The sequence below is a fragment of the Chenopodium quinoa genome, unplaced genomic scaffold, assembly GCF_001683475.1.
Source record: "Chenopodium quinoa cultivar QQ74 unplaced genomic scaffold, ASM168347v1, whole genome shotgun sequence".
In the NCBI taxonomy this organism is placed as follows: domain Eukaryota; kingdom Viridiplantae; phylum Streptophyta; class Magnoliopsida; order Caryophyllales; family Amaranthaceae; genus Chenopodium; species Chenopodium quinoa.
In genome coordinates, this window is record NW_018745063.1 from 2,280,134 (window position 1) to 2,352,222 (window position 72,089).

A 72,089-nucleotide genomic window follows, 5' to 3' on the forward strand; every position below is an offset into this window, starting at 1 on the left:
ATTTAACATTGTCAAGTTTAAGATAATATATTATTATTATATTTAGTCGGAAATTATATTATTATAATTAGTAATTAGATATTTTTAGTCAAGAATTATCAAAGATTTCAATATTTTGTCAGGAATTTTATTATTATAATCAGTAATTAGATATTATTTGTCAGGAATTATCAAGTATTAGATTATTTATGTCATTTATTATTCAGTCAAACATTGTAATATAAAACTCATATAAAACTAGACTCTTATGATTTATAAAATTAACAGATAAAAATATAAAAGTTTAAGTCAGGTATTGGTCTATAACTTATAATAATTTATCTTTCACTAGTAGAAAAATACAAAAAGGCAACCCCCAAAAGGCACCGGTTCATGCCAAACTGGTGCCAAATACCTGCCTAAAAATGGGCGGAATTTCAGACCAAGAGCAATGGCACCGGTTCAGCTCAAACCGGTGCCAAAAATACAAAGGGCACCGGTTTGAACCGGTGCCACTAAACCGGTTCATCTATATAATTAAAAAAAAACCCGCCCCATATAAACCCAAGAAAACCCTAATCTCCCTCACTTCCTCAGCCGCTCCTCCTTCTCTTTCTCTCTCCTCCTTCTCTTTCTCTCTCCTCCTTCTATCTCTGTTCGATCTCATCTCCTTCTCTCTCTCTTTCTCCTCTTTCGTTCTTCCCAGATTATCCTCCCCTTCTCACTCGTTTCCACCACCAAAGGCCACCACCGAAGAGGCGAAGACCACCACCAAGACCAACACCCAAGACCACCGTTTCGTTCTTCCCAAATTAATCGAGTTCTGGGTTAATTTTCGATTTTATTTTCGATTTTTGTTGGTTAATTAATCGAGTTCTGGGTTATGGCTAGCATTTCAATTTTTCTTGGTTAATTTTCGATTAAAATAATCGTTATTTTGGGTTCATGCATGCGTTTTTGGGGTTGTTTTCTGGGTTTTGTTTTTAGATTTTGAAATTTTTTTCGATTTCAAGTTTTTTTTCTGTGTTTTTTCGATTTAAATTTTTTCTGGGTTTGAGTATTTTTTCAATTTTTGGGATTATTATTTATTTTTCGATTTTGATTCATTTTTCGATTATTATTTGTTTTTCGATTTTTGGGTATTTTTTCATTTTTTTTTTAATTTTCTGGGTTTTTAACTAGTTTTCGATTTTAATTTTTTTTGATTTTTTTTAATTTTCTGGGTTTTAATTTTTTTCGATTTTCTAGGTTTTAATTTAATTTTTTCTTCATTTTCTGGATTTTCTCGATTTTCAGGGTTTTAACTAATTTTCGATTTTAATTTTTTCGATTTTCTGGGTTTTAATTTTTTTTTTATTTTAATTTTTTCGATTTTTTTTTTAATTTTCTGGGTTTTTAACTAATTTTCGCAGCTATTACATTTTAATTGATTTTGTTGGATGAACTAATTGGCGCATGTATACTATTTGCTTTGCAAGCCCAAAATGTTGCACATAATCGAAGAATCAAGAATATTGATTTAGATGTTTGGTTTTTTTTTTTATTGTGATGTTGTAATATGTTTTTTTGATTTATATTGTAGTTCTTTTTTATTTATTTATATGTTGTAATTGTTTAATTTTATAATTCGTATATTGTAAATTTTTCTTGATTATATACTGTAAATTTCGGTTATATTCTCAATGATATTCGATTAATATGTTGTTGTTCTTATTTATTTTAGTCAATTTAATTTTTAAGTGAAAAATGATAACAAAAAAAAAATGATTTTTGGGGGGTTTTTGGCACCAGTTAACCGGCGCCAAAAACTTTGAAATAATTTCATGTGGGCCTTTTTGGCACCGGTTAACCGGTGCCAATTTCGATTTTTGGCACCGGTTTGAACTGGTGCCTTTTTAAACCCCTTTTTGGCACCCCCCAAATTGGCACCGGTTCAAACCGGTGCCTTAGGCCGGGTTTGAACCGGTGCCAAATTCATTTTTTCACGTAGTGTTTTTTTTTTTTGTTTTATTATTGCAGTTAATCTTTCCCATTTGGTACAAAAATCACTACACTCTGATGGTTTTCAATCTTATTCCTGATATAACTCCACATATAGATTGGATAAATAACAGGACTGACATTGATCGTAACAGGACTGACATTGATCGATCTCACTTGTATTTAATTGATAAGTATTTGGTAAGTTTTTTGTCTAGTAACTATTTCATTTTGTTTCTTAAATATTACACTTTTAGATGTTTATATATAAAAATATATATATATTTATATTTACAGATCAGATCTGTTCATCATTTTTTGCAAAGTAAAGGACATCCTTTAGCGGAAATAGTTTCTGACTTGACATGGAATACTCCAATTTTTAGTTGGAAGACTAGCACTGAAAATTATGATTGTGAGCTTTTTGCATTAATGTGTATGCAAAAATACAATGGATTTGATGGAGGACTAGTTGATTTAAAAAGTGTAAGTGTTTTTCTGTCTTGATATTTTTTGTTATTTAAACTAATTATTTTTTAGTGTTTTTATTTCTTTATTTTTGTATAAATTTGCAGAAACAAAATCGGAAGTTGTATAGATGCAGAATAGCATATAATTAGGTTAATAGAGAAGACAATTTTTTGCGCAAGCAATTATGGAATTCTTGCATTGAATTTTCTATTAACAAAGACAAAATTTTAAAAGCTCAGCCTGCAAGGAAGAAGCTTGAGGCTCAATATAAAAAGGATGTAGAAGCTATACAGAAAGAAAAAGATAGGAGATACAAGTTGGAGCAGAAGAAACTACAGGAAATGGAAAAACAGCAGAATATAGACCAAAGTTAGATAATTTTATTTTGTATATCTATTACCTTTTTGTAGTTAAATATTAGGTTTGTTTTGGTTGATAAACTTTGTTTATACATTTATTTATATATGTATATATTTTCCTTTTCCTTAATATTATCAATCAGGTGTACATGCGTGTTTTTGCATAAGTTAGTTTATTTTTATCAAGAAAAACAAAACTCTGTTAGGAGATAATATTTAAGGAATGAGAGAATATTATCAGGGAATAAATCATATTAGTCGGTAATATCATTACTATGTTCAGAAATTATATTTAAGAAATGAGTGATGTTAAACATGTTAGTCAGGAATAGAATTATTTTCTTCAGAAATTTGATTAATTCTGTCGGGAATAATAAAAATTATCAAAACTTAATTTTGATTATAAATCTAAAATATCAAATCAAAATATACTAGAATTAAAAATAATATTTTTTACAAATATTTTTAATGAATAAAAATTATTTGATGAATGTCTCAATATTAAATGAGTTGTGGATTTGGAGTTTTGGTACCAAACTCATTTGGATCTCTAGTTGCTGTTCTTCTTCTTTCAAAATGCCCTCTAATTCTTTTGTTTTTCTTTGGCCTTCCTTTTGTTTTTGGTCGTTTTGGATCTTTTACAGCATTCCTTCTCTCTTGTTCTTCATCAAGCTCACGAATTTTTTCTTCATTTGTTTGGAACACTTTTCTTACAGATTTGTACATTTGTTCCAAAGCATCGTCACATAATTTTGTTGCTTCTTCATTCCCTTGACATATACTTACAAGGTTGTAGAAATTCTTTGTTATTGATTGCCTCCAAGGAGTGTTTATTAATGAATGATCAATAGTTGCATTTCCTAACAAAAAATAAATAAATAAAATAAAAAAATTATTACATTTGTCATAAAATAATATAGGTCAGGAATAAATATATCTATATCAGGAATAATATCATTATTGTCAGTCATAAAAATATATCTATATCAGGAATAAGATTACAATATCAGGAATAAGATATGTATAATCAGAAATAAGAATCTAAATGTCAGGAATAATGTTAAATTTTTCAGTAAAAACAATTTTGTTTCCCCTTGAGTCATAAGTGTTCATGTATCATAAAAAGTTATAAAATATGAAAATATAATATATTTTATGATAAAAAAAGTTATACAAATTTGACTAAAGTCAAAATAAAGTTATATAAAACTGAAAAAGTATTTAATTGCAACTTCAAAAAGTCATAAATATCTTTAAAAAACTGAAAAAGTATTTAATTGCATTATCAAAAAGTCATACTAATCAGATAAAACTGAAGAAGTCATATAATTTCAAAGTAATTTATTCCATCATGAAAAAGTCATAAAAAAAAGACAAATGTCATAATTTCTTCTGTTAAATTACATGTCAATTATTGTTGTTCATACATAACATATTTTCTATTTAAAGGTTGTTTAAATCAAGCTTTTCTATTAAAAACCTTAAATTAACAACCTCTATTGTTTCTATATAAGGTTGAGTCCTATTTTTTCTTTTGTACATTTTTTAAGACAATGGCTGATTTCTATGAAATTTGGCAAAATGTTTTGTTAAGTTCAGATCAATTTATCGGCTTAGTTTGGTAAAAACATTTAGCTTTATACTTTTTTTTTGTTTTGTATCTTAGTAAATATTTAATGTTTTAATTCTATTTTGTGTTTTTTTTTTATTTCAGCCACTTCCTGCAGATTGGAAAAGTTTTCTGTTAAGATTCACAGGTCCCGTTAGAGTCTATCGTGGAAATAATGGAAGATTTTGGGAGGTTAGAGTGTTAAGCGTACCACAAAATACAGGAACCTATGGTGGTTGTTTAATTGATGATGGTTGGATAAGATTTGTATCATCAAATAATATTGTTGAAGGAGAAAGACTGGATATTTATCAGGAAATTTTAGATTTTAACACCAGACAAATCACTGAAAATTGATATTAACACCACCAAAAAAAAATTTATTTTAACACCACATAAAAAAATTAAAATTAGAATTTACCACCAAAATCTTGCTTCTGTTAACGGAACTGTTACTGGGCCCCACTCCAACGGATAGTTTTTACAAATCCTCTTATAAATGCACGATTTTCTCCATTTTTCTTCTTTTGTTAGCAAATTTTTCGATTACGTAAGTTGATTCTGGTCGCATTTCATTCCAAAAGGCAATTTCATATCAAGAATTCTAGGGTTTGCTTGGTACAAGGGAGGAATTTAAGGTAGTAACAGGTATTTTTGTTCATACATCAAAATCGCACCTTCTCTCCAATGTAATGGCAAATTGAGCTTGTTTGGTATTTAATTATTGTTTAAATATGGTTAGTTTAGTAATTTAGTCATGTATTATGCTGGATTTGGTGATTGGATTAGTAATTTAGTCATGTAAATGCACAATTTGCAGGTGTTAGGGTTTAATTGAAAATGAAATTGGGGGTTTTCATGTTAATGAGTTTTAATTGAAAGTTGTTGTTGAGAATATTAATTCGTATGTGTACAAAGCATTAAACGTTATATTCATCCTCAATTGATGCAGATTATGTCTTCTTTGAGCTATTCCCCTTCAAAGGAGAAAAAATGCAACTACGGAGTGGCAATGGTGAGGCTAACTAGCTGGACTAGGGAGAATCCAGGGAGGAAGTTCAGAGCTTGCAAGTTTTTTGATCCAGTCACAGAATCAAGGGGGTGCAAGGTCTTCGAATGGGTTGATCAACCCGATGGGACAGAATGGCAAACAGGGGTAATCAACAACCTCTTGTTGGATAAGAAGCTGCTTAAGGGTGAAGTGAATGAGTTGAAAAAGGAAGTTGATGAAATCAGTGGGCAAAGGAGGTGCCTACTCAATGAAGTTGACAATTTGAAGATGAGATGCAAGGCTTTGAATGCTGAAAGAAAGAGAATGAACAGGGACTGCAAGGCAGGGGGGTCTCTTTAGTGAAGTATTTATGGGTGGGCATGGCTATCTGTATTAGTTTGTCAATTGGTGTAGTTTTCCTAATGGTTAGGGGTGTGTAGTTGTAAGCAAATAGAAGTAGGTGTTTGAATTATCATTTTGTGACTTGAATTGTTGGGATCTTTTGTGTAATGAAATTCCAAATTTCCAAATATTTTAGTGAATGAATTGTTCCTATTTATTATCATGTGGTTGTTGTTCATTCCTGTTGGTTTTAACTTGAAATTGAAAACATGCATGCATTAAAGTAGGGATTGATTGGGGAATTGGTGTAGTGAACATAAATATTCATAAATACTTGCCAAAAGGTTTTTACTTCAACCTGTTTTAATGACAATGACAGCCATACAAAATAAACCTAACCCAAGTTTCTGATTGTTCAAATGTTAATGCTAATGACAACCCAACAAAAAACTGACATAAGTGAAACATAAAAACACATTGTTTTCTAACTATTACATCACTGAGTGAGGTTTACACCCTTGATATTTTGCAGCTTGCCCCTTGTTATCACACCTGTGTGTGATGGTTGTTGAACTAATGTTGTTGCAGGCTGGCTGGAGGAAGCATTGAGCTTTGACTTAACCTGCTGCTTTGCCTTTGGCTGCTTTGCCTTTGGCTGACTTGAGATTGGTTGACTTGAGCTCAGTTTTAGGAATCAATAACTAAGTCAGCTTGCAGAACTAACTTAATACAAGTACAGAAACACATGGTTCAAGTGTTATACCTTTTTGGCAGCTTTGACTTCTTTCTTCTTCCTCTCCTCCACCATCCAAGGAGTATTGGAGGGTGGTCTGCCTGGTGGCCTTGGCTCATCAGTTGCTGGTGCAGCAGGGTTTTTGCAGGTCTTGGCATAATGACCAAAACCTGCACATTTACTGCATTGTTTCTTCCTCTTTGCTGTGTTTGGATGTGCACTTGCAGTAGAGCATTCCCCTGATTCAAGTTTTCTTTTTTTGCTCTTTGGTCTTCCAGGCTGTACCTTAAATGCAGGAGGCTGTGGTTCCCTCATATTCACTCTCTCCCAGTGTTTGGGACCAGGCATGGGTTGGAAACATGGTTCATAAGCCTTCCTGTATGAGTCCATGGTGTAATAAGGGTCCACATATGCCTCTATGTCACCCCTCATGTCCATCATGCATGAATAAGCATGCACACAGGGAATCCCAGTTAGTTCCCAATGATAACAGGTACAAGTTTCCTTTTGTAAGTCCACACACTCTTGATCATCCATCAACTGCACTTCAAATGTTTCATCTCTTGATGGTTGCACAACACACTTCCTAGAAACAAATTCTATCCTAGCCAAGACATTCCTCACATAAGGGGTAAGGTTGCTTGTAATTTGTTTAGAATCCTCCCACTTCTCATTGTTCCTATTCATTACATACCTCCTCATCCATTCCATTTGGGTGAGGATAGGCTTATCTCTGGCAGGCCTGATGACTGCATTGAAAGTCTCACACACATTGTTTAACAACATGTTGGACTTGCAGTTAGATGAAAATGCATGTCTTGACCAAGACTGGGTGGGAATGTTCACCAAATAGTCATATGCCTCTTGTGATAATTCTTTGATAGAGTCCATGGAAAATTTGAAGTTAAATTGACAGTAATGTAAGCAAATTTAGCACAGGAACCAGTTCAAAAGCAAGAAAAGAACAAACATTGAATATGTATGAGAATATTACTTACTTCAGTTGTTGATCTAGCTGCTGCCCAAAACAGTTCCTTGTATGTTGACCCAGGGAATTTGAGCTTGAAGTTTTCCCAAATGTGCCTAACACAGAATCTTTTTTCAGCTTTTGGAACTACATCAGCCATTGCTTCCAGCAGACCCTAGCATATTCATTCACAAATTGAATAAGTTGTCCTAATTACTTACATAAAGATAACATTAACAACTAAAAATGAATATGTAAAAGTAAAAACATGAACTCTTACCTTTTGTCCGTCTGACATTATTGTCAGCCCTGCTCCTTGATCATGTGTGAACATTTCCATAAGGGACTCTAAGAACCAACCCCAACTCTCTTTATTCTCTGCCTCCACTGTTGCCCAAGCTAGAGGGAATAGATTGTTATTCCTATCCTTAGCTACTGCCACCAGGATTTGCCCAGGATATGCACCCTTGAGGTGACAAACATCCACCCCAATCATTGGCCTACAGCCCTTGGCAAAGCCATCTCTCAAAGGCCTCAAACAAATGAACATTCTCAAAAATAAAGGGGGCTCAGGACTGTCTATACCATCCACAACCACATTGCACCCAAAACCAGGGTTATACTTCATCACAGCTCTTCCATAATCCCACACCCTAGCATACTACTCCCTTGCTGAACCAAATATGATGAGTTTAGCCCTACACCTAGCCATCCATGCTTTAAAGTATGTCACCTCAATTCCCAAGTCATTAAGAACCCTAGACCTAATATCCTTAATTCTCCATGCAAAATTACTCCTAAACTCCTCTAAGTACTTGTCTGCTATGTATTCAGCAGTAATCATCCTGTTCTTCTTCACTCTAAGACAAGTGTGTTTCAATTTACAGCTTTTAATTTGCCAAGTTTCTTGCTTCACTAGTTTTGATGCATACACCTTAAAATGACACTTTACTCCCCCCACATATGTACATGCAGGCATTCTACAAGTATAACTGTTGAACTTACAGTCACATCTATACCTACACTGTACTATAATCCTCCTACTGTCATTATGCAAGAAATAAAACTCATACCTCTCTTGTATGGCATGCAGTCTCAATACCCTTCTCAAGATTGCAGCATTCTTGAACTTCTGCCTTAGCTGCAGCTGGATGGGCTTTTGGAAGTCCACATCTTCATTAAACCATGGAGCAGTATCCTCCTCCGAATTAGATCCACACAAGCTTCTGGAACTCTCTGAATCACCATCTTCAGCCTCTTGATTGACCCTGACTGTTCCTATATCCAGGTCATCTTTCAGATCTGACCTCTTATCTTTAACAACACCATGATCTATGCCACTACCCTGCAGTTTCCTCAAAGTCTTGTTAACCTTCTCTAGGATCTCCTTATACCCTTCAATAAATCATTCTTCATCCCCTTCATCAAATTCTTCTTCACCTGGTTCCCAATCTAAGTCATCATCACTGTAATCTGAGCTAGAGTAATCAGATTTATTGCCACCAACATCCTGCTCTTCAAACACCAATGCTTTAGCCTTTACTGAGGCTTTACCTTTCACCTTACTCTTCTCTTTTGAACTACAAGACACTCCAGCTTCTGCAACCTTCCCCTTTAATTTCTGCCTCAACAAATTCTCCCTTGGTGGACTTTCCTCCCTTTCAGTTTCAGTCTTCTTAAACCTAGGGCTACTCCTATTACTGGCAGTAGAAGTACTTTGACCCTTCCTCCCTTTTTTACTAACCTTATCCTTTGGGTGGGGATTGGGTTGGGCCTGAGTTATGGGCTTCAAATTAGGCTGTACTGTGACAAAGACTTCAACATACCCCTCTCCATTTCTAGTCTCTAAAAGGCCCCTCACTTCATCACTATTGATTAATTCTCTTCTACCAGTGTTAAAGGTTTTCCCCTTTTGCCTATACCAACAGTTGAAATACACATGCACCTCCATATCACCATTAACAAATCCATGAATTGCAGCTGACCTAATCTCCTGTACATCCAACTTAGACACTTGGACTTTTCTTCTCCAATAACACCACCCCCCACACCAACAAAGCAACTGTCTATCTTTGCTAACTCTTTTAGGGACAAAAGCACCCCCCCACTCTTAGACAGATGTCAACCATATTTTCATTGTCACCCATTATCTACCCACCAATAACACAGATAGAATAGTATTATTAAAAGCAATATAATAGCAACACATTACTAATCAACTACACTAATTGAATATTTAACTACAAAGAATCCAGTCCAACATGCATCAATAAACAAATCACACATATACATTCAATTCACATAAACCCCCATTAGTTAATCCCAAATTTCAACCTAAACCACTAATTAACCTAATTCGCATAATCAATTTCAAAATATTCGATTTTTCTAGGGTTCTCTGTTTCAATTGCAAAAAGTAACCCCAATAAAGCATATTGCAAAATTGACATCAACCATTCACCAGTAATTGCTGTAAAAAGATTAAAAAAAAGATACCTTCTTTGGAATCTATCAAATGTAATTGTCAGATCGCCAACAACTTTCTCCCTTTTTTGAAGATGAATGACGAAATCGATCCTCGAAGGCTATTCTTCTGCAACAATGACAGCTCCCTTGTACTCTGGTATCCCCGACCACACAATTTTAAGAAATTGAATGCCCTAGATGAAGATATTATTTTGAGTACATGAAGAATCAGAGAGAATTCAATGAAGATGGTTGGAAGTAATCAATGAAGAAGGAAGAATCGTGTTTACTATGTCTGAAAATTGGAGGTAAACCTAAAACATGGGACCCACGTCAATTTTCCGTCACAGAAACCGTTATCTGGTGGTAACTTCTAATTTTAATTTTTTTTATGTGGTGTTAAAATAAATTTTTTTTTTTTGGGTGGTGTTAATATCAATTTTCATTGATTTGTAAGGTGTTAAAATCTAAAATTTCCTATTTATCATGATAATGATTCAAATTTTTACATTAGAGTTTTTCGCCCTAATGGTAATGAGAAGGTTCCTACTGAAGTAGAAAATGATATTAATGTATAAGTTTATTTGTAAAGATTATATTAATTAGTTTACAATAAGTTTGTAATAAATAAGTTCATATTAATAAAAAAAATAATAATATTTATAGCAAGTATAAAATTATGTTTGTCATAATTAAATTGTTTTATCAGATTTTAACAATATTTGTTTCAGAAAAAGGAAAAGATTCGTCGGGAATAATATAATATTTGTCAGGAATAAGTTTTTATAATTAGGAGTAATAATACTTTTATTTTATATTTAATTAACAAATAATAAATTTTAAAATAACAAAGTATGTACGTACCTGATTCATTCTCATCTCATATCATTGATTTAGCAAGCTTTGTCCAGCGTTTCAGAATGTATCTCTCTGGTATAGCATGTATGTTGTACATTTGCATTATCTTGAGAATGTGAAAGCACAGCAATCTGGTCTCTGTGAAGCACATACAAGAACACATAAATTCATTGTTTTGACAGTGATATATGACTTGATAGGTGTGCATATAATCTTCATCAAGAGAAACATCAAAGAATTTGACGTATTGCATTGAAGTTGGCTTTTCCTTTGCATATGCTCCTAGGCTGGTCTCAAATTCCAACTTAAAATCCTTGTATAAGTTCAGAGTATAAACTTCAGCAGCATGTTTAAGATTTTTGTTGTTGTTTTTGGTTTCTCAGTAGTAAATATGAAGTTATCACTCTTTTCAGTGCTTCTCCATCTTCTCACAGTAGCTTCAAATATATGAAAGAACTCCAAAAGTTTAGTGGTTCTGTTGGCCTTAAATGAAATTGCTTTGTTTGTTACTTCTACTCTTTGAGATGAAAGGATTCCCGCAGAGAAAATATCCTTGCTCAAAGCAGTGCACCATTTTTCTCGTAGCCCGAACAACCTATCAAACCACTCTTTTTTTTCTAATCCATGTTTTTGAACCATCTTGTTCCAGACATCTTCGAATTCTGATTCTGAATCACAGCCACTTAAGCACTTGTGAAACATATTCTTGAATTCAGGGTTGTTTTTTAAATTTACAAAGTGTGATACAAAATTCTTTTGGAAATGCCATAGACACAATCTATGTCTTGAATTTGGATACACCTGCAACAATTATAGAACAATTTGATTATTTTCTTCAGTTTTTATATTATTTTGATCAGAAATTACATGATATTCATAAGGAATTAAGTGATATTCAAATAATTTCATTTATAGTTAGATATTAGATAAATAATGGCAGTAATTAATAAATTTTTGTCAGGTATTAAAGAGTCAAAGTTAGATATTATATAACTCAAGTCAGTTATTAATCTATTTTTGTCAGGCATAACAATTTATTAGTCATGAATTAAAGTGTTTTAATCACATATTAAACAAATAATGTCAATTATATATTTCTTCAACAATTGTAGAACAATTTGATTTATTTTTATCAGTTTTTAGATTATATTTATCAGGAATTACATGATATTCATTAGGAATTAGCAAAGTTATAGTCATTACTTAGACAACATAAATCAAATAATTTCATTTTATAGTCAGATATTAGATATATAATGGCAGTAATTAATAAATTTTTGTCAGGTATTAAAGAGTCAAAGTTAGATATTATATAACTCACGTCAGTTATTAATCTATTTTTGTCAGGCATAACAATTTATTAGTCAGGAATTAAAGAGGTTTAGTCAGATATTAGATAAAATAAATCAAGTATTGTAGTATTTTCTTCCGAGAAAACATTTTTTAATACAGAAATTAACACATTTTGTTCATATATTAGATAACTTATATCAAGCAAAAATTGTTTTACTAGTGTTTGATTTTACTTAGAGTTGCTTTCAGTACTTTGTGATTTGGATAAAGATATTTAAAATAAAGATATTTAACATAAAGATATTTACCTAGACTTTTGGATAAAGATGACAAAAATGTAAGAATAAGAATTATTCGTAGAAAATTATTCTAAAAGTAAAATATTTTTTAATCTCTTATATTTGTCTATAAAACCAAGAATTGGTCATACATTTTGCATGTTTGTGTTCCTGTATATTCTCTCTCCTAAAACATACTCTTTTTCTTTATTCCTCAAATATGGAAAACAATTCTCAGTCTTCTACTTCATCAAACGATCCAGAAGAAAATGTTTTTGATAACTTTGAAAAGAGATTAAATGATCTACTTGAGAGAAAAGATAGAGTGAAGAATGGGTTGATGAAGCTGTATGAAAAAGTTGAGAAGAACGAAATCGAAGAACTGAGGAAGAGAAAGAGGGTTGAAGAAAAATTCCAAGAAGAACAAAACAAAAAAAAAAGAAGAAAGAAGACGATCAACAAAAGAAGAAACAGGAAGAAGAAAAAGAAGATCAAAAGAAAAAACAAGTTTAAAATTTCAAGAGATGATTAAGATTCTAGGGTTTTGTTTTTTTTTTGGATATATTATATTTTTCGAAATAGTATATGAAATCAAGTATATTTCAGTAATGTACTTTGATTTTATTTTGGTTTCTCATGTATTGTCTTTTTTTCAGTAAAATACTTATTGGTCAAAAATTAGTATATTTAAATTTTCATATAATAGGTTATTTTTTTGTCAATAATTATAATATTATACTCAAGAATTAAAGAGTCAAAGTCAGATATTAAACAAGTCACGTAAGTTATTAATAAATTTTTCTCAGATATAACAATATATTAGTAAGGAATTAAAGTGTTTTAGTCGGATATTAGATTAATAATGTCAATTATAATAAAAAAATATAATACTTTATATTTATAATGTCAATTAGATTAATAATGTCAATTAGATTAATAATTTCAATTATAATAAAAAAAAATATTCATATAATGGTTTAAATTTATCAGAAATTAGAAATATAATCAGTTATTATATTACAATATTTTATGTTAGGACTGAGTATTATTACGTGGGCAGATAAAAAGCCAGAAAATGATGAATTATTGATTTAAAATTAAATTACTTTGGAAAATGGGCAGTAAAAATTGATATAAATAAAGTATTTCAAACATCATTACTCCCAAAAAAATCTATATACCCTTTCATATTTCTCTTCTGTTTGTTAAAAAAACCATTCATTTCTAGTTTTTCAACAAAGGATGTTTAGCAATTTTGTTCAATTTTGTTCAGATATTAGATTAATAATGTCAATTATAATAATAAAGGTATAATACTTGTTAGTAAAAAATTTATATATTTAGTCAGATAATAGATTTAAATTTTCATATAACGGTTATATTTATCAGAAATTAGAAATATAACAATTATTATATTACAATATTTTATGTTAGGACTGAGTATTATTACGTGTGCAGATAAAAAGTCAGGAAATGATGAATTGATTGATTTAGAATTAAATTACTTGGGAAAACGCGCAGTGAAAACTGGTATAAATAAACACTACGTGAAAATATGAAATTGGCACCGGTTCAAACCCGGCCTAAGGCACCGGTTTGAACCGGTGCCAATGTGGGGGGTGCCAAAAGTGGTTTAATAAGGCACCGGTTCAAACCGGTGCCAAAAATGGCCAACAAAAATTATTTTGTTGTTTTTGGCACCGGTTAACCGGTGCCAAAAATGCCCAAAAATATTTTTTTTTTTGTTTTTTTTTTTGTTTTGTTTTTTCCAGCAAATTTGCAACATATCAACAAGAATCGAAAATTTGCAATATATCAACAAGAATCGAAAATTTGCAACATATCAACAAGAATCGAAAATTTGCAATATATGATAAAAAAAAATTACAACATATAAAAACTTTGATTACAGCATATAAAAAAAATTACAATATAAATCAAAAAAAAACTCATTCATTCTTGCTTGTATCTTGCTTCTTCGATTTCAGATCTAAATAACATACCTGCACCAATTAACACAAAAAAAATCGATTACTATAATTAAACTTCGAAAGAAAAAGCCCAGAAATTTAATCCCAAAAATTGAAAAAAAAATTCAAACCCAGAAAAAATTGAAATCGAAAAAACCCAGAAAAAAAAAACTTGAAATCGAAAAAAAAACCAGTTTTCGAATAAACCCAGAAAACGAAAACAAAAATTGAAATCGAAAAAATCCAGAAAAAAAATTAGAAATCCATTTAAATCTAGTATTCGAATAAACCCGGAAATTGAAAAAAATTAAAATAGAAAAAACCAATGCAAAAAATTATAAATCGAAAAAAAAAATTAAAATTGGTGTTCGAAAAAGCCAGAAACAAAAAAATTGAAATCGAAAAAAAATCCGATTAAAATCTGAAAAAAAAAAATCAAAATCGAAATTGATTAAAAATTTGATTTAAAAAAAGATTAGAAATTCGATTCAAATTAAAATCGATTAAAATTTAAAAAAAAAACCCAAAAATTCGATTGAAATCAAAACAATAACCCAGAAATTTGATTGAAATCGATCTACCCAGTAACCCAGAAAAAAAAAAAGAATTTAAATCGTTTAAAATTTTAAAAAAATCGATTAAAAAATAAATTAAAACAAAAACCCAGAAAATTAAAACAAAAGCCATAAATTGAATTGAAATCGGTGTTGCATGTGGTCTTCAAAAACCCAGAAAATCGAGATGTTGCATGTGTTCTTCGCGATTGTGAGGGAGTCAAAAAATTAAAGAGAATTAGAAGGAGAAGAAGGAGATCGAGAAAGATAAATAGAAATAGAACTATAGAAGGAGGAGAAGGAGATCGAGAATGGAGAAAGAGGAGGAGATGAGAGAAGAGAGAAAGAGGATGAGAGGAGAGAGAAAGAGGATGAGAGGAGTAGTTTTAGGGTTGGGGTGGATCCGTGGGTTTAAAAGGACCGATTTTATTATTATTATTATTATTATTTTTTATGGCTCCGGTTCAAAAAGGCACCGGTTCAAACCGGTGTCCTATATGTTTTTGGCACCGATTTGAAGTGAACCGGTGCCTTTTACGCTGGTTCAGTTTCCCACCAATTTTGTAGGTCATTTTTGGCACCGGTTTGGACTGAACTGGTGCCAATTAGGGGGTGTTTTTTTGATATTTTCTACTAGTGAAAGTATTTCAAACATCATACTCTCAAAAAAATCTATACACCCTTTCATATTTCTCTTATGTTTGTTTAAAAAAAAACATCCATTTCCAGTTTTTCAACAAAGAATATTTAGTAGTTTTGTTCAATTTTTATTCGAATTCAAGTATATTGTAACGTAGTATTTCAAATGGATCCAATAGACGACCCTCATTACATGGCTGCTCTAGAGGATGCTCCACATGCATTATCTGTTCCTGAAATCTTATGCATGTATATTTTTCCTAAGTGCACCCCTCGAGCGCAAGCGATGCATAATTGTGTTTGTAGGCATTGGAATGACTTATGGTATTTAAAAACCTGGATTCCTCATGTAGTTAGAGCCAGACAGGACAGTGAAAGGTGGTGGCTTGCAACTGATATTATGAGGCATAATGGATATGGCTTTCATAATTCAATGTTTCAAGATTGGGATGAATTTCTGGATGGGTTGCGATGGCTATTTAGGGATGAGGAAGATATGTGGAGTAAGAAAAGAAAGAGGGAGGAAGCTATTCAACCTGGTGGGCTGCAGAAGAAGATTAGGCTAGCTTAAATGCCCTGTAAATGTGTTTTTCTTTAATTAAAAAGCAATGTTTTGTATAGAATTGTTATGATCTTATATAGTTTAAAGTGACAGTGTTCATTTGCTTTTGTAAGGCATTGTCACAAGTATGACAAAATATTATGAATTAAGTGAAGAAATATATACTAATTTGGACTTATGTTTTTGTTTTTGTTAATTTTCTTTTATGTGCATAATGTTGGTGAATGAAAAAATACTTCTGAATAATTGCACTATGTTACCTCAATAAGGAATATAATTTTTTTTGTTTAAAAATTAGATTAATTTCATCAGGAACAGTTTTATTTTAGTCTGGAATTATAATAATTTATGCAGGAATTAACATAGTTTTTTTATCAGGAATAATATTATTTCTTTCAGGATAATTATTCTTTTACTCAGTTATTATATTATTTATGGCAGGAATTAAATCATATTTCTTAGAAATTATTTTTGTTGTATTTGTGTAAGGAATTGTAAAATTTAATTCAATTTTCATATTTTATAGTCAGATATTAGATAATTTTTGTCAGATAATACTATATTTTAATCAGTATTTAAATATATTCAGATTTTAATCAGTGTTTTGGAATTAATATTTTTAAGTCAGAAATAAGCTTAACTTAGACAGGAATTAGATTTTATTAGTCAGTTGTTTCATTTTTGGATTGGTTGATTTATGTCAGGCATAATAATATTTTACTCAAGAATAATAATATTTTAGTCAGGAATTAAAAAGTAACAGTCAGATATTATATAATTAACGTCAGTTATTATTCTATTTTTGTCAGGCATAATAATATATTAGCCAGCAACTAAAGTATTATAGTAAGATAATAGATTAAAAGTTTCATATAATAGGAATTAAGGTGATTTAAGTTATTCCATTGTATTAATAATCAGAAATAATATTATTTCTTTCATGATTATTATATTTTTAGTCAGGTATTATATTATTTAGGGCAGGAAATAAATCATATCTCTCAGAAAATTATTTTTGTTGTGTTTTTCTAAGGAATGATAAAATTTAATTCAGCGATTCTTATATTAAAGTCAGATATAAAATAATTCTAGACAGATATTACTATATTTTAGCCAGGATTTAAATATTTTTAGAGTTTAATTAGTGTTAATATGTTATTTGATTTACGTCAGTTATTAATCTATTTTTGTCAGGCATAATAATATATTAGTCAGTTTTTAGATTATTTTAATCAGAAATAACATGAAATTCATAAGGAATTACATGATATTCAAATAGTTTCATTTTATAGTCAGATATTAGATAAGTAATTGCAGTAATTAATAAATTTTTGTCAAATATTATAGAGTCAAAGTCAGGCATAACACTTTATAAGTTAGGAATTGAAGTGTTTTAATCACATATTAAATAAATAATGTCAATTATAAATCTATTTTCTTGATCGGTTTAAACTCAGATTTAAGCTAAACTTAAACAGGAATTAGATATTATTTGTCAGATATAATTTGATTTATCTTTAGTATTTGTTGATTTATGTGAAGAATAATAATATTTTAGTCAAGAATAATAATATTTTAGTCTGGAATTAAAGAGTAACAAGCTGATATTATATAATTTACATCAGTTATAAACTATTTTTGTAAGGCATAATAATATATTTGTCACCAATTAAAGTATTTTAGTCATATAATAGTATTTTAGTCAGATAGTAGATTAAAAATTTCATATAATAAGAATTAAGCTGATTTAATTTTTTTTGTTGTAATCGAGGACGTCAGTTATTGAAATGACCTTTCTTCTTCTTTGTTCCTTAGTTTCGCGCGCTCCCACCCTTTTCTCTTCTTTTTTACGGAGTACTATTTATTAACTCCAGTGAAGACAAAAAAAAAGGATATTCTCCTCTAACTTTTCATCTTCTATTCTCTGTTTGAGTGAAGCATTTTCTAGAAAAACTTTGCACGATCAGATCATAAATGCATTTTAAGGTAAATTTCTGATCATTTTATACATTTTTTTTCATTGATTTTAATTGTTGTGCTTTGGTGATGAATTATTGATCTTTTAAGGTTTATTATGAAATGTTATTTATTTTTAAAAAAATCCCCTTTCATATGCTAATTATTTTCAGTGTTAGGTTTAATCTTACAACTATTTTTATATTATGTTTATTTTGCGTTTTTTATTAGTATTTATCAATTTGTTGTTTATTACTTAAGTAATTTACTGCATGAATTATGAGTAACAATTCTTGAAAAACAGAGTATTTGTTGCATGAATTATGTGTAATTGTTGTTGTGTTAATACAATAATTATTGTGTGTTTTGTTAGGTTATATGGATCCAATAGATGACACTAATCATATGGTGGCTCTAGAAGATGCCCCACACGCGTTATCAATTCCATAAATTTTATGCATGTACATTTTTCCTAAGTTTCCCCCTAAAGCCCAAGGCATGTGCAACTGTGTGTGTAAGAACTGGAATGAACTATGGTTTTTTAAGGCCTGGATTCCTCATCATGTTAGAGCCCAACATGAAAGTGAAAGGTGGTGGATGGCCAAAGATATAATTAGGAATAATGGCTATGACTTTCATAATGGGATGGTTCAAGATTGGGTTGAATTTTTAGATGGGTTGCGTTGGTTATTTAAGGATGAAGAAGCTATGTACAGCAAAAAAAGGAAGAGGGAGGAAGCAACTCAACCAGTTATGCAGAAGAAGAAAATTAAGCTTGAATAGTCTTGTTGCTGTTAAAGTATAACTTGATGATTTAGGTAGGAATTCATGTATAGAAAATCTAATATAGTTTCTTATTTTATTAAAACTAATGTAATGATGATTTTTGAAGTACTAAGTTTATGCTTTTTTGTATTAATTTATATCCCTTGTTTTCATTGTAAAGATGATGAAGTTTTTTTATTTTGTTCTGTTTCTGTTATGGAGATGTATGAAGAAGGTATTCATTTTGTATTAAAAATCAGAAATAATATTATTTCTTTCATGATTATTATTTGTTTAGTCAGATATTATATTATTTAGGGCAGGATATAAATCATATTTCTCAGAAAATTATTTTTGTTGTATTTTTCTAAAGAATTTTAAAATTTAATTCAGCTATTCGTATATTATAGTCAGATATAAAATAATTCTAGTCAGATATTACTATATTTTAGTCAGGATTTAAATATTTTCAAAGTTTAATTAGTGTTAAAATATTATATAAGTTACGTCAGTTATTAATCTATTTTTATCAGGCATAATAATATATTAGTCCGTTTTTAGACTATTTTGATCAGAAATTACATGAAATTCATAAGGAATTACATGATATTCAAATAAATTCATTTTATAGTCAAATATTAGATAAATAATGGCAGTAGTTAATAAATTTTTGTCAGGTATTATAGAGTCAAAGTCAGATATTATATAACTCATGTAAGTTATTAATCTATTTTTGTCAGGCATAACAATTTGTTAGTTAGGAATTAAAGTGTTTTAATTACATATTAAATATATAATGTCAATTATAAATCTATTTTCTTCATCAGTTTTTATATTATTTTCATCAGATATTACATGATATTCATTAGGTATTAGTAAAGTTATAGTCATTACTTAGACAGAAATCAAATAATTTCATTTTACAGTAAGATATTATATAAATCATGGCAGTAATTGACATATATTTGTCAGTTATTAAAGAGTTAAAGTCAGATATTAAATAACTCACGTTAGTTTTTAATTTATTTTTGTGAGGCATAACAGTTTATTAGTTAGGTATTAAAATGTTTAAATTAGATATAAAATTTTAGTCATCTATTCGTATATTATAGTCAGATATAAAATAATTCTTGCCAGATATAACAATATTTTAGTCAGGATTTAAATATTTCAGAGTTTAATTAGTGTTTAGTATTTGATATTTTTAACTCAGAAATACATTTAACTTAGACAGGAATTAGAAAATATTAGTCAGATATAATGTGTTTTATCTTAGGCATTGATTGATTTAAGTCAGGCTTAATATTTTTTTCAGGTAATACATTATATAGTTAGTTTATAATTATCAGGAATTAAATAAAAAATTCAAGATTATTTTATTTGATACAAAACATATCCCAATATAAAATACAAATACAAATATTAAGCTGAAACTGCTTACCTCTGGTATGGCGTTGCTCATTGCAAGATCTTGATCAGTGAAGATTGATTTTGGTTCAATTCCACACATTGACTTTTTGAAGATTGAAAGCAGCCAAACAAATGTATCAGTCTTTTCATCAGTTATGAATGCACATCCAAACATTGTTGTTTTCCAGTGATTGTTTATACCAACAAATGGAGCACATATCAACCCATATTTGTTTGTTCTGTATGTTGTATCGAAGATTAAAACATCACCATAAGCTTTGAAATCTTCAAGCATTTGGGAGTCACGCCAAAAATAGCTCACAACATTATTTTCTTCTCCAAATTTCAATCTATAAAAGAATGAGGGATCTTGATCTGCTCTTTCTTGAAGGGTGTCTAATACATTTTGCATGTATCCACCTTCAACCATACTCATTTTCACCCTTGATACATAATTAAGGTGATCTCTCTTAGTATGACCTACACATTCTTCTCCTCCAGCTTCATTGCTTATATAATTATAAGCATCCATTGGTTTAATACCACTCTCAATTAGCTCACCCATTGGAGCTGATATTTGCCTTTCTGATCTTAAGTGATGTCTTTGAACTGTTATTACCAGTTCATGATTATGTTCCAACTCATGTGTAAGAACAGCAAATCTACCTTCTGTATTTTTCTTAAAACGAATATGACCTTTGCATCCAGTTCTTGTTTCATTTACCTCCCTTTCTTTTCTCTTTCTTTCATCAGTTTTAACCAATATGGGTATTTCTACTGATTGTTGTTCACCAACTATCTTCATTTTACCCTTTGTATGTCCTTCTTTAGAGCATCTAAAATAAAACTCATATGGTTTATCATTGGTATCTCTTCTTTTTGTTGATTTTCTGACACTGAAACCAAGTGATCTTGAATGAGCTTTGTATAAAAAAAATCCATCATTGTAGTCCAACACAATATAACCTACTAAACATCTACTTATGTTTTCAACCTTGTCATATTTGAAAAAATCTGCAATAAAAGTAAATATAACTCATATCATATCGTATTTTTGTCAGGAATTACATTATTATACACAGTAATTAAATATTTTTTAAAATTTATAATACTCAGGAATTAGCATTTTTTAGTCAGAAATTAGAATATTCAAATCAGGAATTACAATATATTAGTCAGGAAATAAATTATCATAGTCAAGTATAATATTAGTCAGAATAATATTAGTCAGGAATAAAATAATAAAAGTCAGGAATTATATAGGAAATGAAAAAGATATAGATAGTATTAGTCGGGAAATAGATAATAATAATCAGGTTTCATATAATAATAGTCAGTTGGATTTTTTAATTTAGTCATAAATACATTCAAATTGTAAGAAATTAGATAATAATAGTCATGAAATAGATAATTATAAACAGGTTCAATATAAAAATAGTCAGTTAAATTATAGCATACAGGAATTAGATTTTTCAATCCAGTAATAAACATTTTGAACTTGTCAGAATCAGATTATTATCACAAATTACCAAATTAGTCAGGAAATAGATTCTATAAGTTAGAAATTATATTGTTTTTGTCAGAAATTAAACTATATTAAACGCATACATCATTAAATTACAGAGCATTTAATTATCAATATACCTATTATAGCAGCATCTTCATTTCTTTCTTCAGCATCTCTTTCTTCATTGATGTTGTCTTCTATAATTACATTATCTGCTGCATACATTATTAGCATTAGTATATTTGAATTTTTCTTTAAAATTATCAGAAAAATAGATTCAAATTTAAATTAATTTTCTACGACATGTTATATATACAATTCGAATTAAAATAGCTTTTATTGCAAGTTATTTGTCGAACTTAAATGCTATCGGAATATAATTAGCATTGATTTTAAATTATAAGTCGAAATTAACTACGATTTGAAATTGAATTAAATTATGCTTCATTATAAATTAATAACGATATGTAATTTCATAAGCATTGATTGCATATTATAGGTCTAAATTAACTCGAATTTACATACGATCGGAAATTAAATCGAAATTTAATACGATCTGAAATTCAATTTGGCTTGCATATAGATTATAAATCGAAATTCATCATACAAATTCACTATTACATTTCACAAATATTATTTGAAATTAAAAACAATCTGAAATTATGAATTGTAATTTACCTTTTTAGCAGTAATTGAGCTAGAAATTAATTCTATGGGTGAATCAGATTCTACTTCAGTCATCATTGTGTTGTTTGATTTCTCCATCTTTTTTATTTGAATTGTTTGAAATTTGAAGATTTGAATGCTCTGAAATTTGAGGAAATGCAGTCGTTGAATTTCGTCGAAATGAAGGAGTGTGAAATTTTGAGAAAATGACGGCGCTCAAAATTTTAGGAAAATGATTAAAACAAAAAAATTCAGACATTTTATTAAATGGCGCGCGGGCTTTGGTCGGGTTTATCAGGCCCGCGCCTTTTTCATTTACAGTCCGGTCTCACGTGAGTCCAGTCTCACACAAAACGCTTTGATGTGAAAAAATCATGAGTAAATTAGGAGGTACAATGAATAAAGTTAAAAAAGTGAGGTTATAATGATTTTTACATACTATTTAAAAATAAAACCAGAACAATATTTTGGATTTTCAAGATTAGAAAACACAAACTATATAATGAGACGGGGATAGTAGGGAATGACTCTTGCTAAGGAGGATGCTCTTACTCAACTCTGCAAAAAATGGAGATTTTGTATTTGAAGAATGTAAAAATCATTGTTGTGTCAGCTTTCATGATTAAAAAAGCTCCGCACAATTTGGAAGGCAATATCAACAGTTTTACTACTTGTTACTCCCTCTATAACCCAATTATTTGCACAATAGAAAAATTTCATTTTTATTACAGAGTAAGTTTTAGTTGAATAAAATTGATGAGAAAGAAAAGTGGTAGGACCTAAAGTATTTTTGTTAGAGTAAAGTAGTGGTTCATAATCTTCCTATGTATATTAATTGTATGGAGTAATCTTTAATGAACAATTTAAAAAAGAAATTGGGACAAACAAAAAACATTATATGGAGTGGATTATAAGGGTCAGTCATCCAAAAAAGTTGATTCATTGTCTGTATACATTATGCGTGCCATAAACTTAAGTTACAAGTTAAAAAAAATGATAATAAAAATAGAGAAAGTAGAAAATTATGTGATTAGTATAGTCATTAAACTTGTGATGCTCAACGAGAATAATCCTTTCTTGTCAAAGTGGTTTTAAACTATTATTATCCTAATTTGTTTAATAATGAATCAATGCTGAACTATAAATTAATGCAGCTCTTAGGGCCTTTTAGTGCTTTGTGTCATTTATTTAATTAACTTACAGACTTACAGTTCATGTCTTTCTATTCTCTGCCAAATCCCAAATGAAAAAAACGTGAAACCCCTCTTTATTTGATTCTTTGTTGATGTAAAAGCTAAAATCCCATCAGAATTTAGTTGCTTTACATTCTTTGATTCTTATTCGCCCATTCCAAAATAAATACTTCAATTAATCTCCTTATTCGGTAATGTTTACCTCCCTCAGAAGTCATAAGATACTGGCCTTGTTTGGCAAATGGCTGTTGGTGGTTGGCTGTTGGCGGTTGGCTGTTGGCTGGTTCACTTGGCTTGTTTGACTAGCTGGAATGTTTGGTTGTTTATAATGGCTTTTGAAATTGATTGTTTAAGCTGACTGTTTATAAAAGTGTGGTAAATTAATTGTTGGTTATTGACTGTTTATTAGATAATTTGTGGGCCAATAAGCCACCAGCCAACAAAAAAGCTACTCAATGCAGCTTTTTCATTTTGGCTTAAAAGCCAGCTTTTTCGCTGACTAAAAAGCAAATTACCAAACACATTTTTTGGCTGTTTGACCATCTAAAAAAGCCAAAAGCCAAAAGCTAACCAAAAAGCCATTAAAAAGCCAATTACCAAACATGGCCACTATCTTTGTATGCATTCGGTGTGGGGAATGTATTTCATCAATATCTTTGATAAAAATTTACACTCATGAAATATATAGGGTAACTTTTTTTTTTTTTTTTTTTGAAGGAACAAAATATAGGTAACTTAGGGTAACTTTTTTTTTGAAGGAACAAAATATAGGGTAACTTTTAATTGTAAATCATTCTTTTTTATAGTGGCGGATCCGGGAATTGTATCTAGGGGGTTCGAACTTCATCAAACACTTGATGTCCGAATGCACGAATATAAATCGAGTATTCAAGCATAAAATAGAGTGTTCAAATAAATACTAATACATAAATACACAACAAAATAAGTCCAAAATTCCAAAAAGAAAGAGAAAATTGAAAAGGAAAAAAGAAATAATCAAGGAAGTTTCCCTGACCCTCAAACCTGGGACCTTATGTCCAAAAAGTTACTAACCTATCCAACTGAGCTGTGTGTTTAACAATATATATGTCTATTTCAAATATTATTTATATAGTATTTCTTTTTTTTTTTTTATAAACAATTTTCCCTTTTTTTTCCCGGATCTAACGGGGTTCAGTTGAACCCCCTGAACCCCCGCTGGATCCACCCCTGCTTTTTTATTGAATATCTTTCCTATTAAAGGTCAATCAATACTTAAATATTTTCGATATATACACAAATTCTTATATGTGGCACCATCCATTATAAGAGTATAGCCAATGGTTGCCCATTTAGGTGAACATGAAGAGAAAGAAAAATAAATAAAGCTTAAAAAATGAAAATGTTGTACTTTTGGTGAGAAATTGTTCATGACCGTTTGTTAAAGGTGGGCATTTAGTGGTATTTCAGTCTTATCCAACAAAGAGAGGTGGTTTAGTTTTATTTTTATTTTTTTTTTAATTTTAATTGATAGGGGCTCATATGGAAATGGAAGGAAAGGAGAATCAATGCCCACAAAATTGGAGGACAACCAATGTTAGTGTATGGGCATGGGAGTTGGGCATAAATGAAGTGCAAGAGAGAGAAAGTAATAAAAAAATATAATGCATACCATTAGCTTGGGTATCCATTGGCTATGCTTTAAAGATTACTTCGTTAGTGTTATAAGGGTTACTTGGTCAGTGTTATAAAGGTTACTTCGTCAATGTCATTAGGGTTACTCGATTAGTATCAAAGGGGTGATTACCGATCAGTATTATAAGAGTTACTTTATTTTGTTACAAGTGGTCACACGGTGTGGCCAACATCACAAAATTAAAGACAAACTAAAATATATGAAGGGGCAGTAAAAAAAAATTAAAGTTCAAATATTGGACACCAAACGATTTATTAACTTACTTACGTAATAAATAGAGTTTATACATATTATGCGTGATTAAAATTTTAATTAATATTTCGTAGAGATTTAGGGTCTGTTCTCATTGACTGAACTCAGCTGAACTGAACTTATTAGAGCTGAACTGAAATGAACTTAAATGAAATATTTTATAGGAAAATTTGTAAATTACCACCCAAAAAGAGGTCCTATTTTGAAACTACCACCCATTAAAACTTTTATTTTTAATTACCACCCCTTAAATTAAAAAAGTTTTCAGATTACCACCTTTTTTGGATTTCCGATGGAATTTTCGTTTGTGGGCCCCACATTACTAACTTCTCTCCTTTTTTATCTTCCATTCCCTCGACCTAACCTTCTGATTGTTACATTAAACACAAAAAACAACTTCTCTTATCAATTCCTTCAATTAATTCATCCAAAAGCATCAATCTTTTCCCTCTTCCTTCCTTTAATTCTCTGTCAAATTCACAGCTACCCCTAAAGGGTTGAATCAAAACCCTAACTTTTTTTTCTGCAAATTAAATGCTTTATTCTCCTCCATTTCTGCAAGACATAATCCAAAAACAAAAAAGGAACTAGCTTAGGGCCTGTTCTCATTGACTGAACTCAGCTGAACTGAACTGAACTGAAACTGAACTGAAATGAATATTTTATAAGAGAAGGAAATTAGGAGCTGAACTGAACTGAACTGAGCTGAACTGACTGAACTGAACTGAATTTCAACGTACGAGAACAGGCCCTTACAACTTTATTCAACTTTTAATCATTCAAATCTTTTATTGACAAAACACAAAACATAATAAACAATTATTCAACAAAATTGGACAACATTAAGTCGAATCAGCAGAAATCTAACAGAAACGCCCAATTAATTTCAGACAAGTAGCCTAATTGCAAAAAAAAAAAACCCCAATTTAATTAACCCAGGAACCCTAATTCCTAAATTAGCGAAAACCCCTAAATTATGAAGTTGTGGATTCATACCTTAGATGCGAATTGAGAGTATGAGCTTCAGTGGATAAATTCTTCACATAATACCAGCTGAAAATTGAGGAAATTTGGTTGACATTGGGGCAAAAGTTGTGATTTGAAGTTGGAGAATTTATAAACAAAAAAAAAAATCGGGGAGAGAGAGAGTCAAAAGAGTCATATTAGCCGTTATTAGCCGTTGTGTGGGACCCACAAACGGAAATTCCACCGGAAATCCAAAAAAAGGTGATAATCTAAAAAAAAATTTAATTTAAGGTGTGGTAATTTAAAATAAAACTTTTAACGGGTGGTAATTTCAAAACAGGCTCCTTTTTGAGTGGTAATTTACAAATTTTCCTATTTTATAAGAGAAGGAAATTAGGAAATGAAATGAACTAAATTGAACTTATTAGAGCCAAATTGAAGTGAAAATAATCGTATAAGAACAGGCTCTCACACGATCAATGTTATAAATTATAATGCATATTTTTACTCTTTTACAAATGGCCACATACAAGACGGGTTAATCTAATATATAATTGCAGAGTCGTTTTCACCACAACCCTTCAAATCTCCGATCCTCAAATCTCATGCATTTGAGTTTTTTTTTTTTTTTTTTTTTTTTTTTTTTTTTTTTTTTTTAAAAAATAACTATCATTCCATTACTTTATTTGTTTGTTTTTTAAACAAAAAAAAAATTGTATTTTTTCAAGGGATTGCAATAACTAATAATAACAATTCATTTTTTTCTTAAACACTATTAACATTTCACTTTGTGTTATTTTCTTTTGTGTATAATATGTGTCACGTATTAGCACGGATGCACGGATTTACAGTTCATTTATCAACAATTCACTATAGAACTCAAAATCCCCAACCGTTCAATTCAAACAACTTCCACTTCTCTAATAATCAAAATAAAAATATGTACAACACGCTTTTTGCGTAATTGGCCTCATCAAATAGTTGCTTGCAAAAGAACAAAGTAACCCCTCCTATAGCACTGATGGAATAACCCCTATGACACTAACCGAATAACCCATATGACACTAACCGAATAACCCATATGACACTAACCGAATAACCCCTATAACACTGAACGTGTAACTCTACAGCTTTGAAAAAGTAACCCCCATAATAGCTTGACACATTTGTATGACCACCTACATATAAGAGTAAGGTTTTGTTCTTTCGAGTTTATGAGCAGAATAGAGCACATCAGATTGCAAAAGAGTAGAGCATGTGACAATAGAGTAAAGCAGAGCTCAACAAAGTATGATTTTAGCAGAGTAGAGCAAGAGCAGACCATAAATAGTTCAAAATAACAGGTCATAAGTTACTACCTAAATCAATCCCGTATTTGAAATATATTTTTTCTTATATTATAAAATTAAAATCTTTCTAATATAATATATATCCCGTGCATTTTGCACGGGTGTACATTCTAGTAAGTATATCAATTTAAAAAAAACGGAGGGAGTAATTGTTCAACTTTTTTGTTTTAAAAAATGTGACAAAATTCGCCAACGAGAACACCCGGCAAATCCCTAATTTATCCCTTATCTCCCTAATAACTCCTGCATTTCCCATAACTACTTCTCAGCGTACTCACACACTCACCCCACCACCACCATCACCACCACTTCCTCCTTTCGCCGGCGATTACTTCGCCTCTCCGTCGACGCCGTCTCTGCCCTCCTAGGCGGCGTTCTTCTAACGTCCGCCGTATTCGCCAGCGTCTCCGCCTCTCTCCGGTGTCTCCATCTTCCTCTCTCTCCGAAGAAATCAAAATTAATCCACCAGATCTGAACACATCGTCTTCGAATTTTCCGACGAACATTTGATTCTGCTTTCTTTTGAATTTCGGTTAGATCCGATACCTAATTTTACTTGTTTGATAGTATTATTTTTTCAAAATCAATTTGGGGAATATGATAAAATGATGGTTGACCTAGGTTACTGAATGTATACAGGTATAAAAATTGATAGTTGTAATCTTTTGTAGATCATACAGTATTACGAGAATGGCTGACAAATCGAAGCCGACGATGTCGACGATATACCTTTATGTACCTAATATAATTGGTGAGTTTTGCTAATATTAATTGAATTGAATTTTATCTAGTTTTTGGTGAAATGAATTGCATTGTTAATTTAATTCTATGTATGTAAATGCAGGGTACATTAGAGTTATAATGAATTGTGTTGCATTTGCAATATGCTTTTCTCATAAAGGCCTTTTTTCAATTCTGTATTTTATAAGGTAATTGTGGACTACTGCTTACATAATATCATCTATATTTCTCTAATTGATGATGATTGTCTCGTCGATTTTTTGAGTAGTTGCTGAAGTTTGAATCTTTGGTTGTAGCTTTGTGTGTGATGGTATAGATGGATGGTTTGCTCGTAAACTCAATCAAGGTATGACTTTTATACATTTTGTGCGTTTTGAAAGAATGTCTTGTTTATTTATGATAACTTTAATGTTAGATAAAAGCAAAAGGGTTGCTTGCGGATAAGATTATGAGTTGTGGCGGTTTTCGATGATTTCTTATTGATTATAGGATTTTCTAGCATTAGGTATGTTATGTTGAGTTGGACCACATTAATTTGCTCTGACTTTATGCTCATTGTCTCTCCAGTATCAACATTTGGTGCCGTTTTGGATATGGTGACAGACAGGTCTGTCCCTTATTTCCATCCCTCCATTGCTATTTATCCCTTCCGTTCCGCTTTGCTATTGTAGTAATGCCCTGTTAACTTTTTATAGAAATGTTGTGAGCTGAATAGCTGATTGCCCCTTTCAAGTCCTATCTCAAAATATGTATACTACAATTTATCTATTAAATTGTATGCTGCTGAGAAGTGAAGCATTTATTGCAGTATTGATCAACGGAATTATATATTTTCCTGCTACCTGTACTTACATCTAGTAATGTGACTATTTCAGGATTAGTACTGCTTGTTTGCTAGTAATACTGTCTCAAATATACCGGTAAGTTCTAAATTTCAATGTAATTTATGTTCGCTTGTGCTTGTTACATAACTATGCATCTAATTTTTGTAGTTTTTTGCAGGCCTAGCTTGGTTTTCTTATCACTGCTTGCCTTGGATATAGCGAGTCATTGGTTCCAAATGTACAGGTATTCTGAATTTCTGATCCATCTGCCCAAAATCATTTCTTGAATGTTCTTCTATATTCGGTGATTTCATCTATTTCCTTACTGCAGTACTTTCTTGACCGGCAAGACTAGCCATAAGGATGTAAAAGACAGTTCTAGCTGGCTGTTCCGATTGTATTATGGAAACAGAATGTTTATGGCATATTGTTGTGTTTCATGTGAGGTAATGAGTCTTTGTTTTGTATGCCAGATGCAGCAGTTGATACAATTTCAATGTTTATGTCACTAATGTCATAAATCCACAGGTTCTGTACATAATCCTCTTTCTCCTTGCAAAGAACCAAACTGAAGATGTGGTTGATGTGAGCAATCTTTTATCCTACTACTATTTTTTTCCTTTTCAAGACAAAAGGGAAATTTATTAGAATTTTTGGAAACTTAAGCTATCATTTTAATTAATTAATTATTATTATCGTTATTTTTTTTTATATATATCTGCTTAAGTTTTCTCTTGTGCATTCTTACCGCAGGTATTACTTTCATCCAGAAAACATAGCTTGGCTCTCTTTCTTCTGGAAGTTCTAGTTCTTTTTGGATGGGCGGTCAAGCAAACAATCAATATTATTCAGGTAATTCTTGATTTTATCCTCATATTGTGCCTTTTATTTTCTTCACTATTGTGTTTAAGACTTCTGAGCTATGTTCTTTATTTAATTGGTGTACTTTCACAATTAATTTGATTATCCAAATGTACGATATTTTTTCTTGACAGGTGCAAAACATTTAGTAGTTATAAGGAATTCATATTTCAAGTGTTTAAATTTTTTGGTGGGCTCCCTTTATAAACTCTCTTGGAATTAATGAAATACTCCCTCCGTCCTTAAATTAACACCTCATTTTTCTTGGCACACTGTTTTAAGAGAGGAGTATTGGCACATTAAAGTTGAATTTATAAAGGTAATAAAAATTATTGATGTTTTAAAAGCAGAGATAATATAGAGGGTTATATGGGTTTTGTTGATTAGAAGGAATATATAAAAGAAGTTAGTGGATTCCCCACCCAAATGAAAAATGCGGCTTTTAATTTGTGACTTGAATTTTAGGAGTAATAGGGTTTATATTTAGGATGGAGGGAGTGAGACAGTAGTTTAAATTATTTACTTAGATAAGGATATCCTGCTATTCCTGCATGATGGATTTAGGGTTCTCAGTTGTCTTTGGTATCAGCTAGGAATTGGATGAATTCTCAGTGCTCCACCATCAAATGAAAGAGCTTTGTGATTTAGTTTGTTGGTAATTAAATCGTGACCAACTTAGATTTTGATCAGTCTCCATCCCCTATTTCGTATTTCATGATTTACTCCCCTTCCCCCCCCTCCCCAACAACAACAAAAAAAAAAAAAAAAAAAAACCCTATTTTGCTGGTTTAATAGTGTCCCCAATATTTGTATGCTGGAGGACGGATTTCATCATCTGGGAACCAACATAAGGGGGACTGTGATCAGTATCAATTTTCCTTTTCTTTCTGTTCATGGGCCATTCTTTTTAACTAAATCCTTCAAGATCTTGACTAGCTGGGAGGGCCTTTTCTTTTTTGTACGGATGAAATGGAGCTAGCTTTTTGACCTGGGATCTCTGTTTCCTTTCAATACCTTTGATGGTGTGGGCGTTTGGCTGATCAAAAGATGAACTTTACCAGAGAGGGGGAAGCTTGATGATGCGGCATGCTTCCTGCTCCAGTCATTTTCCCTTTTCTTTTGACTAATAGGATACATGATTGAGCACTTCCTTACATTGATTGTGTAAGAGTATTAGATTCCTCACTGTGCATCATCTTCCATAACCACTACTCCTTTGGTTCTTTATCTGCTTCTTGATTCTCATGGATCTTTACACTTATGGAATTTCTGCTTCCCTTAAACAAGAGGTGTGGGGGACTTCCCTTCATGATGATGGTAAAAGTGCTTTTCCCCTCTTTTATAACTTTCAAAGCTGAAAGAGGACATGCACTAGGATAAGTGAGGAAACTTACGATCAATGAGCACCAACTTTTAGGAACCTGAATTATCAATATATGTATAAGTTGTAACTTTGTTGCCCTTTGCAGGACTTGAGAAATTCTACATGTGGATTTTTTTTTTCTTCTCCTGAAGCCTTCTGTTACAGTCCTAAAACTAGGAGTCTTCTGTTGTCTCCATTGTGAGACAGCTAGAATTAGGTTACGATCTGCTCACCTCCTCTTCAAATTCTCAGGGGCTTTCCCTTATTAACTTAGAATGGTTTGTCTGACCCATCTAAATCCTTGCTGACTTTCAGTCTGCAATGTATCCTATCTAATGTTGCTTGAGACAGTTTTAATATGATTATTCATTCCTCTGGATCACTCTAACTCTATATGATTCCCCCTACATCACTATCATCAATTCATCATCGTTGTCACTTGGGTAAAAAGCCATGAGAAGCAAGATAAGTTAATAATTCATGATATAAAACCTTTATACAACCCAGCAATGAAATTCTCAATTTATTGATACCCTCTAACAGTAATAACAGCATATGGACAAACAACTCTTTATACACGAAGAAAACACAAAATTATGAACTTGAAAGTGTACAGAAGAATCTGGTGCAGCCTAGAAATTGTAGTGGTTTACTCACCTGCTTTCATGAACGTAGTTTAACTTCCGCTGGCTACTGGTGAGATTGGAACAGCTGGATCTTGGAAGGATTCCCTTGCAAGGATTTTTTTTTTTTTTTTTTTTTTTTTTTTTTTTTTTTTTTTTTTTGGCTACTGCTAATCATCCATTCGAGTAGGAATGTTATGCCTTATTTTCTTTGTATAGTAGATAAGCTTCTTCAATATTGACCTAACTTGCCCTTTTTTCTTTCTGCACAACTGCTGGTCTGATGTTAAAAGCTTCTTTACATCCCTGTATTTAACTCTTATTTCATTCCATGATTACCAGCTTAAAACCGCCGCAGATGCATGTGTTCTGCATGACATTAACAGAAAGCAGAAGGCATAATTTGGTCACCTTTCGATATCTTATGCTCCACTCTCTTGAATTCTCATTTGAGCGTGATGACGCTAGTGGCATTCCTCACCACATTGAAAGAACTACTGGTGATTTGCTGCTATTCAGGAATGCACAGATGAATTTGTGTCTCAGCTAATTGAATTCTCCCCAGCATGGCCAGCAGGTCTTTCGGATTAACCCTGAGGAGTTCTTGTGGATAATGATCTGATCAGTTTTTAGTTTTGAGGCTAATGTCATGCTCATTTTACTTTGATCAGTTGATGCTTTTCTTGTACTTTGATTGATGGGGTGCACATAAAAACATTTAATATTAGTAGAATAGTAGATGATAAATTTGATAAATGTATGGTGGTTGTGTTTTGTGACTACTTGTCTCATTTGCTCGCTATGCTTTTAGCCTGCATTATATTTTCTTGCTTTGTATTAATTGAAAGCAAATCGTTACTGAAGTCAAAATCTTGATGGCTTATCCATCTGGGTCATGTTACTCAAGACTGATTTTCAGAGGAAAGAATTATGCTAAATTATAACTGTACGGTCTGTACCTGACTAATCCGCTAAATAGGATATTTCGGGTGTTGCTAAGTAATTGCCTGTAGATCTGATCTGAAACCCTTAGTACCAATGGGAGCTCACTGATACACCAATAATCAGTTGAATGTGGCCATATTCTAAAATCATTACTGCTAATACTAATTTCTAGAGAAACATTAATATCTTTGGATGCCTTGTACTTGTACACGATCTGTGGTGAAGTTTGTGTGTGTAACCATTCTTCTTACAAAGAATAGGGACATCTCTAAAGGGCTATTTTCTGTGTATATTGTGCATGATACAAACAACTAAATGTATTTTTGTACATGTGCATCTCGCCTTAATTTTACAACCGGTTTTAAGGTGAACATCTTTGTTTTAAAGACACCAACATTGCACTCTATACATCTTCTATGGTGACATAATGGGTAGCTTAAGAGAGTTACATAAAAAGTATGTATCAATGTATGTATGGTGAAAATGGTTCTTCTATGGTGACACAATGGGTAGCTTAAGAGAGTTACATAAAAAGTATGTATGTATGATGAAAATGGTTAAAAAATTAATTGAAACATAACCATTAGGAAAAGCACCCAAAATGACAAAAAAATAAAATCAAAAACTACTTCCTGAGTTATCTTGTTAATTACTCGCTCCTTAACTTATTACTTGTTTTCACTTTCTTTTACGGTCATTTTTCTTACTAGTTTCCATTCCAATTTTGGAATCTATTTACATTATTTATTATTTTTCTTACTACTAGTGGTAACGTCATATCATATTTTGATATTTTTCATATTTCCTCTCCGCCCCATTTATACCAATGGTTGTTCATTGGTTAAAGACCGGATCGATGAAGCTGGGATGGAACCTGAATCGGACCATTTTGGACACTGTTTTTAAAAAAATTTATAATAAATACTAAATTTTTAATAATTTTTGGAAAATAAAGATAAAGGAAAAACAATATTTTAATGTCTTTTTTGTATGTTGAGTACAAAAATGTTTTTTTTTTTTTTTTTTTTTGACGGGGAGTACAAAAATGTTCTTACAATTAAAGTTTTCTAAATTTATTAAGGATAATATTAATCATTATTTAAGGTTTTATATAGAATTTTAAGAAAAAATCAATCAGGTCCAAGATCGATTTTTATAGGATTTTAGACCGGGCCGGAAACATAAATCACTCAATTTGGAGATCGGACCGATTAATTCGGACTAATTTGGATCCGACCCTTACTTATACCTAATTTTTTATTATATTTTATTTATTTATTTAACCAACCCACCACCCATCTTAAGCTAATCTTTCCACTATCTCCTAACATAGTTTAGTTCTCGTCACTTTGGCCCACAACCCAAGTCCTCATGTCCTAGAAATGAAGGTAGTGAAGAGTGTTCTCTTCTCTGCAATGTTCCATAAGTTCCATCCATGGCCATGGCCCATGGGCTCCATCATGACATCACCTTCTTTAGACTCGTATACATCACATTCTTTAACCCATATGAATTTAACGACTCAACAAGTCAAATAATTCTCAGTAATAGCAACATCTATCTTCCTTTTCTAAGCCCTAGTCCGCCATGAGTTTTCACTATGAATTAAGATGGTTGCTTTTACTTATTAATCAACTTGTTTCTTCGGCCTGAATTCTATATTTAGTGATAGCTCTCAAACCTTTTCCAAAACCATACCACTTCTTATGGTTGTGCTCTTCTTCCTCTCTACATTCGTAGTTTTCTTCTCCGCCGTTGATCTTACCCACGGCCTCGGCATCCTCTTACTCATTTGTCATCCTCTCTCCTCAAATCCCAAAATCTAGCCCAAATTGCTGCAATAACAACCTAAATTGCTCAAATCAGGTACGTTTTTCTTCGATTTTGTTCTAATTTTATGAATTTTGCAGGAGTTAAAGCCGATTTTTTATATTTTTGATTTGATTTTCAATAATTTCGGCGATTTTAGGGTTCAAACTTCGGCGATTTGAGGGTTCAAACTTAGCGTTGGAATTTCAGCGATTTTAGTGTTCAAATTTCAGCGATTTCAGTGTTAGAATTTCGCAATATGAGGTTATTTCACCGCTGCTCTTGATTATTAGATAATTTTAGCCCATTTTTTCGATTTTTGCATATTAATTAGTTCGATTTATGTTCGAATTATTTTGTTCGATTTTTGTTGTTTTTTTTCCTGTCAATTTCGAATAGATTTTCAAGAATTTCTTAATTTTTGTTTTTTTTTTCTTCAAATTTAAACAATTGATTATAGATCTGTCAATTTTTGTTCGATTTTTGCTTCAGTTTTTTATGATTTATTGTATATCAGTGCAAAATGTATTAGACTTCTGTGATTTGTAAATAAGCTTAGCATGTTCCAAATTATTTTTCAGCATGTTCGAAACTCTTTCTCAACATGTTCTAAATTAGTTATTTACTAGTGAAAGATCCATCATTGATTTACAGTTTTGGCACTAATACTAAGTTTCAGTCCTTTGTACTGTTCTTGAGCCATTCAAGATATGGGGCATAGTAATAAGCATATCTTATCCTACTCAAATAATAAACGAAAAAATAAGGTCCTTCAGAGCCTATAATTAAGAATTCTATGAATAATCACAGGTAAGTGAGGAAACAACCATAGTCAGGTGCTCCAAAACTCACATGTCAGGTTTCACACATAAGTACAAAACAAAACTCAAAATACACTTGTATAATGTTCTAAAGTTTTTTTTTTTAAAAAAAATTATGTTCTAAACTCATTCTATATTAGATTGAGATTTATCTAATGATTGAGATTTAATCATGTTCTAAACTCTTATTTTTTTTTAATCATGTCCGAAATTGTTTTTGAGTTTTGTTATAATTATGATATAATTATGATATCATGTTCTAAACTATTTTTCAGCATATTCTAAACTATTCTTATGTTTAAAATATATTACTAATGTTGGAATGTTACTAATGTTTTTTATTTCTTAAAATTGAAGCAAAATGCAAAGCCAAAATGAAGAAAATCAGAAGAAGAAATTACTATTATACTGGATGAAAAAATTACTTATGGAAGAAAAAGGTAATTAAAGTTTATGTATTATTTTTCCCTTATGTTCTAAAGTTTTCTCTTATGTTTAAAAGTATTTCTATTATATTGTAAAGTATTTATATTATGTTCTAAGGTTTTCTATTATGTTCTAAAGTATTTCTATTACGATCTAAAATTTTCTATTTTATTCTAAAGATTATCATATATGTTTGAAATTATTTATATTACATATCAATGTTTTAAAGTACTTTTGGTTATATTTTAAAGATTATCATATATGTTCTAAGTCATTTATATTTAATTTTAAAGGAAAGTTGTTGAAAATAAAGCGAAAGTAATTAACAAAGCTGAATTTCAGAAACATGTGCAAAGCCTAAAACGAAAAAAAAGTAGCAAGCTTTCATCAAGGATCCAACCACCTAGAAAAATGAAAAAAAAGGAAGAAGAAGATGATGACGATGATGAGAATGATGATCAAGATAATATTAATGATGAGATGGATGGACCAAAGTTGGAGGAGAAAGATGATAAAAGAGAGGACGTGAAAGATGATAATAAAAAGAATCTAAATTGTTTGTTGATGTTCTAAATTATATGCTAATGTCATAAATTGCATGTGTATATTCTACATTCATGCTTATGTTATAAAGTAAATGATTTATTTGATATGTAACTTTATTTTTGTAAGTTACATGCTTACATTTCCAAGTTTATGTTTTAAATTATATACATATGTTCTAAACGTTATTTTTATAACAATAACCTATCTGTTTATGTTCTAAGTTACATGTTCTAAACAATAAACTTATGTTAAAAAGTTTGTGTTCTAATTCAATTTTTTTTTCTCCTAATTTGTATTCTTATAATCTGATATGCTTGCGCATGTTATAAAACTATGTGCTCATGTTAATACTATGTGCTCATTGTAAACTATGTGCTTACAATGCTTAAGTGTTCTTAAAAAAAAAAATGAAAAGTAAGAAAAAAAAGATTGAAAAAGAAAAGGATGATGAAGATGTCAAAGTAATCAAAGAGGAAAAAAAATAAGAGATCAAGAGTTACTGCTAAAGAATTGATGAAACAAGTGTTGGTAGATCTTTTTGATAAGCATAAACAAGCAATTAAGAAAATTGGATTTGGAGTTTTTTGGAATTGGATGCACCACATTATGTTGATTCTTGGTAAGCACTAGTATTAACTTTTATTTTTTGTTTTTATGATTTAAAGATCAACTATTATATTCTAATTCTTATAAAGTTCTTATTAATATCTAAAGTTTAATTATTATGTTAATTTTTATTTTTATTTCTATTCTAATCTATATGTATTTTGTATTCTAAACCTTTAATTTAAATCTAGGTTGACAGAACAACTTCTTACTAATTTTGATCCTAAAAGATGTTGCTTGATGCTAACGGGGAGAGAAGAAGAAATATTTTTTTGATGAAATTGATGTTCACATGACATATGGATTGCCAATGGGAGATATTGCAATTCTTGATACAAAAGAAAATAGGAATGTGAAATGTGTTAACTTTATGCAAAAATGGAGAAAAAACTTTAACCTTAAAGTAGTATGAATATTTTTATGTGTGCTTGTATTCTAAATTTGTTATTTGGCTTATGTTCTAAATTATATTTTTGCAAATTTACGTTGGAAAAACTTTGACCTTGAACTGGTATGAAAATTACTTTAAAACACACATTATGTTGTATATATCTATGTGTGCTTGTACATTACATGTTATTCTAATTATGTTCTAATGTATATATTTATGCTCTAAATTAATGTTTTTAGTTACATGTGTATGTTGTAAAAGTAATTCTTATTATGTTCTAATTTACATATCAATGTTCTAAAGTATTTCTAATAATGTTCTAAATTATACATCTATGTTTTAAAGTATTTTTGACTGATTTCTAAATTACATGTCAATGATCTAAATTATTTCTAATAACTTATTTTTATAATGTTGTAAAGTATTTTTAATTATGTTCTAAGGTATTTTTAATGATGTTCTAAATTACTTGTCCATGTTCTAAATTACTTACAGGGTGCTCCAACAAATGGATAATTGATTAGTAGGATCCAAAAGGTGAAAGGGGTAGATGAAGCACAAGATCAAGTTTCGGATGAATTCATTTGGAATTTCTTGGTTTGTGTGGTTAATAGTTGTATCCGTTCAGCTAATAGCAACCGACTATACATTTTGTTTTTGTATAGTTGCAAGGATATAAAGAATATAGTTAAGTTGGATTGTTGCAAATTTGTTAAGGAGCACTTGATGGAAACTTTTAAAAAATGGCTAGATGGAAAATCTTTTTTCACGGGTCCTTTAATCTTTCTTATGTTAATTTTTAATTTTTTAACATTCTTTATATATGTTATTTATATTATGATAAAAATGCACTAAAATGGTATACTTAATTAACCTAATTTTAAGTTATTCTGATTATGTTCTAATGTACATATCTATGTTCTAAATTACTTGTTTATGTTCTAAAGTAATTCTGATTATGTTCTAAGTTACATGTCTATGTTCTAAAGTATTTCTAATGATGTTCTAAATTAGATATCTATGTTCTAATTTACATATCAATATTCTAAAGTATTTCTAATGATGTTCTTGTAGGTATCCTATTTTGATCGGGTACAAAGGAAGGGGTTAGAGATACCAAGTGGAGTTCCACTAATATCATTGTGGAACCAAGAAAGATTTCATACAAGATTCAAGTTTGAGAAATACCTTGGATTTTCTGGAAAAGTACTAGAAAGAATGAAATTGAATGTGGTATGATTTTTTTTTTTTTTTTTTTTTAATGCTTATGTTCTAAAGTTTATAATATATGTTTTAAAGTTTATTATGCATGTTTATTTTATGTTCTAAAGGAAAAGAAAAGTGAAGGTCCATCAATGGTAATTATCGTTTTATATTTATCAATACATTATGTTTATGCATGTATTCTAAAATTTGTAATTTATATTTAAAAAGAATTGGAAAAAAGGCATGGGAAAGACAAAGGCAAGAAAAAAGAGCAACCCTTGACAATTAGAGAAAAACAAGGGGAGAAGAAAGTAATGAAAAACAGTTCATTGCATTGTTAAAAAATCAAGGGAAAGACAAAGGAAAGGAGAAAGTTATGGAAAACCAATCCATGACTTGTAATTCTATCACTACTCCAAATGACATGATGGTGTAATGTTTTAATATTTTTTTTAATTAATTTATTTACTTATTTTTATAATATTTTAAATATTCATTATTTTATATTCTAAATTATTATGGCTTTTTAAACAAATTTGGAGATTTGGCAAAAAGTCTTGCATCGAATGTGAAAGAGATTTATAGCATGTTGGACCAAACAAAAAATCTCTTTGTTGAGGAAGAAACAATTGGGAAAATGTATCATCTTATAGAGAACATTTGCTGCAAGTATACCACAAAGGTATTATAATCATGTTCTAAACTATTTTCAGTATATATTCTAAAGTGTAATTTTTATATTTATAATAGTTCAACATGTATAAATGCCTCATTGGATTCTAACTTATGTATTCTTATATGTAGCCATTGGTAAGTAAAGAAGAAGAAAAACAACCGAAAAATAGTCCTTCTATATCTAGTCAAGAACATTTCTTCGATGAGCCAACATTCATAGAAGAATTGGATATGTTAATGAATATAGAATGGAAGAAATTCAATATAATGATGAAAGTCACCAAAGACATTGGGACATGTCCAATTTAGAAATTAGACATTGGGACTGTCCAATTTAGAAAGAAATTAAACATGTTTAATTTGTAAATTGGACATGTCCCAATGTATTTGGTGACTTTTTATCATTGAATTTCTTCAATTCTATGTTCATCAACATATCCAATTCTTCTATGAATGTCGGCTCATCGAAGAAATGTTGATCTTGACTAGATATAGAAGGACTTTTTTTCGGTTGCCTTTGTTCTTCTTGATTTACCAATGGCTACATATAAGAATACATAATTTAGAATCCAATAAGGCCTTTATACATGTTGAACTATTATAAATATAAAAATTACATTTTAGAACATAGGCTGAAAATAGTTTAGAACATGATTATAATACTTTTGTGGTATACTTGCATCAAATGTTCTCTATAAGATGGTACATTTTCCAAATTGTTTCTTCCTCAACAAAAAGATCTTTGGTTTGGTCCAACATGCTATACATCTCTTTCACATTCGATGCAAAACTTTTTCTCAAATCTCCAAATTTGCTTAAAAAGCCATAATAGTTTAGAATATAAAATAATAAATATTTAAAACATTATAGAAATAAGTAAATAAATTAATAAAAAAAATATTAAAATATTATACCATTATGTCATTTGGAGACGTGATAGAATTACAAGCCATGGATTGGTTTTCCATAACTTTCTCCTTTCCTTTGTATTTTCCTTTCTTTTTTAACAATGCCATTAACTGTTTTTTCATTACTTTATTCTCCCCTTGTTTTTCTCTAATTGTCAAGGGTTGCTCTTTCTTCTTGCCTTTGTCTTTCCCTTTCCTTTTTTCCAATTCCTTTTAAATATAAATTACAAATTTTAGAATACATGCATAAACATAATGTATGGATAAATATAAAACGATAATTACCATTGATAGACCTTCACTTTTCTTTTCCTTTAGAACATAAAATAAACATGCATAATAAACTTTAAAACACATATACAATAAACTTTAGAACATATATTATAAAGTTTAGAACATATAGTATAAACTTTAGAACATAAGCATATAAAAAAAAATCATACCACATTCAATTTCATTCTTTCTAATACTTTTCCTTTTCCAAATCTAAGGTATTTCTCAAACTTGAATCTTGTATGAAATCTTTCTTGGTTCCACAATGATATTAGTGGAACTCCACTTGGTATCTCTAACCCCTTCCTTTGTACCCGATCAAAATAGGATACCTACAAGAACTACTTTAGAATATTGATATGTAAATTAGAACATAGATATATAATTTAGAACATCATTAGAAATACTTTAGAACATAGACATGTAACTTAGAACATAATCAGAATTACTTTAGAACATAAACAAGTAATTTAGAACATAGATATGTACATTAGAACATAATCAGAATAACTTAAAATTAGGTTAATTAAGTAGACTATTTTAGTGCATTTTTATCATAATATAAATAACACATATAAAGAATGTTAAAAAAATTAACACAAGAAAGATTAAAGGACCCGTGAAGAAAGATTTTCCATCTAGCCATTTTTTAGAAGTTTCCATCAAGTGCTCCTTAACAAATTTGCACTAATCCAACTTAACTATATTCTTTGTATCCTTGCAACTATACAAAAACTAAATGTATAGTCGGTTGCTATTAGCTGAACGGATGCAACTATTAACCACACAAACCAAGAAATTCCAAATGAATTCATCCGAAACTTGACCTTGTGATTCATTCACCTTTTGGATCCTACTCATCAATTGTTCATTTGTTGGAGCACTCTGTAAGTAATTTAGAACATTGACAAGCAATTTAGAACATTAGACAAGTAATTTAGAATATAATAAAAAATACCTTAGAACATAAACTTAAATACTTTAGAATATAATCATAAATACTTTAGAACATTATAAAAATAAATTATTAGAAATACTTTAGATCATTGACATGTAATTTAGAAATCAGTCAAAAATACTTTAAAACATAGATGTATAATTTAGAACATTGGTATGTAAATTAGAACATACACATGTAACTAAAAACATATTCAAAATTACTTTAAAACATAGACAAGTAATTTATAGCATAAATATACACATTATAACATAATCAGAATAACATGTAATGTACAAGCACACATAGATATATACAACATAATGTGTGTTTTAAAGTAATTTTCATACCAGTTGAAAGTCAAAGTTTTTTCAATGTAAATTTGCAAAAATATAATTTAGAATGTAAGCCAAATAACAAGTTTAGAATACAAGCACACATAAAAGTATTCATACCACTTCAAGGTTAAAGTTTTTTCTCCATTTTTGCATAAAGTTAGCACATTCCACATTCCTATTTTCTTTTGTATCAAGAATTGCAATATCTCCCATTGGCAATCCATATGTCATGTGAACATCAATTTCATCAAAAAATATTTCTTCTTCTCTCCCCAGGTAGCATCAAGCAACATCTTTTGGGATCAAAATTAGTAAGAAGTTCTGTCAACCTAGATTTAAATTAAAGGTTTAGAATACAAATTACATATAGATTAGAATAGAAATAAAAAATAAAAATTAACATAATAATTAAACTTTAGAACATTAATAAGAAGTTTATAAGAATTAGAACATAATAGTTGATCTTTAAATCATAAAAACAAAAAATAAAAGTTAATGCTAGTGCTTACCAAAAATCAACATAATGTGGTGCATCCAATTCCAAAAAAGCTCTAAATCCAATTTTCTTAATTGTTTGTTTATGCTTATCAGAAAGGTCTTCCAACACTTATTTCATCAATTCCTTAGCAGTAACTCTTTGATAAGCTTATCTCTTATTTTTTTTCCTCTTTGATTACTTTGACATTTTCATCATCCTTTTCTTTTTCAATATTTTTTTCTTACTTTTCATATTTTTTTTTCCAGAACACTTAAGCATTGTAAGCACATAGTATTAACATGAGCACATAGTTTTATAACATGCGCAATCATATCATATTATAAAGAATACAAATTAGGAGAAAAAAGATTTGAATTAGAACACAAACTTTTTAACATAAGTTTATTGTTTAGAACATGTAACTTAGAACATAAGCAGATAGGTTATTGTTATAAAAATAACGTTTAGAACATATGTATATAATTTAAAACATAAACTTGGAAATGTAAGTATGTAACTTACAAAAATAAAGTTACATATTAAATAAATCATTTACGTTAAAACATAAGCATGAATGTAGAATATAAACATGCAATTTATGACATTAGCATATAATTTAGAACATCAACAAATAATTTAGATTCTTTTTACTATCATCTTTCACGTCCTCTCTTTTATCATCTTTTTCCTCCAACTTTGGTCCATCCATCTCATCATTAATATCATCTTGATCATCATTCTCATCATCGTCATCATCTTATTCTTCCTTTTTTTTTTTTTTTTTTTTTCATTTTTCTTGGTGGTTGGATCCTTGATGGAAGCTTGCTACTTTTTTTTCGTTTTAGACTTTGCACATGTTTCTGAAATCCAACTTTGTTAATTACTTCTGCTTCATCTTCAACAACTTTCCTTTAAAATCAAATATAAATGATTTAGTACATATATAATAATCTTTAAAATATAATCAAAAGTACTTTAAAACATTGACATGTAATATAAATAATTTCAAACATATATGATAATCTTTAGAATATAATAGAAAACTTTAGATCGTAATAAAATACTTTAGAACATTATAGAAAACCTTAAAACATAATAGAAATACTTTACAGTACAATAGAAATACTTTTAAACATAAGGGAAAACTTTAGAACATAAGGGAAAAATAATACATAAACTTTAATTACCTTTTTTTTTTCCATAAGTAATTTTTTCATCTAGTATATAGTAATTTCTTCTTCTGATTTTTCTTCATTTTGGCCCTGCATTTTGCTGCAATTTTAAGAAATAAAAGACATTAGTAACATTCCAACATTAGTAATTTATTTTAAACATAGGAATAGTTTAGAATATGCTGAAAAATAGTTTAGAACATGCTATCATAATTATAACAAAACTCAGAAACAATTTCGAACATTATTTTAAAAAAAAAAAGAGATAAGAACATGATTAAATCTCAATCATTAGATAAATCTCAATCGCTGTATAGAATGAGTTTAGAACATATTTTTTTTTTAAAAAAAAAAACAGAGTTTAGAACATTATAGAAGTGTATTATACAACTTATCCTTCAAGGCAGCAGCATGCTAAGTATGTGAGTTTTGTTTTGTACTTATGTGTGAAACCTGACATGTGAGTTTTCGAGCACCTGACTATGGTTGTTTCCTCACTTACATGTGATTATTCATCGAATTCTTAATTGTAGGCTCTAAAGGACCTTATTTTTTCATTTATTATTTGAGCAGGGTAAGATATGCTTATTACCGGTGGAAATGCCCCCTATCTTGAATGGCTCAAGAACAATATAAAGGACTGAAACTCAGTATTAGTGCCAAAACTGTATCTCAATGATGGATCTTTCACTTGTAAATAACTAATTTAGAACATGCTGAAAAAGAGTTTCGAACATGCTTAAAAGTAATTTGGAATATGCTATGGTTATTTACAAATCACAGAAGTCTAATACATTTTGCACTGATATACAATAAATCATCAAAAACTGAAGCAAAAATCGAACAAAAATTGACAGATTTATAATCAATTGTTTAAATTTGAAGAAAAAAAAATTCAAAAATTGTGAAATTCTTGAAAATCTGTTTGAAATTGACAGGAAAAAAAAACAACAAAAATCGAACAAAAAAACTAATTAATATGCAATATTCAAACAAAAATCGAAAAAATAGGCTAAAATTATCTAATAATCAAGAGCAGCGGTGAAATAACCTCATATTGCGAAATACGAACACTAAAATCGCTGAAATTTGAACATTAAAATCGCTGAAACTCCAGCACTAAGTTTGAACCCTAAAATCACCGAAGTTTGAACCCTAAAATCGCCGAAAATTATTGAAAATAAATAAGAAATATAAAAAATCGGCTTTAACTCATGAAAAAATCATGCGAAATTCATAATATTAGAACAAAATCGAAGAAAAACGTACTTGATTTGAGCAATTTAGGTCGTTTTTACAACAAGTGGGCTAGATTTTGGGATTTGAGGAGAGAGAAAGTAAAGAGGATTGAAAGTTTGAGGAGAGAGAAAAATTTGGACGGTTGGGGAGGGTTTAGGGGGAGGTTTTTTGTTTTAATCCTGACTGCTCATCCTAATCTAATCCTACGGATGAGATTGGTTCTTATATAACTTGAGTTCTTATATAAGGAGGAATCCGGTAAGAACCTCTCCTTATATAAGAACGCTTTCTTATGTAGGAACACCTTATGTTCTAAACTTTTTCCTTGGGTTCTAAATTTTATTTTTCTTATGTTTTAAATTTTTTCCGATATTCAAAATTTTTCTAATGATGTTCCAAATTATTTCCTATGTTCTATTTTTTTTTTTGGAAAATGATATACATAGCCATTAGGGCTACATATAAGTAGTAAATTTGCACTTGGAAATCGTAAAAAGTTGAGAAATCACAGAAATATAATCATTAATTACACTGATTTACGCGTGTTTTTGTCATGAATTCCTAATTTTATACAATTTTCAAGGCTCATATATATATATTGTTAAAAGACTGAGATTGGTTCATATATATATATATATATATATATATATATATATATATATATGAGATTATGTGAGAACCAAGTTGAATAATAGGAACTAGGAACCAATCTCAGTCTTTAAACACGCTACATCCAACGGCTCACATCTCACCCGCATTCATTAATGGCATACAAAGTACTACTATTTTTTCTCTTCATATAATATGGAGTAGAAATAAATAACTTTAATTTAACCTCTTAGGCCCCGTTCACTTCACCTTATTTTTGCTGAACTGAAATTATTTTTACTGAAACAAAATTATATTTGCTGAACTTAAATTATTTTTACTGAACTTAAATTAATTTTACTGAAATGAAATTATTTTTTTACAGATTTTCTATTATAATTCTTCTTTAAAATAACTGAATTTTACTGAGCTGAATTTATTTTTATTGAACTGAAATAATTTTTACTTTATATTATTTTTTTAAGGTGAAGTGAACAGGGCCTTACTCTATAATAAGTTATAGATCAGGAATTTATGTCGTAAGTCTAAATATGTTTAGCCCCTACAAGAAAATTACTCAAGATCCGCCAGGCCAAAGTAACCCTAGTAATATTGACCGAGTATCCTCTTCAACACTGAACGAGTAACAACTATTACACTAACGAAGTAACCCCTATAATGACTGGCCACACAGTGTGGCCAACTTATTAGAATTTTGTTTATATTTTCATATAAATAAAAAACCCAAAAAAAAATTATGACCCGAATAATGACGAAGTAACCCTTTTAGCACTCACCAAATAACCCCTATTACACTAATGAAGTAACCCTTATAATGACTGTATGGCCAGCTACATATAAGAATTTTACTTATATTTTCATATTTTTTTTTAAAGAAAAATCCAAAAAAATAAAATTATGACCTGAAAATTAAAGGACTTAATAGATTTGAAAACCAAGGATTTTACATTCTGACCAGAACTTAGGTGAGTTAAATCATTTGAAAGTTAACTCTAGGACCTTAAAATAAGGTGAAAAAAAGTGATGAGAGGTCTTTGAAGGTGGTGAAAAGTACCAAAAAAGAGTTCCTTAACTCCTTTTTAAATACTTTATACTTGACTCTAATTCATTATATTTTACTTTTGCAAATTTGTATTGTTCACATTCTTATGTTTGACAACATCGGTTAGTTTGGGTAATGTTTATTAATTACTCTGTCATTAATAATTGACCCACATGCTAATATTCTAGTGTAATTTAGACATATATAATATATATCACTCCGTAGTAAAAAAGTATAAAAAATTGATATTATGAAATTTTATATTAACTAGGGGAGCCTACGCGTGCGTTGCGCACGATACATCTAGCCGTTGTGAGAGAATTATGTATTCAAACCTCAAATTTTACCGTCGTTTAGTTGTTATTACATTATACCTGTATTCTTTTTATATATTTTATATTCTCTATTGATCGACCTAATACAAGTATAATGCAACTCGCCAATGTATTACTATATTTTATACTCCCTCCGTGTTTTTTTTAAGTGTTACAGTTTGATCGGCACATAATTTTAGACAATTTAATTGACTTAAATAAAATAATATGTAAGTGGGGTAGTTGAAGTATTAAAAAATTGTAAAAGAAAGATAGTGAGGTTAATAGTTTATTGAAAAATAATGAATATGAGAGGAAATATATACTAAAAAAAAGTAGTAGTGGATTTGGGTAGAGATCATGAGAGGAAAGAGATATAATATTATAATGTAGCTCTTTGCCAAAAAAAGGAAGTGTAACACTTGTTAAAACACGACCAAATTTGATAAGTGTAACATTTATTAAAACACAGAGGCAGTAATCTCTATTTGATTCATGTCCTTGATGGCTTTATATTGTATTTTGTTTAAGCCTCTCGTAAACAACATCTAAAATTAGGGGTGTACAAAAATTGGCCCGGACCTGAAACCGGACCTGAACCGACCTGAACCGGACCGGACCTGACCCGGACCTGTTGATTCAGGTCCGGTCCCGGTTCTTAAAAATCCAGGTTCCCGGTCCCGGTCCGGACCCGGTCCAAACCCGGGGTTTTCAGGTCCAGACCTGAAACCCGGGAAAATCGTAATTAAAAAAAAAAAAAAAAAAGAAGAAAACCAAACTCTGAAAAATTGAAACTGAGTTTTCGTGGACTTATTTGTATTTTCGGTGGACTCATTTGTATTTTTGGTGTTTGAGAATCGGGACTTTATAGACTTTATGTAGTTTTGTAATTGATAATTTTGGTTTGTATGTAATTATTAAATTATGCAACAGGTCTAAAAATCACAAAACAGGTCCATATGCAGGTCCATATGCAGGTCCAACAGGTTTTGTATTAAAAAAAAAAAAAACGAAAAAGACACAAAACAGCTCCATTCAGGTCCAAACCCGGACCGGACCTGATTTTTCAGGTCTGGCCCGGAACCGGACCTGTTAATTCAGGTCCGGTCCCCGGTCCTCATAATTACCCAATTCAGGTCCCCGGTCCAAACAGGTCCGGTCCAGGTCCGGTCCGGTTTTGGACCGATGTACACCCCTATCTAAAATAGGCTCCTTCTCATCCACCAATTTGAAAATTTCAACCTGCAAAGATAGCTTCTCTCACTAGAAAGTGAGTCTCCTTTTGGAGTTCTTGGTTTTCTCAAACCCTAACCCTAGTTCTTGGTTTTCTCCTTCTCTAATCCTAGGTTCTTTCATCTGTCACTTTCAAAAAGTGATTGCCTTTTGATTTTCCTAGATTCCAAGGCATGCAATATCCTTTCTCCATTCTTTTCTCCAAGATCTATCTCACGAAAAACCTTTCCTCTTCTATTAGCTTTTGTTTTGGCCAATAGAATTTGTAGGAGTGCTTTTATTTGCCTTGAGCCCATCAATCTAAAATTTTCATTACTACAGCAAGCAACCGTTGGAGCATTTATGATGGGACACTTGTTCCCTATGCATTTGGGTTTTGCATAATCTGCTAATCCCCTTCTGCAATTTAAGCTCGCATTTACTCCATTTTCTTACACATCCCCTTCTTCCTTTATTTGTCTCTTTGTTGTAATACCTAACAAGTATTTAATTAAATTGAATTGTTTTATTTAAAGTATTTTAATTATTTATTTTAAATAAGTTTGGAAATATTTATAAAAAAAAGTTTATTTAATTAAGTTGGGGTTTAATTTAAATAAAGTTTTATTTTAGTTAAGTTTTATTAGGGAAGGGATTAGGAAAATTAAAAGAGTAAAGTTTAGGGAGAAGGGTTTCTAGAGAAGGGGTATAAATATTCAACACTTGAGGCAAATCAGACTTTGCCAAGAGTGGAGAAAACCTAAGGTAATCTTCTCTCCCTTTTCTCTTTATTTTTCTTTTTCTTTTTCTTTCCTCTTTTCCCCTCCTCCCTTCTCGGCACCACCCTCCCTCACCGCTGACCACCTGCAGCAGGTGGCCACCGGCCGCCAGCAGCATCATCCGCCGATAGCAGGCAGCCACCGGCGCTGGTAGCTGGCGTGGTGGCTGCCGCTGCCACCTCTCCCTTTCGAATAAAAAAATTGAAACTTTGTTTTAAAAATCAATTTAACCCTAGATCTTAATATTAATTATCAGTTTTGGGATTTGATTTTTGATGTTTGATTATGAGTAGTACGTTAATTAATTTTTAGATTATGTTTTTAATTAAAAAGCCCCAATTTTTGAAACCCTAGGTTCTTGATTTGTAAATTATTGAAGGGCCATGATGTATAATGGTTTAGAATTTTGATTAAAGTGTTTTAAGGCTTAATTACAGCAAGTTTTAATCAAAATATAGTGCTGGAATTTTTGGTAGAGCATTAAAAATCAAGTTTCTTTAAAGAATTTTAATTACCCATTAATTGGGATTAAAGTATGATGTTTTAAATATAATTTCAGCTTATTTTAATTAAATTATGAGAGGTTTTGTAATAGTATTTATTGCTGGAAATTTGTGTAGAGTGAATTTTAATACTCTTCTATGATTATCAATTCTAGGAGACTTTGAAGTGAGCGATTTTTATTAGTTGTGGCGATTTTAAGATCGTATACAAGGTACATTTACGTACTTAGAATAATTATGTTAATGTAATAGCATGCTAAATGTGTTTGGTTGATTACAAGTAGTATCATGCTAGGTTTGGAAAGAAAATTATGATTTGGATGTTATTGGCGATTGGATTATGAAGCATGATTTATTTGTGATGGATTATTGAATGGAAAATATAGTTTGGAATGTTATTTATGAACCACATATTTATTTGTGGCATGTTAGAGAGCATGTTTAATTAAACTAAATGTTTAATTTGGTTTGGAATATTGAAAAGGAATTTTATTATGATTCATATAATTTTTATTGATGCTATAAGTATGAGGAAAGAGCTATAAGTGTCTATGAATACGAGGAATAAATTGTATGTTGGTGCCTTAGTGCACTTAAGGTGTTTTTAACACCGAGGGATATGATTTGTAGCGCTTTATGCGTTTAAGGTGTCATTGGCACCAAGGTAGAATTAAAAAGGATTCAACATAAAACATTATGTGGTCACTAATTATTCAAGAATTAAATTGGTATATTTGATTGTTTGTATAATTATTGTTGATTGAATGATTATGGTTTGAGAGTAATCACCAAGTTTAATAATATCTAAATAACGTAAAGTGAAAGAGATTACGCACCAAAACTCTTGGAACGTATATACCTTGTGTATGAACATATGGGGGGAGTTATGGGGTTTTATATTTAACCATAACTTTTACTGGAGTACAGGATACTGTACATTCCTTTTATTATTGTTATGCGCAGGAATTCCGCCACCTATGTGTGGTTATTGATGATGGCACGATTATCTCCCATGTCAGTAACCTCAATTTATTTGGGGGAGGTTGAGTGGGAAACCCGTTCGATGCGTAGTCAGCATTAAATAAATTATGTAGTGTCTAGTGAGAAATTTTATTGAATGCTGTATGCTTGAAAAACAGGAACAACGAGGTAAGTTGTGTGTTGATAGGAAATTATATTTTAGTGTGTTAATTACGCTTATGTACTCAGCTTTGCTGATTGTGTGTTTGTTGGCACTGTCTTTATCTTGGCTCTATGATTACCCATTTTTAATGGAGGGTAGTGGAAACAAGTAGAGATAAACTTTTCAGGTGATGAAGCATATTTATGAATGGGCATGAGTGAAAAGCGAATCATGCTAGTTTCTATAAGTATATGAATTTGTTATTGCTTTATTTATTTATGACTTTATTATTATGTGTGACTAACAAAAAAGGTTTTGAGTTCGGTTTGTTTTAATAAGGGCCTACAATGGTTCCAAGTTTTAGGTTGATTATATTCTACTTCGTTTGACTTTGGTTTGACTTTACTTTCGTTGATGGACTTTTCAAGTTGACTTGGTTTGAATTGTTTTGAAATTAGTATTCCGCTGCGCGTCTTTGATAGTTGCCTTAACCGTTTTCACGGTGGCGGTAATGTCTTAGATATTCCTATTTAAAAATTTTAAACAGGGCAAAATATGTATTTTAAAATAAAGGAATTTCTAGGGTGTTACATTTGTTGTCTCTTTGTCTTGTCTCTTTTTATTCCCTGAATCATGGAGAATAATTCTCCGCCACCTAATGGAAACAATCCCAGACCCCATAGAACGGGTATCTTAGTTACCCCTAACAAAATTTTAATGCTTTAGGTATCCTTAATTTCAATAGATGTGTTATTGGAGTTTTCGTCGGCCCCAGCCCACCTCCTGTCTCTTTCGTTCAGCACATAATCAATAAGAGGTGGGTATCTAGGGCACATGTGCGAGTTCATCGTACAAGCAATTATTTTATTCGAATGTCTCGATCCAAATGAATGGGATGGGTTAGTGAGGCAGTACACGAAAACTTTTGAAGGACGCCTTATGATGTCAACCTTATCCCGCAACAAATAAATCAGCTTCACTACTTCTAGAATCTGGGTACGAGTGTACGGCTTGCCACTTCAGTTTTTAACTAAAGCGTGGGTAAGAAGGATCTTCTTCCACCTGGGGTACTTGGACCAGCTTGAGCCAATTACAAATGGCCGACTTCCAGAAAGAGCTGAGTTGAGGACTCAAATGATGATTGATATTTCACAGCCTTTTATTCTAGGATGCTATATCCTACTATTGGATGGTCACGTGATATGGGTATACTTTAGGTATGAAGGTGTTTTTCGGTTTTGTAAAAGATGTGGTTGTGTGGGATATAATTTGAGTAATTGTAGGCTTTGAATTGATGTGGCGGCGAGGCGTCTAACTAGGCGTCTTGCGGCGGTGGAAAGGAATGGTCTAAGGGTATTACATGGGCCCTTAGATTAACCCTATTATACTAACTTTGTGCATGGGTTACCTGACATTTTTAGGTACCGGAATTTAGCGGTGAATTTAACCAGGTTGGATGAACCGGAAGACATACCTTTGGCAGAACAACAGCAATTTGTTGATGTGTCGGACTCCGATTTCAACTCAGATGATAGTCATGATACTGTGTAATTTACGGGGTCCGATAGTTTGAGTTGGAGTGAAGTTGAGGATGGAAATGCAAGGGAGGCAAGGATCAGTGGGATGGCGCTGCGTCTCTCTCCTGGAAGGAGAATTGGCCTTAACCAAGACCCCTACGTTGAATTCACCTTACCAAATTTAAACAATCCGGCCTCACCCTTACACTAGGGGTTGAGCACTCAACCGAATCCAAGCACAAACCAAAACCAATTTCAACCCGTGAGCCCACCTAACCACTCACTAGTAAGGCCGGGGTTCCGTCCATATGGAACTTACCAGCGTGACCCCATCAGTTCCTACTACTCTCCCTTTGATAACTTCAATCCACCGCCGCTCCCCCGCTTTGGTGCATCTAATTACGAGGTGGGGGAGTCTTCGGCTGCCGCGGCAGAAAGGTTAGAGGACGAAGCAACTTCGCGCACTCTGTTCCAAGTTCCGGGCATTCAACAAGAGGCTGGCGATATGGAAATTTAGACCTTCCAATGGTCAGGGCTGCTTCAAGATATAGCGAGCCAAACCTTGATGGGAACAGAGGGGGAAGTAAACACGACGCTGAACAACCTCCTGATGTAACCCGCACCTTTACCAAGGTTATCAACTGACTCTTTTGATGATTATTTAGATGCTAATCACCTTAATTTCATGGAATCCAGTCGGAGATTTGCAGTTTCTTTGACTAATTCTCGAATTCGAAGGGTTTTTCCGGAGCAAGCAAGGTTACCTAAGTGCCTTTTTGTCTGAATATTTTTAGGAGTGAGTTTGTTAATCTTCCTCTCACAGGATGCAATCCTCCCAATTCACCAGCATCACAAACAGGAATTGATGATCTCATCTATCAATTGCAATCAGACATGGACAAATGGGCTTCGAAAAGGCTGAGGAGTGTCGAGGATACTCCCCTACGTTTTGTGATGATGAAAATGTGCGTAAGAGTTGCTACGATTTGGGCTGGGTCTAGAAAAAGAGATTGAAGACCTTAAACAGATGGGCCGAGAAGGGGTGCTTCAGTATATGGAACCGTGATAAGGATAATTGGTTTGAATTTAAATTCAAGGCATCATCTGATGTTGATATGGCACGGTTATGGGGAGTAAGGCTGAGTACTTCTCTAACCAAACGAGCTGAAAAGAAAAGGGCAGCTACTTGTTCATCATCCTCTTCAGGAAGGTCGAAGAAACAAAAAAGTGACGAGGTCACTTCAAAAATTTTTGCTGACTTGGATAAGTTCGACTATGAAGTGCAACAAATTCTAGCTGATTCGATGGAGATCAACAATGGTGAGGTGACTGAACCGGATTAGTCCAAATGGACATATGAAGTTTATCTCTTGGAATTGTAGGGGTCTAAATGACACGCTAACCCCTACTTATCCTTTATTAGTGTGGTTGATTACTAGTAAATTGCCTACTTTTGCTTTCTTGTCAGAAACTAAGATGTCGTTTAGTAGTGTGAGTCCTCTTGTAGCAAAGTTCTCCCCTAATTTTTCTTATGGGGTGGAATTGAATGGTAGTAAGGGTGGGTTAGCTTTGTTTGGTTGGTATCAAGGGGATGTAACTTGTATCGTATCCTCTCCAAACTTTATCTTTTGTAAGCTCGTTGAAGCTAATGGAAGTAGGAGGCATGTTTTGTTTTTGTACGGAGCGTCTAAAGTTGAAGATAGGCCTAGTGTTTGGAGTGATGTTTCCTTATTAATTGAATTGATTTAAATCCTAATTGTTTGGTTATAGGGGATATTAACAAAATAGAGAGCTTCAGTGATAAACTAAGGTGTTCGAAGTAATAATAGGTTTACTTGAACAAATAAAAGACTTTTATGAACCGATTATTACTTTGGACCATGTTGCTATCTTGTATGATGCTACACCTTCGACGACACATTCGAATAGGCCATATCAGGTGGAAAATTGGTGCTTGTCCTTGCCATAGGTGAACACTCTGATTGGAGAAGCTTATGAAATGCCTCGGTTGGGTTCAGATATGTTCCAATTAGTGCAACGATCGAAATGGTTGAGGCACAAGTTACAAGATTGGTGCTTAAACAACAAGAAGGTTTGGGGAGTGAATTGGAGGAAATCTTCTCTAACTTTGGAAACAAAAAGTGTAGATATTAGAAATGTTTAACAAGGTTCGGATTTTGTTACTAAAGTCAATGAGAACCTTGAACAAGTTGCTTTGGAATTTACGTATTGGCAGCAAAGGATGAAAGAGAAATGGATTAAATGTGGGGATATGCCATCCACAATTATGTTCAATAGGGTCAAACAATGCCAGAAACGACGGGAAATCCTTACCCTACATGATGGTAATGGCGTGTGGACTACGGGGTAAGAACTCTTTAATGGAGGTGTATAATCCGGCGGTTCATGACCATGAGGGATTTGGGGAGAGAATTGATCTTTTTTTAAGGAACTTGATCTTCCCCGGCTAGAGGAAGATGAAGGTTTGCAGTTAGTCAAGCTTTTTTCAGCTCAGGAGATAAGGAAGGCGATGTTCTCTATACATAGTCTTAAATCCACTAGGCAAGACAGGTTTAACGCTGAATTTTTCCACCAACATTGGGACAAGGTGGGAGGTATAGTGGTATCAGCGGTGCAATCTTTTTTCACCACAAGATACATGTTAAAGGAATTTAATTCATCTACTCTTGTTATGATCCCCAAGGTGGATGTTCCGGAGGTGGCAGCTCATTTCTAGTTATGCAACACTATTTACAATTTCATAGCTAAGTGCATGGTGAATATGATGAAGGGATAACTTTAGAATCTAATTATGGAGTTTCAAAATGCTTTCATCCCGGGGAATACATGGAGGATAATATTCTCCTAAGTCATTAGTTGCTTCATTTAATCAATACTAATAAAGGTGATGCTCATAAGGCGGCAATAAAGATTAACATGTCGAAGGCTTATGAAAGGGTTAACTAGCTCTTTATTCTAAAGCTCTTACAAGCTTACGGTTTTCCCCCAAGATGGGTGCAATGGATATCTCAGTGTGTCTTGACAGTGTCCTACAGAACCCTGGTTAATGGACAAGTTTCTAAAGCTTTTAAGCCAAGCTGTGGCTTTAGACAAGGAGATCCGCTTTCTCCATATCTTTTCCTATTCTGTATGGATATTCTCTCAAGGATGTTTATCATGAGGGAAAATCTAGGACAATTTAAAGGGCTTAAGGCAACTCAGAGATCGCCCTCGATCTCACACTTATTTTTCGCCGACGATGCTATGAATTTTTTGCAGGTTATTAAGGAGTCATGCAAGAACCTAACATCTATTCTTGATAGATTTGGAGACATTTCAGGTCAGCATCTAAATCATGGAAAGTCCTTTGTCAAGTTCAGCAAGCTGGTTCCAGGACATCAAGTGGAGGAGTAAAAGGAAATCCTCAAAATAGGTCAAGTTCAGAACTTGGGACACCATTTAGGGGCTCCAATTGATCTTGCTCGAGGAAAGAAGGACTCCTTCTAGTATTTGGTGGATAAGGTGGTGCATAAGATTACACACTGGGGCTCGATGTGGATTTCCTAACCAGCAAAATTAATCTTGATAAATTCTGTTTTAATCAGCATTTCTTTACATGTTATGAAATGCTTCAAGCTTTCAGGTTCCATAGTGAGTAAAATTGATTCTTTAATTACAAGGTTCTTTTGGGAAAAAAATGAGGAAAAGGGAATGCAGTGGGTTGGAAAAAAAGACTTTACATATTCCAAAGGGAATGGGAGGACATGGTATTAGGGAAATGGCAAACCTCAATGATGCATTACTGTTCAAACAGGTGGTTCGGATGCACTGTAACCCATAACTTTTATTAGCCCGCTCTTATTCTCCCGAGCACTCTTGTACCATGTGTGATGGGCAATCGCATGAGTTTCTTCGAGGATATTTTTCATGGGGAAGACGAGGGTTTCATAATGTCGCTAACAAATTTGTTTCAGGTTTTTCTTGGAAAATTGGAGATGGAGAAAAGGTCAAATACGCGAGTATGAAGTGGGTGAATGGAGAAGTGCTAGTCCTCAACTCTAACCATGTGCTGAGGGGAATAGGGAATGGGAAGGTCAGTGATTTATTGACCAATTAACCGATGAGAGCTTGGAAAGCGGATGTGGTGCGATAAAAATTTGAATGGGATTTGGCTAACCAAATTCTAGATATGGAGTTACCTGCAATGGAAAAGGAGGATTTCCAATATTGGCAAAGGAACAAGGCGGGGAGGTACATTGTTAAAACAGGGTATGCTTTTTTATGCCAAATTGAGAGGGAGGCTCTTATTAGCTCGAGAGAGAATAATTTTTTTTAAACTGATCTAGAAACTGAAGGTTCCACCAAAATGGAGCCTATTTTTATGGAAGCTTATCTTGAATGGTTTGGTTGCAAAGGCTAACCTACAGCATAGGGGAATCTTGGTGGACGCTTTTTGTGGTATTTGTGGAGATATTGATGAGGATTCTCAACATATTTTCGGTTATGTTCTTTGGCAAGGTATGCTTGGCTTAATTGCTCGTTGCATATCAGCTCAGAAATGGATGGGTCTACTCCTTTGCGACAATGGATCCAGAGATATATCCTACTGTTTTATAGTGAGGATGATATTACTAGTGAGCGTATGCACACCTTTATAAGTGTGTTGTGGGGACTGTGGATGGTTAGGAATAGAAGAGTTTTCAGAAATGAAAATGACCATATGTCGACCCTCAAGAGACATTTAGAGATGGCTTCTAAGGAGTTACATGTCTTCTCGGCACCAGATAACAGAAGTTTGGGGATTATACAGGTAATGGGGCTGATGAGAGGGCCACCACCAGGTTTTCATAAAGTACATTTGGGGTGTAGAAGCAATTCTACACATAGGTGGGACAGCGAAGATCGACAGGTGATAATCAAGTCTGTGAAAATGTTCCAAATCTGCAATTTCCTATAAAACAATACCAAATCTACGAAAACATTAGAAAACGCATATTAGTAATAAAAAGTGGTTCTAAATATCCAAAAATACTCCTAAATATGACCAAGGGATAGGGCCGGGGTAAAACACTATATCTAAGATGAACATATCAGTTAACAAAATTATGGTTGTCATTGATGTTTAGTTTAGGGGTTTCCATTTGGTTTTCGGTTTGGATTTAGGCCAATTTCCGTTCGTTCCAAAATATATTTGTTTTTCAATTTTCAAATCCAATCCAATACAAATTCATCATCAAATCTGATTTGATTCAATCCGAATTAAAATTTGGTTATTTAGATCCAATCTGAAAATCCGAATTAAAATGTGTTACAATTTTTTAGCGTTTAATGTGATTTTAAAAATAAATATACATTTATAAAAATTCAATTCTTAAAAGCACGGTTATATAGGATTAATGCAAGTGTTGAAAACATAATTCTATATGATTAAAATTAATGTAATTCAAATATATTTTAACATGATTAGTATTAACACTACTTATTAGTAAAATCATGATTTATTTTTTGATTATTTCATTTTTGAATCCAAACAAGGTCAATCCGACCCGATCGGAAAATTTGAATTATGATAAAATCAATCCAATTTAAAGTTCGGATCCCATCCGAATTAAAAAAACAGTTTGGATTTGTAAAAATGTCTCTCCAAAACCAAACCCGATGATGAACAACCTTTCACCGCCGTTATTGGTCGGGTCAAGTATTTAATCTCAAAAGTGCTTTAAACCCATATTCAATCAAACATATTCAGCCAACAAATCAGTATCATTTATTCAAACCCAGTCCATCTTATATTCTACCATAAACCATTTTAATTCATTTCGTGTTATTTATTTATTAAGCCTGATTAATAAATAATAAAACCTTAAGCCTGAAATTAGTCCGGAATAGCAGAAATGGCGCATACAATATCACGTCCTTAGTCATTAAGCAAAGAATAAAATGAATCTAGACTGTTTTCAGGAAAATGCGTACATCATATCACAGCAGACACACTACACGGTATTCCACGCCGTGTCGCGGCGTTTCATACCGTGTCACGGTATCCCGCGCCATGTCGCGACACATATATCGTGATGTGGTGTTTTATTAGGGTTTTTCCGTAGCGTCTTTTCACTTCTAGGGTTCCGTGCTTCATCCCACATATTTTCTCTATAAATACAAGACTGATTTCCTCAGTTTCGGGGACCAAATCATTCTTTCTTCTCTATTAGACACCAAAATCATTCTCACTTTCTCTCTTATGCTTTAGCCTAATACTAGATTTCCCTATACTCTCATCATACATCCCTTTAGCACTCCAAGGAGTCCATGCAACACCCGAAGTTCTATACTTAAACCAAGTCGTGAAAGTTAGAACCGACTGAGGTTTGGACCAAATCAACTCTAACTTTTATTTAATTTAATTTTTCAATTTGATTTATATTTTTATTGAAGTTACTAACAATTTATCCATATATGATGTAGCAATTCAAGGAAGCGAGTAATTAATCACTTAATTGCTCTTATTTTAAATTTTTATTGCTAGTATCATGATTAGAGTTATTATTATAATTTTATTTGACTAACGATATTATTGTTAAATTGCTTCCAATGTTGATGTTTATTGTTGATCACTATATTGCATGTTTAAAGGGAATATGTAATTGAAAATAACGTCTAATAAGATAATTTGGACGACCAGTTTAGGATCCTTTTTAATCTTGTAATTTAATCGAAGTGATCACAATATTTTAGAATTATGTGTTGCATTAATATTCAACCAATTTAGTATAATAATAGTTTGGAGCAAATTGAATCTTCGTTTGCATGCCTTTGAGATTGCAGGAATTAATTTTCAAAATATGAATTGAGTAGAGACTAATATAGGCGAATGTGACTCCATGACTGGAGTAAGTAATCTCATGGATTATGAATGGGGTATAACCTTGATGGATTAACTGTTATTTCATATCGTTGTCCCTTATTCGTGGTTGCCTTAAATGATATGTGAACGGTTTACAAGTTTCTTAAGAACTTGTTGGCAACTCCCTACTTTCCTTGTCCCTAATCGTATACGTCAATTCCCACTTCCTATGAGTGCCAAGCATATTCACAACATGTTTAACGTAGGCAAGTTTCGAATGACGCCTACAGGACTGGATTGGATTTCTATTTTAATCTGATTAATGGACACCCCTAGTTTAATTTACTACAATCAATAGTTATTAAAAAAAACAAAAGTTTTTGGATCCAAACAAGGTCAATCCGATATGAACTAAAAATTTGAATTATATTTAAAGTTCGGATCTTATCCGAATTAACAAATCGATTAGGATTGGATTGGATTTCGGTTTTAATCCAGTTAATGGACACCCCTAGTTTAATTTACCACAATTAATTATTAAATAAAAATTCCACAATGAATAAAAAAACCCTAATTAGCCTAGCTATTTGTTTGACATTGTAGGCGTCGTTCGAAGTGCGCCTACGTTAAGCATGTTGTGAATAAGCTTGACACTCTTAGGAAGTGGGAATTGACGTATACGATTAGGGAGAAGGAAAGTAGGGAGCCGCCAACAAGTTTTTAAGGAACTTGTAACCGTTCACGGATCATAAAAGTCAACCACGAATAAGGGACAACCAAAGGCAACAACGATTGACCCGTGAAGGTTACACCCCGTTCATAATCCATGAGATTACTAACTCCATATGGTTCGGAACCACGAAAGGAGGATCGGGGATGATTGTACGAAGGGAGTCATGGAGTCACATTCGCCCGTATTGGCCTCTACTCGATTCTTATAGTGAAAAGTGATTCCTGCAATCTCAAAGGCATGCAAACAAAAATTGAATTCGCTCCAAACTATTATTATGCTAAATTGGTTGAATATTAATGCAACATATAAATCTAAAATATTAGTGATCCTTGATTTAATAACAAGATTAAAAAGGAACCTAAACCAATTGTCCAAATTATCTTATTAGGCGTGATTTTCAATTACATATTCCCTTTAACATGAAATATGGTGATCAATATAATAAACATCAATATTGGAAGCAATTTAACAATAAATTCAACAATATAAAATCATTAGAAAAATAATAGAAATAAAAGGAACATAATTCTTACTTAGATTTTGTTTGCTTGCAACTATAAAATAATAAACGAGTTAGTAACTTTAAGGAAAATTAATAAAACAATAATTAAATAAAATTATATAAAATTAAATTAAACAGAGTTGATTTGGGGCCAAACCCTCAAACAGTTCTACCTTTCACGCCTTGGTTTAAGGACAGAATCTCGAGTAAGGAACAGACTCCTTGGAGTGCTTAAAGAGGGAATTTTGAAAGAAGAAGGGTAGGCTAGTGTTTAGACTAGAGCATACAAGAGAGAAAAAGAGAGTTAATTGATGCCCCGTACATCAGAAATGAGGGGGTATTTATAGGGAAAATGAGTAAAGGGAACACACGGAACCCTAAAATGGATAAAACCCTAAAAAGACTGCCGCGACATAGCAAAATATGTCGCAACGTGGCAGAAAATCCCGTGACACGGGGGAATATTGTGTGATGCGGGAAATAATTAGGCTACGGGAGATTAAACTAGTGAAGGGTTTACGCGGAAAGGACATGGAGCTGCCCCGTGTCACAGCACTGTCACCATGTCACGGGAAATCACACCGTGGCGCAGCAGTGAGCCCCGTGACGCGGCAGACTCTGCGTCCATTTTTCCGTCTAAATACATTTTTTCCCTAATTTCATTCAGCCTTTTTAAGTGTCAATTGATAATTTTGGGCTATTTCTGATTTATTATTTATTAATTGGGCCGAAATAATAGATAAAATAAATAAATAAAAAGGTTTGGGACAAAATTAAAAATAAAATATACTTTGACTAAACATCAAGACTGATCCATGGACTATTAAAAATCGAATTTAGTTAAATATGATTTTTTAAGCACTCTCGGGATTAAATACTGAACCCGACCAATAATGGCGGTGAAATATAGTTCATCATCGAGTTTGGTTTCGGGGAGACATTTTTAGGTGTCTACACAAGCCCCAACTTTAACTGAGTTTGTAGAAACGTCAGTTTCGAAAACGATAGTCAAAGTAGTCGATAGGGACGGAGAATGATTTAAGATGTTCTGCGATCCTAAATCACTCTATATACGCCGATACCTGCTGAAAAATGTTAGTTCCACAGATAAAAGAGTAAAGGGATAGAATACGTATTTGACACCAGTGTATCGGTGACAAATGAGTTTGCTAGCTTCCTATGCTTGAAGGAATCCACCTAATGACGTTTCGCTGAAACACTTTCCATGCCTGAGGAAAGTCGACTGATGAGTTTGGTAGCATTCTAAGCCTGAAGAAACCTACCAGATGATACTTTCCATGCCTGAGGAAAGTCAACATATGAATTTGGCGCTTTTCTACGCTTGAAGAAATTCACCGAATAACACTTTCCATGCTTGAGGAAAGCCGACCGAATAACTTGGCGGTTTTTCTATACTTGTAGAAATTCACCGAATAACACTTTCCATGCTTGAGGAAAGCCGACCGAATAACTTGGCGGTTTTTCTATACTTGTAGAAATCCACCGAATAACACTTTCTATGCTTGAAAAAAGCCGACAGAATAATTTGGCGGTTTTTCTATACTTGAAGAAATCCACCGATAATACTTTCTATGCTTGAGGAAAGCCGATTTGGCGGTTTTCTATATTTGAAGAAAAAATCCACCGATAATGCTTTCCATGCTTGAGGAAAGCCGACCTGGCGGTTTTTTATACTTGAAGAAAAATCCACCGATAATGCTTTCCATGCTTGAGGAAATCCGACTTGGCGGTTTTCTATACTTGAAGAAAAATCCATCGATAATGTGTTTAAAATGTCGAAAATGTGACTCTGATACTTGTTAGGGGTAAATTGGTAGTTTTGGTACCAATTAGAATTTTTCGCGTAATTTCGGTGAAAAATAACTATCTAAGAGCTGCGGAAAATCGTTTAACTTAGTCAAAGATACTCGGAATAATCGCTAGGAATCTTCAGGAACGTGTAGGATAAGCATCCAAGCACCGCGTCACGTGGCATTTTGCCGCGACACGGTGGTCACTATCGTCAGGTGGTATAAAATCCCGTGACGCTGGGTTCGGTCTTTGCTGAACCAGTCTACATGTCTCGATAAACAAGCTGCGCCACGTGAGAAATACCGTTACAAGGTATCGTCCATTGTGACACGGGGAACGGAGCCTGTAACAGCTTTATTTTGCTTTAAATTCTGCCATTTTCATGCCTGCTTTCTCATTTTTCTTTGCCATTTTCATTTTCTCATTCTTGTTCTGCTCTCTCTTCTCCCTTTTTTTATTTTTGATTCCACAGAATATCACGCCATGACTTTTAGCACCGGTGCACGTTGGTCTTCACCGTGACGCGGTGACTGAAACGTGACACGGGTCGCCTTTTTGTGTTGGTTTTTCCGTTGCTGCTGTTCGAGCTCTGCTACTGCTGTTACTGTTTTCCGTGTTTCCTGGGGATACAGCGCGACACGACGTAAAGTGTCGTGCCACGGTGGTCGAGCTACTGTGTTCGGCCTCCTTGTTGCAGTTTTTCATGCTTTTTACACTCAAATCTTCATCAAATTTGCTCAAATCTCTTGCTAACTTCCTCAAATTTGAATATCTATAAGGATCTATGTAAGTTTCCTTGTCTTATGTCTCAAATCATGTTGTAAATGCCATATTTTCTTGAAACCGTAAAAAAATCAAATTGGGGGTTTTTGATTTTGAGACTCTATGTTAAAAATTCTTGCCATGAATTAACTTGTGTATGAATGTATGTTTGTTTGTGAGCAATTTGAGACCAAGTTTGTGTGACTTGGTGAAGAATTGAGCAAATCACCATTTTTTGGTACTGCTTGTGTGAAATGGTGTTCTTATTGTCCATGTTATTTCTTTGCACTTGAAATGGTGATATACTGGTTGTAGATCTTGTAAAATATGCCATGATGTGCCGATCTATTGTTTTTGTGCAATTTTGAAACATGCTCTGTTTTGTGTATGTACTACATTGTCATGGAGAACATAGTATCATGTAATTAGGAGAACTGTAGTATTAGTTCGTCATCGAGAAACTAAGCACTAGAAATAATTCCATTATTTTGCTTATTTTTAGCCTTGAGGTAAAATTTTTGCGTGTAATAGAGAATGCAACTTGAGGTAGCTGTTAAGTCGCTTTTGAATAAATAACTAAATTACTTAGGAAATGATGCTAAGTATTTAGATTTCTATTTTTGTTTGAATGTAATAGCATGCCTAGACAACGGGATCGCGATCTTTCTACTCGTGGCTGGCATCAAGCTTTTCGAGAGGACAATCCCACAATTCCCGAGGTCATGGACGACGATGCCTTAGAGATCGAGCCTCGCCCTTCTACGGGTAGAGGTAGGTGGATTCCACCTCCGTGGACATCAGACGAGTTTATTTTCTGTTGTGAGAACCACATTTCTCACCGTCCACTTGCCGGCGTAGTCGATGGCACGCTTTGCCATCATGGATCCGGAGCTGGAGATTTGATTCCTTGGCTATACAGGATTATCACGAGGGATCCTGTCACTAACGCCTTGTGGGAGTCTGCTGGTTTAGGAGATTTCTATTCAGCGGTCGTAGGATTTTGCAGCCCCCGGGGTTGGGGTTCGACAGTTGTTCGTGCGTTGTTGGAGTATTTTTGGGATACTACCAACACTTTTCACTTTTCTTGGGGGGAGATGATAGTGACCCCTCTGGATTTTAGCATGATCAGCGGCTTATGCTTCACCGAGCGGGCCATACGGCAGATTCCTGACCTCACTTGGGGGGCAGCTGAGGTAGCAGATTTGTTAGGTCCGATCGTTCAGCATATCTGGACTCAGCCGGTGCCTCGAAGTGGTCCTAAGAGCGGGCAGTCAGAGTTGGCTTCTGTTCGTGCCCATGGCTTTGACATGGCTGAGACGACACCTGAGCAGCGATTGCGGATCTTTATCTTGATTCTCATTTTCGGGACTTTTTCTCATGATAGGAGTTCACGTGCTCTCGTTTGCTACCTTCCTTCTCTGGTAAGGATCGGTGAGATAGGATCCTATAGTTGGTCTAGCATTGGATATGCTGATTTACTCTCGTCGCTGTGTCATGGCTGTAGGCAGCTGAATAACCAGGCCCCTGTTGTTGTCTACGGTTTATGGAGAGTCGTAGAGGTGACGAATTTTCTTCTTCTTGTCTTGTTTTAACCAGTTTAACTCATGTTCTTAGAGATTACTTTTCATTGTAGCCGTGGTTCTATGACTACTTTCCGGGATTGGCCCCTCGACGGCGTCACGGAGCGGTCCATGATTTCCCTGTTGGAGCCAATTGGCGTGACGAGTGGAGTGGAGTCCGTATCTGCGCTGCGTGGGCTGCTGCGCCGAGGCACCTCTTCTGTTGGCGTTAGAATTGATCTTGTTGCATGTTATTCTCTAGACGTTATTTTTCGGCATTCATTGCAACTTTTTATGATTTCAGGTTGATGTCGAGATCCAGTATCGGCCTTGGGCTAGGATGACTGATCTTCTCGTGGCCTTGGAGCTTTTGGCATGACGTACTGTTTTCTTTGGTACTGCACGCTTTGTTTGGTATCTTGGGGAGCGCGTTTTTTGTCAGCATAGCGCTGACCGCTTTGTGGTGTATTTGCCTCCACCAGAGTTGATGCTGGACTCACGTTTGCTTGGGCCGTTGATGAGCAGGGGGGAGCACTACAAATTTCCTTGGCAGGAGCTTGTGCATGTGGAGGGCGATCATTCACAGGACTTGCTTCCTTCTTTGTCTTCTCCTCCCCGTCTTCCCGAGGTATGATTTCCTTTGAGAATTTTGTTGCTAGTCTCTGTTCAAACCGTCAAATAACCTGATTATTCGATCATGTTTCTAGACGACTGCTCGTCGTAGGGGAAGGTTGAGGTCTCGCCTCAATCTGTCTGTTACCCGAGGCCGAGTGGTATTACTGAGGATCATATTGTTGACGCACCAGAGGGTTTTAGACAGGCATAGGAGTCTCTGCCTGATGTGTTTGAGCTAGTAAGATTTTTGACACGTTATTCATCTTTTTTAATACCGCTTGTTACTGATTTTTCTTTGTTCTCAGCCTACGCACTCGAAAATGATGGGATTTATGAAGTTGGTTGATGCTTTGAAGTACTGAATCATGAAGCTTTGACGTGGTGCGAGTTATCGGGGCGGTTCTAGAGATGTTCTCGAGGTCTCGCTCGCACTCGAGGCATAGAGACTCGGACAAGGGGGAGCCTAGTCACCGCAGACGATCTCCTAAGATTTGTCGGCATTCTCAGTCTCAGCGGCAGCCTCGGCCTTCTCAGCCGTTTCAGGAGGCTCAGTGGAAGCAGCCTCAGTCTTCTAAGCCATTCCAGCACTTTCAGCGTCAGTGGCAGCGATCTTCATCTTCCCAGCCATTCCAGCCTTCACAGCCTAAGTTTAGGCCAGTCATTACTCCTGTGGACCAGGGTTTATACTCAGTTACATTGTCTAGGGCGCTGCCTCCACCGGTGCAGGGCTTATTTATAGTTCCATTGTCTGGGACGATACCTCTACCGACGCTTCCAACCTCTTGGAGTCAGCCTATGCCGTTTGCCAGCTGGACAGGTCCTACTTTGAGTTTGTCTTCTACTGGAGCTATATGGACTAGTAGGGATACTACTCCTCGTACCCAGATGATGGAGGGACTCTTTGGTCCGCCATTCTCGTATTCGCAGGCTCGAGATGACACTGATCCTAACTCTTCTAGTTCTAGAGAGTTTTGACTGAGGGTTTTTATTATGTACTTTGATTGATGACACTTGGCACTATTTATGCATCATGACTCACTTTGTATATTTTATTCAAAGTTTATGCATTTATTAGTGTGTGTATTACTGTGTGTTTGAGACTCATTGTGTGTGATTGTGTATTTATTAATGACGCGAAAAAAATCGTAAGTGGAGGATACCGACCTTCCCCAAAAGAAAAAGAAAATGAAAAATGGGTTTGCAATTTTCCCAAAAAGAAATAAAAATGAAAATGGGACAAGTTTTACAACTTTCCCAAAATAAAAATAGGACAAATTTTGCAATTTCCCCAAAATAAAAAGAAATAAAAGAAAAAGAGAGCTGGAATTGTTTCATGTCAGAGGCTTATTAGCCTTGAGGCATGTAGCAATTGAACATGATTTTCTTAGGGCAGCTTTAGATTATTAGAGTCCTGAAAATCATTGTTTCAAATTTAATTATGATGAAATCTGCCCCCTGTCGGAGGAATTCGGTGCCATCTTTGGTTTTCCTGATGGAAATCTCATTGCAATGCCTACCCTACGTGAGTATTTTTACCAAGACTTTGAACGTCATCTGAATCTGACAGATCCAGATTTAAATAAAATTGTATGTGGTAATGAAGTAGATCTAGAAAATCTTGCAAATTTGTATTTCAATCGTCCTGTCTCCGAGTCTTATCATGTATACCATAGAAGGGCTTATATTTTTTTGCATATTTAGCAAGCTTTTATTTGCAAACGGTAGGGTAGGACATGCTTGTTTAGCGTCTGTGCTTGAACATGTTGAATCTGGAAGATCTCCTATGCCTACTTGCCTTGGAGAAACTTTGTGTGGCCTTGACAACGCAAAAGTTGACCAGAAAGCCGTCAGAATGGGCTCTATAGTAATGTTGCAGGTAAAAACGTGCTCTGATTAGCCCCCGTGACACTTAGTAGGTACCGTGTCACGGTGAATGGTTGTCGTGACACGCAGACACGGTGCATTCTGCCGTGTCACATTTTTTTTTTGTATTTTTTTCCAAATTTGGTTGATGGAGCGTTTAGAAATTTTTGAAGCCCCCAACGATATTGAAAAATATGGTCCCAACAATCTAGTATGTAGGAAGAAGAATTACTCTGCAAAAATGTCGTATGATGATTGGAAGGTCTTCTTTGCTAAGAGAGAGTTTTCCATTCGGTGGGTGGTGCCTTGGTGGAGGCTTACTAGGATGGTTGGCACGAATGATACTCCTTATTGTCGCATTCCTAGTATTTCAAAGTTGAATTTTTATTGTCCTTCCTGATTGATGCTCCAATATGGACTTGAACAAGTAGATCCACGCTATAACGATAGTCCCCGTGAAGTATCGTTGCATGAAAGTAATGTTCACAAGTACGAGACTTATTGTATTGGAAGGCCTTTGTGGACCGTTTCTGTGAGTAACCAAGCTCCTCCTCCCTTATCTTGTACATACAAGGCATGGTTGAATCCTATAAGTAGAAGGGATCGAGTCGGATCACACAACTTTGATGTGAAGGGACGTCTTGGAAGTAAGAAGGCGCCTCCTAAAGATTGTCTTGGTCTGAGAACACAAGGAATTGAGTTTAAGACTCCTATAATGCCTAAAAAGAAGAATTATGTGAAAGGAAAGGGTAAGGAAAAGATGGTTTATAGAGAGAAGCAACCTAAGAATTCTAAGAAAGGTGAAAGGGGTGAAAGTTCAACTAGAGGTGTGACGATTCGGGCTACAAAAGACACATTAATGGTGAAGGACGACCTAGTTGAAAAAGAGAAGGAGGTTCCTAAAGTGAAGAAGGATTAGATCGATATTGCTTTGCTTATATGATTTAAATTTTTAATTTTTAAATAAGGCGCATGATGCCAATACTTGTAGTAACATTTATTTCAATAATAATAGCATATTTATTTTTGCCTTAAATAAAAATTATAATGACTTTTGTTTTCTTTTTATATTATTATCCGAGTTAAGAAGTCGAACGCAATGGAAGAATAATAATAATCATCAAATAAAATATTCGTAAAACAATCAAATGCAAAGTCCAGGGTCTGCCGCGCCACAGAAAAATATGCCGCGTCACGCTGGAAAATACCGTGTCACGGTGGAATCTGGTGTGACACAGTGATATATGCCATGGTGCTGTAATTCCTGGTGTGGCGCGGATTTTTTTTTGACTTGCCGTTCCACCGTGTACTTTGCCGCGCTGTGGTGGCTGCTGCCGTGGCACGGTGGCTGCTGTTTAGGGTGAAAATACCCTAAGACACGTGGCCCAATAAAGGCTTGACACGTGTCAATCTTTAAACGGTCTGCAAAGGCCCAATCCCTTTGCGACACGTGTCCCTTATACCCTAATTGAGGTACAGTTCTCCCTTACTATAAATAGTAAGGGTAGACCTCATTTATGAGGAGGACACATTAATTGCAACCACACAAAAAACCAAACAAAGCCCAAACCTACTGAAACGCTCTCGAACCGAGAAGCTTTTATTGTTCTTATTCCACTTCGAAAAGATACTAACTTAATCTTCGGAGGCGGAACTCCCACCCCCCATCCGGAGTCTCCGTTACTTGTGCAGGTACAGGCGTAAGAAGGAAGTCTGCTAGGAAATTGTAACTCTCCCGAAGGACATAAAATACCCCCAAACATCTGGCGCCGTCTGTGGGGAGAGTACTTTCTAGATGACATCTGAGCCTATACTACCTGGTAAAGGCAATCTGCCTACTGGGGAGGTTGAGGTCCATTCGGACCAAGATACAGCCGATAACTATGACTTGGAAGCCTACACTGCTGCGGATGGCTCTTTAAGGACCAAGAACACCCGTTCCAAAGATAAGAGAGAACGGGAAGGGAACTAGGCGGCTCCTAGCAAGCCAACTAGGGGGCCGCTTGGGTTAACCTCTACCGCTGGAGACTCCCCAGTCTCCAGAGATGAGCTCATGAATATGATGATGAGCTTCAAAGGAGAGATCAAAGGCCTTCTGGGCTATACAGCCGACCCCCGTAAGGGTCAGGCGGAAGAAAGGCGTCACGGTAAAAAGACAGCCAAAACAGTAAAGGGTAGAGCATCTACCCCGCATCCGAAGTCAAACATGCCGGTTAGGCTCTTTGATTTCTCAAAGATGCACACTCCTATAGATGGAGTCAGAAAGCCCGTCCGGCACATTCAGCCGGATGGAACCAAGAAAGTCTATTCTGATGCCCGGACGCTCATCCAAGATAAAAAGACTCAGCGATCCGAGTCGGCATCAACATCGACCTTTCGAGACAGCTTCAATGCCACCTCAGGAAGGCACTCGAGAACAAACAATGACAGCCGGACGAGCGAGGTTTCCGCTCGATCCGGCCCCCATATGATCCAACCGGCAGTGCATGGAACACCGTATACGCCCTTTGGATCCCCCTATGCACAGGCAGGTATTTTCGGGGGGCAGCATCAGCCGCCCGTCCAGCCTATGGACTGGCAGCTCCGGCTGCTCAACCTTGGGGAACAGCCAACGGCGTTCTCCAGAGAAATCACCGAGATGACCCAGCCGTCTAAAATCAAAAACGTGTTGGTAGGCGCCTACGACGGTACCACCAACCCGGAAGATCACCTTATGGCATACACCAACCTGATGTATTTGCAGGGTTTGGATGACGCCGCATGGTGCCGGTGCTTCCCGGCTACGTTGAAAGGGATTGCTCAACGTTGGTTTGGTAACCTCCCAGCCGGATGCATCAATAATTTCAGGACCTTGGCCTACTGGTTTACGTCCAACTTTTCTATGAACATCCCTGCCAAGAAAACAAGCCTTGATCTAGGGGCAATACAACATGGAGACAAAGAGGGGCTCCGGTCATATGTCAGGCGGTTTAACCTGATGAGGATCCAAATCCATGGATTGTCTGATGACGTTGCCTATACTGATTTCTTCAAAGGCTTAAAAGATGGATCAACTTTTAAGTTTGACTTGGTTAGGAAGAGGGTCTCCACTCTTCACGAGGCACTCATGAAGGCGGAGGCCTACATTCAGGCAGTGGAATTGTGTGCTGTTAAACTTCCAACGGATTACAAAAGATCCGATAAAAAAGAGAATCGGCCTACCCAGTCGGCCAAAAAGGAAGACAAGAGAAAGGGGGTATGGGCGGCAGACTCATCCGGACAACCTTTCCAGAAAAGGAAGAGGTCGGATCCGTATGTGCCAAAGTACGAGTTCAACAAGGACTGTGCCTCCATTCTCAACGAAGTAAAGGACCGGTTGAATCTTGAAAAACCGTCTCCTATGAAGAGTCCTCTAAGCGCCCGGGATAAGAGCAAATATTGTCTTTTTCACGAGGAAATTGGCCACGACACTGAGGGTTGCTTTAGCCTCAGGCGGCTCTTCGACCGGCTCGCTGATGAGGGGGCTCTCAAATCTTATCTTTCCAAGTCAAGGGGTACACCTAAACAAGCAAGAGGACCACCCCCAAAGAAGACGGCTACTCAATCGGATACGGATGAGGAAACCATCCTGACCATAGCCGGTGGATTTGCGGGAGGTGGGCCTACCATCCGGGGCACAAAAGACAACATTCGGAAACTGGTCAACTCGGTGGATGAGGGCCAGTCGTCTGAATATTCATTTCCGGAAGTTAACATCTCCAAGAGAGATAGGGGCGAGGTCAGGCGGCCTCATGATGACCCCATAGTCATCGAGTGCAAAATCGCCAATCAAAGAGTTGGCCGGATCTTGATTGATACCGGGAGCTCATCCGACCTCATCAGCTATCGGTGCTTGGAGAAACTCAAGTATAAGCCCAGTAGCATGCTTCCGGCCTCACACCCTCTTGTAGGTTTTGGGGGAGGAGTAGTACATCCGGTGGGCATGATTGATCTACCCATCCGGTTCGGAGAGAAGGGTAAGGGCCGGCATATGGTTGTCAAGTTTCTTGTTGTAGAAGAGCTGACTGCCTACAATCTGATTATTGGCCGTCCAACCCTTAACCTCTCAAAGGCAGTCATCATCCCATCTCTAATGTTGATAAAGTTTGAAAGGGATGATGGCACAGTCGGTTCCTTGAGTGGGGACCAAAAGATGGCGAGAGAGTGTTACCTCTCGAACATCAAACCAACGCTTGACACAGGCGGTCAAGAGAAAGAAATTGTTGAACTTGACGACTGTGATCAAAGCTTACCGGCTACAAAGCCAGCCGGTAAAAAGAGGAAGGCGGACCAACTGGCGCCTGTGAAGGAGAAACAATAGCAATCACTGTCCGGGGAGAGGACAAACGTCCTTCGCCCTCAGCCGGCTGGAGAAATAATTGATGTTGTCCTTGAAGACAGCCGGCCAGACAGAACCGTCAAGGTTGGAACGGCTGCGTTTGAAAGTTTGGGATCAGATTTGCTCCTTTTGCTGAAGGAGTTCAAAGATGTGTTTGCCTTTGAAGTAGAAGAGATGCCGGGTGTAAGTCCGGATCTTGCTGTACATAGACTCGCTGTGGATCCTAAGAAGAAGCCGGTCAGGGAAAAGAAACGGAACCATGGCGAGGAAAGGTCCTAGGCGGCAGCAACCGAGGTCAAGAAACTCTTGGATGCTGGATTCATCCGGCAATGTTACTACCCGGATTGGGTACCCAATGTCGTCCTTGTGAAAAAGCCGAATGGAACCTGGCGGATGTGTGTAGATTACACGGACCTCAACAGGGCTTGTCCAAAGGATAGCTACCCGCTTCCAAAGATAGATCATTTGGTAGACTCTACAGCCGGCCATGCCCTGATGAGTTTCATGGACGCCTATTCCGGCTTCCATCAGATACCCTTGTGGAAGAAAGACCAAGAGAAGACGGCTTTCGTCACAGATCAAGGGCTATATTGCTACACGGTGATGCCGTTTGGGTTGAAGAATGCGCCTGCTACTTTCCAGCGAATGATGAACTCGGTCTTTTATGATCAGATTGGAAGGAACGTGGAGGTGTACATTGATGATATGATTGTCAAATCAAAGCTGCAGGCGAATCATCTAGCCGACCTCCGAGAAACTCTCACCACCCTCAGACGGCATAAAGTAATGTTAAATCCAAAAAAATGCGTCTTTGGAGTTGAGTCCGGGAAGTTTCTTGGATTTTTGATTGATTAGAGGGGCATAGAGGCCAATCCGGACAAAATACAGGCGGTGATTGACATGCAGTCGCCACGTACCGTCAGGGAGGCTCAAAAGCTTACCGGTTGCCTGGCGGCATTGGGGAGATTCCT

General features: G+C 33.7%; 3 protein-coding genes and 1 long non-coding RNA gene across 6 annotated transcripts; 2 read left to right on the plus strand and 2 right to left on the minus strand.

The window, feature by feature from the left end:
* Positions 1–6,488: 6,488 nt before the first annotated feature.
* Positions 6,489–8,059, minus strand: LOC110709314. Its single transcript, XM_021887526.1, has 3 exons — positions 7,712–8,059; positions 7,459–7,606; positions 6,489–7,339 (listed from the first exon to the last, which is right to left on the minus strand). The coding sequence occupies exons 1-3, from the start codon at positions 8,057–8,059 to the stop codon at positions 6,489–6,491; spliced, it is 1,347 nt and encodes a 448-aa protein (XP_021743218.1).
* Positions 8,060–10,777: 2,718 nt separating this feature from the next.
* On the minus strand, positions 10,778–21,914 carry LOC110709315 (protein FAR1-RELATED SEQUENCE 5-like). Its single transcript, XM_021887527.1, has 4 exons — positions 21,827–21,914; positions 20,214–21,196; positions 11,188–11,556; positions 10,778–11,068 (listed from the first exon to the last, which is right to left on the minus strand). Exons 1-4 carry the CDS (start codon positions 21,912–21,914, stop codon positions 10,778–10,780), a joined length of 1,731 nt encoding a protein of 576 aa, XP_021743219.1.
* Positions 21,915–27,957: 6,043 nt separating this feature from the next.
* LOC110709261 (probable CDP-diacylglycerol--inositol 3-phosphatidyltransferase 2) lies at positions 27,958–33,065 on the plus strand. 2 transcript variants are annotated; one of them, XM_021887476.1, is made up of 11 exons: positions 27,958–28,322; positions 28,430–28,541; positions 28,635–28,719; positions 28,828–28,877; positions 29,099–29,138; positions 29,407–29,451; positions 29,534–29,599; positions 29,687–29,801; positions 29,884–29,940; positions 30,109–30,207; positions 32,545–33,065. In XM_021887476.1, exons 2-11 carry the CDS (start codon positions 28,481–28,483, stop codon positions 32,602–32,604), a joined length of 678 nt encoding a protein of 225 aa, XP_021743168.1. In that variant the 5' UTR covers positions 27,958–28,322; positions 28,430–28,480; the 3' UTR covers positions 32,605–33,065. The 2 variants fall into 2 exon arrangements, with proteins under 2 accessions (XP_021743168.1, XP_021743167.1); XM_021887475.1 differs by having other exon boundaries at positions 27,960–28,322; positions 28,462–28,541.
* Positions 33,066–34,161: 1,096 nt separating this feature from the next.
* LOC110709262 lies at positions 34,162–38,490 on the plus strand. Of its 2 annotated transcripts, none has more exons than XR_002508892.1 (4): positions 34,162–35,013; positions 35,117–35,220; positions 36,135–36,217; positions 38,242–38,490. It is a non-coding gene; the product is annotated as an uncharacterized LOC110709262 (long non-coding RNA). The 2 variants fall into 2 exon arrangements; XR_002508893.1 differs by lacking the exon at positions 38,242–38,490 and adding an exon at positions 36,546–36,853.
* The last annotated feature ends 33,599 nt before the right edge of the window (positions 38,491–72,089 follow it).

Excerpts from the sequence above, each read along its gene's own strand:
- LOC110709261 (XM_021887476.1), top strand. The coding sequence starts at position 28,481 with ATGGCTGACAAATCGAAGCCGACGATGTCGACGATATACCTTTATGTA. Across the intron at positions 29,600-29,686 it reads CATTGGTTCCAAATGTACAG|TACTTTCTTGACCGGCAAGA; the intron begins GTATTCTGAATT and ends TCCTTACTGCAG. Across the intron at positions 30,208-32,544 it reads AAACAATCAATATTATTCAG|CTTAAAACCGCCGCAGATGC; the intron begins GTAATTCTTGAT and ends CATGATTACCAG.
- LOC110709315 (XM_021887527.1), bottom strand. The coding sequence starts at position 21,914 with ATGTATGCAGCAGATAATGTAATTATAGAAGACAACATCAATGAAGAA. Across the intron at positions 21,197-21,826 it reads TGAAGATGCTGCTATAATAG|ATTTTTTCAAATATGACAAG; the intron begins GTATATTGATAA and ends CTTTTATTGCAG. Across the intron at positions 11,069-11,187 it reads TTCATATATTTGAAGCTACT|GATTTTAAGTTGGAATTTGA; the intron begins GTGAGAAGATGG and ends AACTTATACAAG.
- LOC110709314 (XM_021887526.1), bottom strand. The coding sequence starts at position 8,059 with ATGAAGTATAACCCTGGTTTTGGGTGCAATGTGGTTGTGGATGGTATA. Across the intron at positions 7,607-7,711 it reads TAATGTCAGACGGACAAAAG|GGTCTGCTGGAAGCAATGGC; the intron begins GTAAGAGTTCAT and ends TGAATATGCTAG. Across the intron at positions 7,340-7,458 it reads TAGATCAACAACTGAAGTAA|AATTATCACAAGAGGCATAT; the intron begins GTAATATTCTCA and ends ACTCTATCAAAG.